At 35.1% G+C, this 69,326-nt stretch overlaps 2 protein-coding genes across 2 annotated transcripts; one reads left to right on the top strand and one right to left on the bottom strand.

The window, feature by feature from the left end:
• Positions 1-21,769: 21,769 nt before the first annotated feature.
• LOC131167817 (probable F-box protein At4g22060) lies at positions 21,770-35,852 on the top strand. The gene is made up of 3 exons (XM_058126740.1): positions 21,770-21,954; positions 26,294-28,319; positions 34,586-35,852. Exon 3 carries the CDS (start codon positions 34,591-34,593, stop codon positions 35,695-35,697), a length of 1,107 nt encoding a protein of 368 aa, XP_057982723.1. The 5' UTR covers positions 21,770-21,954; positions 26,294-28,319; positions 34,586-34,590; the 3' UTR covers positions 35,698-35,852.
• Positions 35,853-37,768: 1,916 nt separating this feature from the next.
• On the bottom strand, positions 37,769-49,898 carry LOC131167816 (cytochrome c1-2, heme protein, mitochondrial). Its single transcript, XM_058126739.1, has 8 exons — positions 49,688-49,898; positions 46,956-47,035; positions 46,125-46,345; positions 45,465-45,744; positions 45,286-45,357; positions 42,096-42,212; positions 38,341-38,406; positions 37,769-38,252 (listed from the first exon to the last, which is right to left on the bottom strand). The coding sequence occupies exons 2-8, from the start codon at positions 47,013-47,015 to the stop codon at positions 38,136-38,138; spliced, it is 933 nt and encodes a 310-aa protein (XP_057982722.1). The 5' UTR covers positions 47,016-47,035; positions 49,688-49,898; the 3' UTR covers positions 37,769-38,135.
• Positions 49,899-69,326: the final 19,428 nt, after the last annotated feature.

Raw genomic sequence — 69,326 nt, 5'->3', positions numbered from 1 at the left:
AATAAGGGTTTCAAGCATCTCCTATTTTAAATTTAATGCAAATAAAGTGGTTTTGAGAAGTTTGGAGATCATACACCAAAACCCTAGTTTTTACCAAAACCATAAAATTGTAAAATCGACATTTTTACCCGGTGAAACTATTCAAACAAGCAACATAACGTGCATATAAACATAAGCTAACTTTCTAGCGGTTTTGTAATAACCTGAAAAATTTTCAGCATCTCGTCAACGAATATAGGGGATTCCTCAACGAGAATATAAGAGGAGCTCGTCGACGAGGACAAGTTTCGTCGATGAGAAGATACCGAGCAGGGTTTTTGAGACAATGTGAAATTCGTTTACAAGGGAGGAAGTTCGTCGACAAAATTATTAAAGGACTCGTTGATGAGGTGACGTGTCTCGTCGACAAATCTGGCTCTATAAATAGAGAAAACCTAGATTTTTGATGAAAAATTGGCGTAGGAAACCCTCTCCTCTCTCTCTCTCTCTACGTCCCTCTCTCCTTTTCTCTTCAATTCTGGGTCCGTTTTACGCCGGATCGACGATTTGAAGCCACCACGACGCTCTTGGCGAAGTTCTCTGCAAGTCTGATGGAGTTGATCGTTGGTGGAGTTAGTTTGGAATTCATCCCAAACTCAGGGTAAGGTGTTTTATTTGGAGTCTGTTTTCCTTATAGTTATGAGAAATGTTGTAGACAAGAAAATACCAATGTTTTGTTCTGGGGGATGTCATTTTCAGGGTGTTGAGCTAGGAACCCTGTGGGTATAGGGCCAGAATTTAGTGGGGATTTTTCATAGATAAGGTAAGGAAAATATGCTATGCTAGGATTTTTATAATGTTATTAGAGATTTTACACATATGTATATACCAGCTTATTACCCAGTTTTACAGAGTATGAGTTTTAAATGCTTGTGTGGCATGAGTAGATATTTGTATGATGAAGAACTTATATAGTTTTTATAGTATATCATACGATACTGATTACACAGATATAGATATTATATTATAGATATTTATCCAGAATAGTATATTACAGTTTTATTCAGATTAGTATGTTATAGTTTTATACAGATCAGTATATCACAATATTTATCCAGAATAGTATATTACAGTTTTACTCAGATAAGTATATTACAGTTTTATTCAGAACAGTATATATAGTGTTTATAGTATGCCATGTTTCCTATTACCATAACATACAGACTATATAGATAAAGTATATAGACAGAGTATACAGACAAATATACAGAGATAGCATCAAGATGCTACTGATATAGTATACAGAGATTACAGTATTTACAGTACAAAAAGATAGCGTTATGGTAATTTTGGAAACATGATGAAAACAGTAAAAGAGTATATATGTATATATATAGTATCAAATCCTTGTAGAAAGATTACAGACAGATATAGTACAGATATAAAATACAGAGCACGATACTGTTGCTATATACAGATAGAGTGCAACCACATATCTCAGATAGTGTGGGGGTACCGTTAGCCGTGCTCGGAGAGTATGCAGCTCCCTAGTTCACTGGGTGGAGGGGGCCGGTTTGACGAGGTAGTAGCCAGTCCCAAGCTTAAGAGTGGATGTAGTTTGGCCGGGCTGAGGTAGTGTAGAGTTTATTGACTTATTTGGAGGGCTAACCAGATGAAGTCCCGCCTACGGGCCGCACAACCCTGTCATGAGGGGTCAAATCATGACATATAGAGTCCCAGGGATAAGAACAGTTATGTATATGTATACAGCTTTACGGTATATGATGAGTATAGTATGATATTAGTAGTATGAAAAGTAGAAAATACAGATGATACAGTTATATTTTAAATTGTGAAAAGAAAGATATGCTTTATAGATTATTTACTGCATTATAGTTCAGTTGCTATTTAAAAAGTATTTTTAACTTAGTTGCCACACACTAGTAATAGCATATTTCCACTTACTGAGCGTCGACTCACCCCATGGCTTTAACACTTTTCAAGTGAGCCAGCTAGGCGAGCAGATCAGGCTCGCAAATAGAGAGTATTTTGATTACCCTAGTTATAGGGTGAGTTTTTGACAAAGTTGTCTATTTTTTTTGGGATAGATGATGTTGGAGGGATTGTTTTGTATGGCTGTGGTCGATATACTGGATTCTGGTATTGTATAATATTTACACATAGGGGTGGTTATGTGATTTGTGTTCTGCTGCTTAGGTGTGGATATATATATATATAAAATGGTAAGAATTTTGAGGATGTTACATTTTGGTATTAGAGCCTAGGTTGCTAGGTTCTATAAACTCTAGAGTGTAGCGGAAAACAATACCAGAATATATAAAAAAGATTTGAGGTTTTATTTTGTGACTGGATACATGATTTCGTGGTAGTTTCTGTGTTTTTCCTAGGGTGACGATTTCAGGAAAATCATAGTCAACTATCGACGAGTCATGTGCTTGGGTTGCAGGAGTGGATTTTGGGGTTAGGATCAGGAGGGATGGTTAATAGAGAATTTGGAGTTTTAGTTAAATAAGTTGGGTTTGTAGGGAAATAGAATTTTGAAATGGTGTTTTATGTGTTTGCAGGATGGACCCAAGAGGCAATAGCGCTCACACTAGTGGGGATGATGGTGCTGGTCCTTCTGGCGCAGCAGGTAGGGATTAAGATGCTGTGCTATGTAGTGTGGCTCAGCAAGTTATGGCTGAGATGGCGCGGAATTCTAGAGAGCAGGGAGGCCCATCTCCCGTTCAGGATTGCACCATAGAGAAATTTATGAAGATGAATCCGCCAGCTTTTTCTGGAGCGACTGACCTTGCAGTTACTGAGAATTGGGTGCAGGAGGTAGAGAAGATCCTGACAGTACTTTATTGCACCGACGAGCAGAGAGTTATGTATGCTACATATAGGCTGGCAGGGGAGGCCGAGAGATGGTGGGCAGCCACCAGGTTGTTGGAGGAGCAGAGAGCTATACCAGTGCCGATGACCTGGGCTCGTTTTAGGGACGTGATCTTCAATAGATATTACCCTGCCTCAGTCAGAAAGGCTTGAGTACAGGAGCTTCTAAGTTTGTCCCAAGGATCATTGATTGTCCAGCAGTATGCGATGATATTTATCGAGCTTTCACGCTTCTGCCCATATATTGTCCCCGATGAAGTGAAGAAGGCCAGAATGTTCGAGAGGAACCTGAGGCGAGACATTTACAGACAGGTGGCGGTACTGAGGATCCAGGATTTTGCAGAATTGGTTGACAGAGCCATTATAGCGGAGAAGAGTCTATCTAGAGAGATGGAGACATAGATTTAGAAGAAGAGGACTGCGCCCTCAAGTTTTTAGACGGGTCCCAGTTGAGGCCCTTGGAGAGGAGTTAGATCTGGCGAAGGCCAGAGGCAGATGGTAGAGCATAGGGGATTTCAGGGCAGACAACTTCCTGCCATTTTTCATAGATGCATACGGAGACATCTTGGTGGGTGCTGATTGGGGGAAAATGTTTGTTATCGATGTGGGAGGCCCGGTCATATGGCCCGGTCATATGGCTCGATCATGTCAGATGCCGTCGAATTATGCATAGGCTCCCAGACCATTTTGAGGTGGATATCAGGCGCCCCGCGGTGGTCAGCAGAGGAACACTGCGCCGGCGAGGGTCTACGCGTTGACACCGGGAGACGCTGAGATGGCTGGAGATGTGGTCATAGGTACCCTTACTGCTTTACCATATAAATTGATTGTTTTTTTTTTATACAGGTGCCACCCACTCTTTTATATCAGTAGGATATGTGAAGAAAGCTGGAATAGAGACACAACCATTAGATATAGAATTGTCTGTGGGTATGCCGATGGGATCTGTGGTTAGATGCAGGAGGGTACTTCAGAATTTTCCAGTAAGTATTCATTAGTTAGTTTGGAATTCATCCCAAACTCAGGGTAAGGTGTTTTATCTGGAATCTGCTTTCCTTGTAGTTATGAGAAATGTTGTAGATAAGAAAATACCAATGTTTTGTTCTGGGGGATGTCATTTTTCAGGGTGTTGAGTTAGGAACCCTACGGGTATAGAGCCAGAATTTAGTAGGGGTTTTTCAGAGATAAGGTAAGGGAAATATGCTATGCTATGATTTTTATAATGTTATCAGATATTTTACACATATGTATATACTAGCTTATTACCCAGTTTTACAAAGTATGAGTTCTAAATGCTTGTGTGGCATGAGTAGATATTTATGTGATAAAGAACTTATATAGTTTTTATAGTATATCATACTATACTGATTACACAGATATAGATAGTATATTATAGATATTTATCCAGAACAGTATATTACAGTTTTACTCAGATTAGTATGTTATAGTTTTATACAGATCAGTATATCACAGATATTTATCCAAAATAGTATATTACAGTTTTACTCATATCAGTATATTACAGTTTCATTCAAAATAGTATATGCAGTGTTTATAGTATGCCATGTTTCCTATTACCATAACATACAGAGTATACAGACAGATATACAAAGATAGCATCAAGATGCTACAGATACAATATACAAAGATTATAGTATTTACAGTACAGAAAGATAGTGTTATGGTAATTTTGGAAACATGATGAAAACAGTAAAAGAGTATATATGTATATATATAGTATCATATCCCTAAGGAAAGATTACAGACAGATACAGATAAAGAATACAGAGCACGGTACCGTTGCGAGATATAGATAGAGTGCAACCACATATCTCAGATAGTGTGTGGGTACCGTCAACCGTACTCGAAAAGTATGCAGCTCCCCAGTTCACTGGGTGGAGGGGGCCGGTTTGACGAGGTAGCAGCCAGTCCCGCGCCTAGGAGAGTATGCAGTTTGGCCGGGCTAAGGTAGTGTAGAGTATATTGACTTATCTGGGGGGCCGACCAGATTAAGTCCTACTTACAGGCCACACAACCTTGTCATGAGGGGTCAAATCATGACATACAGAATTCCAGGGATAAAACACAGTTATGTATATGTATACAGTTTTACAGTATATGAATAGTATAGTATGATATTAGCAGTATGAAAAGTAGGAAATACAGACGATACAGTTATATTTAAACTGTGAAAAGAAAGATATACTTTACAGATTTACTATTGTATTATAGTTCAGTTGTTATTTAAACAGTATTCCTAACTTAGTTGCCACACACTATTAATAGCATATTTCCACTTACTAAGCGTCGACTCATCCCATGACTTTAACATTTTTTAGGTGAACTAGTTAGGTCAGCAGATCAGGCTCGCAGATAGGAAGTTTATTTGATTACCCTGGTTAGAGGGTAAGTTTGTGCAGGGTTTTGCATTTTGGGACAAATATTTTTGGAGAGATGTATTATATAGTTATGGTTTAGAAATATAGATTCCTGGTATTGTATGATGTGTATGGATGTATGGATTATGTTTCCGCTACATAGGTATGATTTTATATTTAGATTTACCCCGATGCCTTCCGAGACTCAAGTTTTATAGCAGGGGGTATCAGAGTAGTTCATATATATATATATAAAGTCTTAATTTTGAGGTCGTTACAGGTTTAATTTTCTAAAATAACTTATGTAAAAAAAATCCTCGTACCTTTTTACGTAAACATGAACCTGAGCAGCTCAAAACGGTAATTTCCTAAAACTTCAATTTGGTGAAAACACGTATCTTTGCTCGACCGAGGGAGATAGAGAGACAAACAAGACCCAAAATGGAGTACAGAAAGACTCTATAGTGAAAGTATACCAAAACCCTGGGAGAGAGAAAAGAGAGTTTGAGAATCCCAAAAAATTGAGCTTATTTCTATTCATAAGCAAGCAGTCTTAGAGGAAAACCGACGACGGTTTCCCCTGTCACCACAAAATTGGCGCTGGTTTTGTGGTTGACCTGCCCATTTGGCCTAAAACTGGTGACGATTTTTCTCTGGCTTAGAAAACCGTCAATGGTTTTTGCCCATACTTGTCAAATTGCTTCTTTTTTCTTATTTTCCTTTTCTTCTCTTTTTTATATTCTTTTTCTTTTATTTTTCGGGTTCCGGTCCTTTCAAAGAGCAACCTTACACACTCCTTTGCGGGCAAGAGCAGCCTTTTACAATCCCTCGGAGCCCCCTCTCCAAGCGATACCTCATGCTCGATACAATGATTCAACAATGTTGAACTGTCTACAAAAATAAGAAACAAATTTGGTGTGCAAAGACACTCTCAACAAGAGCTGATTAGTACAACAATTAAGCACTACAATATACTTCAAATCAAAATAACAATTGAAAGAATTTGAAGTCTTAGAAGTATATCACCGTGAGCTTCCTTTCTAGATTGAAAGAATTTAGAGTAGGCTCTGAAATTTTATGAGAGATTCACAGTAAAACTCAGTAAGGAACTTCAGAGAGTTTGAGAGCAAGAGAGCTTTGAGAGTATTGAGAGCAAGAGAGCTTTGAATGTTGTGTATTTGCTTAGTGTATTGAATCCTTAGCCTTGGGAGTATTTATAGATGTTTAAACAAGAGTATTGCGTGCTCCCCAAGTGATTTGGAGTGTTTCCCAAGTTTTCGTAACGTTTAGAATTCAAAAAATCAAAATTGGAAACTTCCCCTTATATTTAAAATTTGAAATCTTGAAGAGTCAGTCAACTAGGAATAAAGAGTCAGTCGCCTGGATTCATTAAAATACTAAAAATTTCAAACTTGGCAAGGTGTCAGTCGATTGGGTCATCACCAGTTAGTCACTTGGGTCCTCTCATTCCAAAGGGGGGAAAGCACTAATAAGAGGGTTTATGGGCTTTTTTGTGTCCTCTAAAACCGTTTTTAGCAGCTAGGTTATCTCAAAATCAGTTTATTTATTTGTCAATTGCTTGGATTAACTTTGTCAGTCGCCTGGAAAGACCAAAAATTTGATTTTCCATTTTGTTTTCAATTTCTATTTGCACTTTTGCTTTCCCCAAAATAATTTAAGACTTTTGAAAAATATTTTCCGAAGTTTTTCAAAACATGGTCTCTAAGTCAATGAGTTTCCTAATGAGCTTTAAATTCAATCAAATTATCATTTGAATGAAGTACTTACATAGAAACTCTCTTAAGATTTAATTCTATTCTAAGCTTGGAGACTTCATGCTTGTTATTTGTGAAGTCCATCTTGCCTCTAAACTTAAATTCTCTAAGTTTCCATCAATTCTCTAAGCTTTCATCAACTGTGACACCCCAATTTTTCATAAATTTTTTTATTTTATTAGTATTAATTAATTATTTATCCACACCAATCGGCCATGTCATCAATCCTGATACCATACATTTCACCTAACCCGCATTGGGCACCGATATACCAGTCACATTATATTTCAAATACTTATCAGCGGAAGACAATATATACATACGCCACAACAAATATACATACCAAAGTATAATCCATCCAAAAATGCATACATCAACAAACACCCCAAAATAACAAAACTCTAGGGGAAACATCCATCCCTAGATCAAACATTCACCCTGTATATCAAGGTCCCTACTCCACTCTATCTGGGAGCTCTATTACAAACTCGATCTCAGTTTCCTGAAATAATTAATACTTGGGTGAGACACATCTCAATAAGATGGAATAAGTTATTGACAGTGTGTGGCAATATGAGTGCGATTACATCAATATACATATATATATTTAGTCAAAACATTATTCATTTGTTATGATATTTGATATGTGCAAATAGCTATATAAATATAAAACACAACTGTTTTAACTTTATATCACATTTCCCAATTTCATTTATTTTTATCATTTTTCTTTCATCTCAGTTTATTTCCATTATATCATTCTTTGCTCATTTATTCAGCCCATGAGTATCCTCGGTAACCTTTCCATATCATGTCTGTAACTCATGGCCATTTCCAATCTGCTATCCAGCCCATGGGTATCCTCTATAACTATAACATGCTGTGTCTGTAACCCATGACTGCCCTAAGGATTTTTCTTCACGCCATGCTCCCCCCATGGTCAAAGTTAGGTGGCCCGAAGGCTGGATCTAACCACGGTTGGCCGACCTGGTTAGATCAAATATTATCATATACCAGTCTGTAGTAACGAATGGCTTGCCACATACCCTGGTCTAGAATCCAAGTGGCAATAAACAACTCTACTCTGGCTCATTCGCACTGCCACGCCACACGCTCCACAAGTTCGTGCGGTTGCCCTTTTTAATCGCCAGCATCGGTACCGTGCTCAATATCATAACCCATCGTCAGGGTTTACATATCTATCCATCAGAGTTTTCATTTCCACTATTTCACTTTTCTCATATCAACGTTTCCCATATCAATACATATATTCATTGCAATTGTTACGTTACAATGTTCACAATTCCAGTATTAACATTTCATTTCTAGTATTCACAATTCATTTCCCATATTTCATTATTCATATTACAAAATTTCACGTTACAATATTTCCATATATATATATATATATCAAAATTTACATGTTCAGTATTTTCATTCAATATTCATAAAACAATATTCCTAGTAGATTTCTCACTTTCTACTGTTGCATTCTCAGCATTTCAATTTCACAATTCATCTCATAATAATATATAAGCAAATATAGGGATATATCACATATACCAGTGTTTCTTATTTTCACTGTCCCCATAAAATCATTTTTGTATATACATTTATCCCTTTTCAATATTTTCTAAAAAATCATATAACATTTCCACATTTCATTCCATTTCCTTAGGGATATTCATCACCATATCATTTTCCCAGATTTCCTATTTCAAATCACATTTTACACAATACATTTCATAATTTTCATAAAATCATATGCCACACAATTTCTCATCTATTATTTATATCATCATAATAATAATAAAATACCGTAATTCATTTCACATATATTTAAACTAGTATTTCATAAAAATACCTGCTATAACTTATTCCCCTTACCTGGCTTACTGAGATGCCCACAATCAATTCAATCCTATGTTTGTTGCAATCACAGTTCAACACCCTGCAATTTTACATTTTCCCAACTCAATCAACAAAATCCCAAAATACACTCATTTGACATTTCCCAAAACATTGAACAAAACCTCAACATACTTTTCATAAAATACTACCTAGGTTCCCAATAATCTATATACATCATTAAACTCTAAAATACCCCACTTACCTCGGTTTTCCTAAGCTATGCCCACAAGGTCCCGAAATTACACCTGCGACGCTTACCCAAGCCTTGAATTCAATAACCCTAATTCAACCTCAGAATGCCCAATATTTAAAATTTCCAAATCTACAATAATCAAATAATAATTAGCTCCTTAATAATCCCCCTTAGCCTAATTTTGGAATTATGCCTATGACGACCCCACGAGAAATCCGCTCCACTAAACTTGTAGAGAATAATCCCTAGATTCTCGTGGTGGTGTCCGATCATCAATTGGACTTAAGATTTACGAGAAATTGAGATAAAAGTGAGAATTGAGCTTACCCCATAAGATATGCCTACGCTGCTCCTATGACAAATCCGCTCTAGTAGAAATGTCGGTGGCGGAGAATAGAGTCCAACGATATTTTCTGATTTTTGATCGGGCAAAAATCAACCAAGAAATTGAAGAGAGTGGGAGAGTAAGACGGAGAAAAGACGAGAGAGACTCAGAAGGGGGGGGGGGGGCTCTGCACAGCTTCTCCAACTGCTTCCTGAAATTCAATCCTGAAGCTTCGAAGAAGCTTCAAGTAAGTAATATTATATATATATATATATATATATATATATATAATATTATATTAATATATTATATTATATTATTTAATTATTTAATTTTATTATTTTTTAATAATATATTTTTTTTAAAGATCACTTACACAAGATGTCTTTGGAATATGTTCTTTGAGCTTTCATTTCTTTTTCACGTATTCTTGCAATGAGCTTTGTGATAACTTTGAACCTGAACTTAAACACCTGATTCCTAAAGTATCATCACTTTCAACAAAACATGTTAAATTACCTTTTATTTGTTATCATCAAAACAAGAGTAGTAAGCCATGTTAGGCCAACAATCTCCCCATTTTTTATGATGACAAATAAGGAGTAAAAGTGAGTGAACCTTGACAAGGCTCCACCTTACAATAAGTATATTCTTAACAATGTTTTGAAAGTACAATAATCATTCAATAATATTTTATGAAAGTTCATATTGCAAGATCTTATTTTATATTCAACATATTTCGTATATCAACATTTCATCATATATTTTACTCTCAATTTTTCTCAATCCTTCTCCCTTTTTTGACATCAATCAAAAAGAGAAAAGATATCAAGAAAAACATAGAAATACTAAGGCAAAGAACAACCATAAGTAAAATTATATATCCATTGAAGGCACAAAGCAGAAACTTTGCATTCATCATGCATAAAAAAAATAATAGATAATAAGTCCCAAAATAGCATGAAAAAATACAAACGATTATATATCAAAATTTTTAATAATCTCCATAAATCATGATTTCATAGTTTTACAAATCTAACTCCCCCTGAATGAAATGTATTTCATGTTCAATAAATTTATAATTTCATTCTTGAAGGTCAAACTATGTATCCAAGTATTGTATGAGTGTTAATATCATGTAAAGTTATCATCTTTCTCAAGCATGCTTTTAAATTTATCATGTCATGCTCAAATATCAATTAATGTAAGTGCTCATGGACACCAATACCAATATCATATCAATATCATAGCATGCTCATGTTTAGCAAGTTATTTCAATTTTGCAACTCAATCTCTCTCTTTTGATTTATCATTTTATCAAGCTTAAAATGACTTTCTAAATTGGTTTTTTTTTTTTAAGCAAATGACTTCCTTGATTTCAAAGATAAGCCTTGTACAATCCAAGCTTTCTTGATTTGTGGCCAACAGTACCATTTTTGTATTCATTTGTTTCAATATTATAGTCGTCAATAAGCTCATAAATTCTTCTTTAAGATTTTCCATTTCAACTAGCTCAATATCCTTGTATTAAATTGCATTAAGTAACTTTCCATATATTGAACAAGGAGAAATTTTCTTCTTATATTTGAATTAGCTATCTTGAATCTTGTAGGCTATGGAGGCATCCCTTTTCATTTTAGTATAGATTTAGCTTTCTTAATTTCTAAAAATTGAATGACTAATCCTAATATCTTTGGAATCCTTAGTTTGTGAACTAAGCTTTTTATCTAGGTACCCATACTTTCTTGGGTCTGGATGGTTTAATAAGAGTTGATTCTTTTATTCTCTAAACTTGTCTGCTTTTTGCACACTTTCTTTTTAATTTACATTCAAACTTAAAGTGTAACAACCCGGGAAATTTTTAAATAATTTAAGATAATAAGGAAGATATAAAGGGAAGGAAGAACAAATTCGAAAGGTGGCAGCAAACATTCGTCGACGAATGTTCTTCTAGCTCATCGACGAGGGTATGTGTCTCGTCGATGAGAAATTACCGAGAGGGGTTCTTCGCATGACTAAAATTCGTCGACGAGTTGGTTGTCTCGTCGACAAACTGTGTACTAGGACTCGTCGACGAATCGACGTGTCTCGTCGACGAATCCTTGGGTATGAAAAGTGGTTTTCTTTCATTTCGGCACGAATTTCTTGCATGTTCTCCTTCTCTCTCTAAAAACTTTGGCCATTCCACTTTCTCTCTTCAATTCTAGGCCAGATTTAGCTCGGTTTGACGATCAGAAGCTACCACGAGATTCCTAAGAAGATTCTCTGCAAAATAGGCGGAGTGGATCTTTGATTTGAGTAGTTTGGGAAACATCCCAAAACCAAGGTAAGTGAATTATTTTGGAATTTCTTTAACAAATATTGTCCTTTGGAGCTTAGGAAGTACTATAGGAGTATTATACTAAGATTTGAGGAACTTGGAATTTTGGAATTTAGGGTCTTGTTTTGTTAATTTTGGGTTGAATTTCGAGGAGCGGGTATGGGGAAATATTTTATAATGGCCTTTTTATAATTTTAAACAACTAGTTTTGCATATGAAATTATATATATGCAGGTATAATTTTCTAAACCTTGTTGGTATTGAAAATATTGCTTTTAGATAGATAAATTATATTGGGAAAAATCGTGTGGTTGAAACCATTTTTAATAATTAAATGATCGTGACTAATGTGGAATGAGGAATTATTGAGAATGTGAATGTTGTTGATTGTGAAAATTCTGGCTGATTGAATATGCTGATGTTGGATATATTGTGGTGAAATCTTGGGTATGTTGAACGGTTGATTTCTGTTGATTCGGTTGTGGTTCATGTAAATTACGATATAGTGTTGGCAGTGGTATGAGGAGGTCGTTATATGGACGCTTATATTGGGAGGTAAACATTGGCAGTGGTATGAGGAGGTTGTTTACTTATTTACCATGAACAGAGTATTGTTTTGTATGCTGTGTGGTTTGATTAGTCCTATGTGGACATTTATGTTGTGTGGTTTGATTAGTCATGTGTGGACCAGTCTTGTGTGGACATTTATGTTGTGTGGTTTGATTAGTCCTGTGTGGACTAGTCCTGTATGGACATATATGTTGTGTTTGATCCTGTGTGGATTGGTTGTATTATGTTACTTGTGTGGAGTTCTGTGAAATGAATGTAGTTAGCAGTGTGAGATTTTAATTTAACTAAGTATTTTAGGTAAAGTAGATTACTTCACTCGAGAGCTTGCTGAGGAAGGTGATCTTCCTTATTCTCGGTGACTTTACCTGGATACATAACCCGAGGGCTTACTGAGAAAGGTGAGTGCCCTGGTGTTAGTACTAGAGCAGAGGGAACCTAATTGTATGGGCGGATAGACTTCCCTATTCTCAAAAATTAAAAATAAAATATGGATGGTTATGAGTATGTGAATGGATGATAAATACATTGACTTTGTGTGACTATGGGCATGATATCTAGGCTACTTGTGAACTATGTGTACACTTTGGATGGATACTTTAATTGTATAATAAACACGTTAGTCACACACTATTATAAACTATTTCTTCCTTACTGAGAGGTCTCTCACCCTGCCTTATGTCAAATCTTTTCAGGTTATCCAAGAGATCGAGCTTATATAGCTCCAGGGCGGGTAGTTTTGTGAGTGAAACTAGAACGGATATGTATTAGTTTTTATATTTCTTTCAGATTTTGTAATATGGTAAACATGGCTATATGATATAAGTTTGTTGATGTGTAGATATAGAACTCTGGTATATTATGTTTGAGGTCATTTTTATTATTTTTTTTCCCACTGCGTGAATGGTATCAGAGATGCGTGTCAGTCTCCTAACACTCCGGGCCCCATGTGGCGGGTCCGGGGCATTACATAATGTGTCCTTTCTCCTTACATAGAAAACATGTGGTATGTGTGTAAGCATTTGAGGAGCTGCTAGCATAGTCTTTGGAGGCTTTTGCAAAGTACCCCATGTTGAGGTTCTTTTTTCTTGTATTCTCAACTCCATTGAATCCTATGCCTTCTTTATTTAAGGACATTCTTTGTGTGCCAATCATTTTATCAAGATTTTCTTTTCCTCTGGTGAAGTTGTAAATTATTTTATTTTAATCCTCAATTTTATTTTCAAGATCACAAATTTTCAAGTCTTGTGTATTTTTATTCTTTTCTTGATTTTGAGATATTTTGCTGATTTTATTTTCTAGTTCAAAATAGATCTTTCTCATTATCAATGGAATTTTGGGATCTTAGATCTTCCAATTCTTTCATCATATTTTCATTCTTACTTTCTAATCTCTTGATTTTTAAATCATTTTCTCTTTTAGTAAGATTTTTACATTTTAATTCTTTCATAACAACTTCATTCTTATTTTTCAATGAAGTGTATTGTTTAGTTACTTTAACTAGAATTTTATGAACCTTGAGTAGTTCACTTTGTAATTCTTCATAAGATGGCATACTCTCATCATTGGATTCATCATATGAGCAAGATTCATTGTATGAGTCATTTAATGATTTGGATGTGGAACTTTGTTCTTCATCATCATCTCACTCCATAAAGCAAGTATAAGCAACTTCTTGGTTACTTGATTCACTTTCTGAACTACTTATACTTATATTGTCCCATGTAGTGGCCTTCATTGCCTTTTTCTTTTTCTTTTTGGAATCCATCTTAAGTTGTGGATAATCCAATTTTATGTGTCCAACTTTCTTACAATTATCACATGTTGGAAGTTCAACCTTTGTTTTCTTCTTACTAATTTCTTCTTCTTCATCTTCATATGATTTTGAGTTTCGGATTTTTCTTGTAAATTTATTCTTCTTTCTAAGGATTTTTACAAGTCTTTTGGTTATGAGGGCTACATAATTTACATCCATCACTTCTTCATCTTCATCACTAGAGCTTTCACTTGAGGCTTTAAATGCAATGGATTCATTATTTTTAGATTTTCCACTTCTTTCGTTTATTGTTATCTCATAAGTGAGTAGAGAACCTATTAATTCATCTAGGGAGGTGTTTTTCAAATTTATTCCTTCAGTTATTGTTGTTGCCTTAGGTTCCCAAATCGGTGAAGTTATCTAAGAATTTTTCGAATAATTTCATATGTTAAGTAATTTTTCCCTAAAGCATTTAAGGAGTTTATTATATGGGTGAACCTAGTGTACATACTAGTGATGGTTTCATTCAGGTTCATCCTAAAGGCTTCATACTCGCTTGTGAGCATGTTGATTCTATTATCTCTTACATCAATCATTCCTTCATAGGTTACCTTTAGTTTATCCCATATTTCTTTAGCTGATTTACATGTCATGACCCTATTGAATTCATTTACATCAAGAGCACAATATAGAGCATTCATAGCACTTGAATTTACTTACAACATCTTATGGTCATTGTCGGCCATCTCTTTTTCCTCTTTAGGTATTTCTTTGTTATCTATGTTTTTGGTAGGGACAAAGTCACCATGTGTGACAACTTTACAAGCTTTCCAAACCATGGTTTGCAGGTATATCCTCATTCGTTGTTTCCAAAAAGTATAGTTGACACCACAAAAAAGGGTGGTCTATAAGAGGATTGACCCTCAACAAATGGAGATACACCTAGGTGTACCATAGAGATCTTTAAATAGCTTCTAATTAAGATTTGCTATAACCCCTCTTTGATACCAATTGAAAAGAACGGTGTATTCCCAAGAGGGGGGTGAATTGGGAATTTAAAATTTCTTTATATCCTCTTTAATTAATTCTTTCTTAACTCTTTTTGGTTTCAGCAAACACACATACAAAGTTGGTTTACAATCACAAGTTTAGTGGAAAATTTATTTAGTTATAAACCTTTATGAATGAGAGTTCTAACTTGAATACTTCTTTCAGCAATTTAGTTCAACCAACCAAGATTCCCAAAACAAGATTCACAATATAGAATGAATTTAGCAATGCTTCCGAGATTTAGCAATTGTGTAACTCAAAGTAGAGTTTAAGAATGTAGCTGATAAAAGCCCTGTATTAGTGAACTTGATTTCTCAATATTAAGCACAATGTAACTTTCCAACACTCTTCCAAAAACTCAGAATTTAAATAAACTTTCAATTAATGAGTCTTGAGTGTTAACCAATCAACGTACTCCCTTACAGTTTCTACAATAAGTAGTGATCAACCAACGTACTCCCTTTCGATTTTTGCAATCCCAAAGTTAAATTAATTTTTAATTTATTTAAAACTCAATCCACATAGTTTATATGAGCAGAAGCTTAAAATCCAACCACGCAGTGTATATGAACAGAAAATTAAATGAGAGTAGGGAAGAGAGTGAGACTGAGTTTTTACGAGGTTCGACTATACCTACTTACATCCTCGCCTTAGGCAACACATCTAAGGATTCCACTATACCACTCCTTTACGAGTAGGAGCAACCTTATACACTTTTTGTGGGCAAGAGCAGCCTTTTACAATCCCTCCTTCAACTAGGGTGGAGCCCCCTCTCCAAGTGATACCCCATGCTCGGTACAACGATTCAACATTCCTGAACCGTCTAAAAAAACAAGAAACAAATTTGGTGTACAAATACACTCTCAACAAGAGCTGATTAGGACAACAATTAAGCACTACAATATACTTCAATTCAAAATAACAATTGAAAGAATTTGAAGCCTTAGAAGTATATCATTGTGAGCTTTCTTTCTAGATTAAAAGAATTCAAAGTAGGCTCAGAAATTTTGTGAGAGATTTACAGCAAAACTCAGTAAGGAGCTTCAGAGAGTTTGAGAGCAAGAGAGCTTTGAGAGTATTGAGAGCAAAAGAGCTTTGAATGTTGTGTATTTTCTTAGTGTATTGCATCCTTAGCTCTGGGGGGTATTTATAGATGTTTAAACAAGAGTATTTCATATTTCCCAAGTGACTTGGAGTGTTTCCCAAATTTTCATAACGTTTAGAATTCAAAAAATCAAATTTGGAAACTTCCCGTTATATTTAAAATTTGAAATCTCGAAGAGTCAATCGATTGGGAATAAAGAGTCAGTCACCTGGATTCATTAAAACACTGAAAATTTCAAACTTAGCAAGGAGTCATTCGACTGGATCATCACCAGTCAGTCGCCTGGGTCCTCTTAGGTTGTCTCAAAATCAGTTTATTTATTTGTCAGTTGCCTGGATTAACTTTGTCAGTCACCAGGAAAGACCAAAAATCTGATTTTTCATTTTGTTTCCAATTTCTTTTTACTCTTTTGCTTTCCCCAAAATAATTTAAGACTTTTAAAAATTATTTTCTGGGGTTTTTCAAAACATGGTCTCTAAGTCAATAAGTTCCCTAATGAGTTTCAAATTCAATCAAATTATCATTTGAATGAAGTATTTACATAGAGACTCTTTTAAGATTTAATTCTATTCTAAGCTTTGAGTCTTCATGCTTGTTATTTGTGTAGTCCATCTTGCCTCTGAACTTAAATTCTCTAAGCTTCCATCAATTCTCTAAGCTTCCATTGATTCTCTAAGCTTTCATCAAGGTGTCTTTGGAATATGTTCTTTGAGCTTTCATTTCTTTTTCATGTATTCTTGCAATGAGCTTTGTGATAATTTTGAACTTGAACTTAAACATTTGATTCCTAAAGTATCATCACTTTCAACAAAACATGTTAAATTACCTTTTATTTATTATCATCAAACAAGATTAGTAAGTCATGTTAGGCCAACAATTTGTTATTGTTGGATGACAGTACTGGTTTTTCATATTATTGGTTTTGATGTCTGGGATGGTTTTTATAGTTTATGCGTAAATCCCATGTGTCCTACATGTAACCACGGTATTCTTCCGCCATAAGCGAGAGCTATCAATAAAATTGAGATTTCGTATAAAAAAAAAAAAGACAAACAAATGTGCCAAAAATTTAACTGAGAGAGTCAGTAAATAGAACTTGAGGATGCTTTATTGTCATTATCAGTGTTTAATTTAAACATCCCATCACAAACATAAGATTTACCCACATATATCTTGTAGAGACCTGAAAAATATCATAATAAAAGAAATGGGGAAAAGTAGATTTTTAAGTTGAGGAAGGAGAAAATCGGCAACGATTTTCTAAAGGAGAAAGAAAACCGGCGACGGCTTTGGGTTTTTACTGCGGGTCAGTAATGAGTAAATGGTAAATTTTGGGCCGCTTAAATAGAAAACCAACGACAATTTTCTAAGAATAAGAGAAAGTCGGCGACAGTTTTCTCTGGCATTGCTGAAAGTATAAAATCTTGCAAGCTCAATTTGTTTTATAAAATTTACTTCTTCCACTCTCTCTCTTAAAACCCACAAACCATCTTCCCCTTCTCTCTAAATTTCTACTCCGTTTAAAGCCTGAATCAACGATCAGAAACCACCATGATGATCAGGGATTGATTCTCTACAAAGTTACTAGAACAAAATTTTAGTTTAGGGTTCCGGGGGCACCATCCCAAAACTGAGGTAGGGAAGTTAATTGGGTGTTTATGGTTGGTTTATTTAAGTTATTGAAGGTGTAGGTTTAGGAATGTGGATGTGAATGTAATTCTGGGTTTGAATTAAGAAATTAGGGTTTTGTGAAATACAGGGTTTGGTGCGTACACCACAAGCACAGACTAAGGATTCTAGTGGGTGTTTCCTCAGGGATCCAGGTAAAATGATAAATAATTTATAGTTTAGGAAATTATGAATATGTGTTCTGGAAAGATGAGAATGTGATAATTATTCTCGATATTCAGTTGATTGTTAGAGAGAAATATATGTATAATTTTAGGGTTTTGGAATCATGAACATCGTAAGCGTGAGTTAGAAATTAGTAAACAAGTTCAGTTAGTTAGGTAAGAGAAATATGTTATGCCAGCTAAATTAGAGATTTTTATCAGTGAAATATAGTATAAAAATTATACAGTTTTACAAATTATAGTACATGGGTTTCTTATTTATTTAATTGTGTGACATGAGTAAATATTAGTTCAGTACAGAATTTACACAGCTTTCCAAGTATTATGATTTACAGTATATATACAGAAAGATATTTTACAAAATTTACAGAATCATGATTTACAGTACACAAAAAAAAAAATATTTTACAGTATTTACAGAATACTATGATATACAGATTACAGAACCGTAACGATTACATGTTACAGTTTATTCAAATCAGATATTATAGTTTACTCAGATTAGCTTTTACAGTGTTATGGTTATTACAATTGAAACAGGATCATGGTAAAACAGTAGATATATTAAATAGTATTATATATTATTAGACCTTGATGGGACATATCAAATTATGGAGCACGGTACTGTAGGTAATTCAGTACAGAGTGCAACCACATATCTCAGATAATGTGTGGATTTTATGAGTAGTCGATCGTGCCTTGGAAGAGATTGCAGACTCCCCACTAGTCCAGGTTGAGGCGGTCGATTTGACGATAGAGGTTTTAGTTGACTTACCCTAATAGGCCAACCAGTGTTAAGTCCCGCTTGCGGGCTGCACAATTCTGTCATAAGGGGTTAAATCATGACATACAACCATCCAGGGAAGTTTTCACTGTTATGTATATATACAGTTTTACAAAAAAATAGCAGATATAATTATAATTATAAAAGTATGATTAAATAGAGAGTTTAAAAATAGTTGTATTTTAATCCACATAGGTGTTAGTTATATTGTGTTTTATTTTACATGTTATCCTAGTTACAGTTGATTAAGTATATTGTTTATGTAAATTCAGTTGCCACACACTGGTAATAATATATTTCGTCTTATTGAGAGTTGTCTCATCCTAATAATTTAACACATTTCACGTGAACCAGTTAGACGAGTAGATCAGGCTCGGAGATAAAGGGGATATTTGTACTGCCCTGTCTACAGGATAAGTGTTTCAGGGAGATGTATTTTTGAGTAGATCATAGGAGGTTTGGTGGATGTTTCTGGAGTGATGTATAAATATATATTAGTAAGATTCTATGGTTTGTTTAAATCTAACCTTATTAAGAAGAAAAATTGATGCCACATTATTTTTAATAGAAGGAGTATAGTACACATTTTAATACTAATACCCTTCTAGATGTAAACTTCAATTCAACCTCACCACTACCAAACACTTGATTGATATGAGAATCACCAAGCATAATGGTTGTAGTTTCCTTAAAAGAAGTGCACACCTTGAACTAGGTTTTATAATAGCATACATGTCTATTAGCACCCGAGTATGCCCACCACCCTTCAATATTATGGACCATATTTATGTCTATAATTATTGACATAAACGATTACTAAACTATATTAACTTGAGAATTAGATCTAGAAATTTGTAAATTTGAACAATATGCTAACTTTTGCCATAATTAATGAAGCAAACATTATTGCTTTGCTTGTTTTGATTATAAGGGGGTCATTATTTTCAATTTTTTTTTATTAGGGTTACCCTTTTAACTTTGTGAGATCTACCATTACCTTTTAAATTTTTCTTTTTAGGATTTAATTGTGAGTTTTTTTTTATAGAAAAATGATCATTAGGCAAAGTATTATGTTCGAAAGTTAATTGTACCTTTGTGGTATTCTTGGTATTATCATTGTTTTCCTGCATAAGCACATCTTGTCCTATTGCCTTCTCTTCTATGCGAATTCGAGTGATCAAAGTCTCAAGAGATTTATCTTTATGCTTATGGCCCATGATCTTCTAGCGCATATTCTTTTGGAATTTTCTGTAGGATAAGGGCAACTTGTCAAAAATTTCAACCATAACAAGATTGTTTCTAATATTAATACCTTTAGATGTAACTTCTTCCACTATCATTTGGAAATCTTATGCTTGCTTTGCAAGTCAAAAATTTCAACCATAACAAGATTGTTTCTAATATTAATACCTTTAGATGTAACTTCTTCCACTATCATTTGGAAATCTTATGCTTGCTTTGCAATTGATTTTTTGTCCCCCATTTGATAGTATAAAAATCAACTAGCTGTATATTTTTTTGCTTGTCACCTTAGTATCATATTTTCTGCAAAGCCTTTTAAATTTTCTTTGCGGAGGAATATATTGCATCATAATAATAATAATAAAATGATTAGCGAGACAATTTAAAATATACAATCGATATTTATACTTATTTTTTTTTTGTATTTATTTTATCAATAAAGGTAAAGTATATTACTCGAAATATTATGTACAAGTATATTGTGCATCCCTAGGATTCCAAGTATATTACTTATTTTTTTTGTATTGCTCCAACTTTTCATGGTGATCGACCAACTTGACTTCATCATGTTGTTGATATTGATTTGTTTGGATACTTCTTGATGATAACATAGGCAACCTTAAGGAGACTAAGGTAGAAGATCAACTTGCATTTTCATCTCTTGAAGTGGGCTCCTTTAAATTGAAAGGACTTGATATCTCCAAAATTTTCATTGGCCTTTTCAACTATAAGCTTCATATTTTGATTTTCCTTAAAATTGATAAAAATATAGTACTAATATAACCAAAAAAAACTTAAAACACAAATCAATTACAAACTTGATCACAACTAGGTCGAGACACAAATATTTCATCTTTTAAAAAAAGATTTAAGCCCTCTGCTATTTTTTAACTTCAATCACAAACTGGTGCAGCAAAACTACACTTGACTTGTAGTTCTCAAGATATAACAACCCGATTTCAATTGTACGACTCTCTCCAATTTTACGCAAATGAAAGAGTCTAAATCTCCACAAAGAACACATTTTTAAATTGTCAAACCCTCTATAATCAAATGATAAAATAATATGATGAGTGATCAAAATTGTGTGTAGAAATTATGTATTGAATCAATGCTTTAAAGTCTACTTATACCCACACAAAACCTAAAATCAAGGTAGGCTTAATACTTTGAATTCAAGAAATACAAATATCAAAGACACAATAAATATAGATATATAACTCTAAGATATAAGCCCTTTTCTAAATACTTAATTAACTAAAAGTCTAACTCAAAGGTACATGCCCTCTCCAAGATAATTAATCAATTTTGATAATATTAAAATATTAAAATAAACAAACAAAAATAAACAATATATATATATATATATATATATATATATATAAAGATGCTAATTATTTTACCGAATATAACTATTTTAAAATTCCATATTTAAGTTCTTCTGTTGCTATAGTACAGCCTAAATTTGAAATTTTATGTATATATATGCAATTTTAATTATTTTGTTTTCTTTTAATTACCAGCAATTACTTGTAGGTGAAAACAAATAAAATAAAATAGTGGTGCAATTTCTTGGTGAAACGGCGCCGTTTTGGAACTCGTTCCGTCAAAACTCAAAACGCAAGTCCCCAAAATTGCAATTTTTGAGTTGCAGGTTACCGGAGCGGATGACGATGATGATGGTGGAGACGATGGACATCACAGAACAGAATCGCATTGGACCCGTTGATCGTATATTCCCCCCGGCGAATGCAACTCGCCGTACATTGGGCAATGCTGCCTTCCACCTCGCGTCCATGGAAGTAATTCGAGTCTCATGAGGTATGTGCTTAGTCTCAGTGTTAGAAGATTTCGCCGTTAATGTTTATCCTAAGCCTGTTCAAAAAAATGCCTGCGCTAATGAATGTAAATACTCCTGTTCTTTGTTGCTGTGATCCTCACTTGTTATGTTGCTACGAAACATATTGCGATCCTCACTTGTTAAGTTGAGCTACACAACTCTTATCCCTTGTTCTTTTCTATCCCTCACAATATTAAATTCGAAGCTGAGATGTTGAATGTGAACGTTTCCAGCTTTAACCGCCGGTATGTTCCATGACACCTTATTACATTCTAAATTTTGATACTTTATGTACAAAAATGATAATTGTCAACACATTCGGGAAAAAATTGTACAATGAATATATTGGAATGAAAAAAAAAAAAACTTACGGTTGCTAAAATAGGAGGTTTTAAAAAATTCAGTGACCAACCGAGCATTTAATTCATCCATTTTAGCCAGTTTTCCTGTTTAGGATGTTATCTTATTCTTGGGTATGCATCACCAAATTGCTTGTTGCATTGTTTTGAAGTTGACAAGAAGGATCCATGATTGTGTTAATCAGAACTAGGGAAGTAGGGATGAAATTTTTTATATTGCAAACTACTTTGTCATGAAGTAGCACAGAATAGAGGTCTTTTCCAGTATTATTGAAGTGGGGATGGAAGTTTTTATATTGCAAACTACTTAGTCATGAAGTACCACAGAATACAGGTCTTTTCCAGTATGATTGAATGGGGATGGAAGTTTTTGTATGGCAAACTACTTAGTCATGAAGTAGAGCACAGAATAGAGGTCTTTTCCAGTATGATTGAAGTGGGGATGGAAGTTTTTATATTGCAAACTACTTAGTCATGAAGATGAAGTAGCACATACTAGAGGTATTTTCCAGTATGATTCATCAGATAATGACATCTTCACCAGTTGAGGCTGTACAACTAGTTTCAGTTCCATTATCAATTTGGGATTTTATTTTATTTTTGTTTGTTATACTGTGATTGGTCACATGAGATATATTTGGCAATGTATGTTTCAGTTTCCATGTGAAAACGCATTTTGCCATTTTCTTTTGGAGTTGAAACAATGAAGACAATTTAAAATATAGTAACAAAATCAATCTAAAACAAACTATTTCCAACTTGGAAATTGTTTCTTTCTCAAATTGTCTAAAACATCTTACGCAAACAAAATGCTACACAGCCCAAAATATAGTAATAAAATTAAAGCAAATAAACTATATTCAACTTTAAAACAGTTTCCTTCTTAATTTGCCTAAAACAGCTTATCTGAACCAAATACTGCACAATCAAAATATAGTAACAAAATCAAAGCAAAACAATATATTCCAACTTGAAATTGTTCATTTGCTTCTCTGAAACTTCTCCATCTATGTATTACTGATACTCCTATGAACAGGCCATGCATGTGTTGTATCCATATTGGACAGTCACACTTTGGAGACACTCTTTTGACATGTCTCAAGCATCCCATTAACATATATTTTAAATTATAAGTTTTGACATTCCCTTGACACATAATGCAACAAAAAAGTGATATTTCTTTTATTTTGCTAAAGGAAGACCATAATTGTATTTGAAAAAGGCACAGTGACTTATAATAGAAATAATATATTGAGAATTTCAATGCTACATTAACGTAACCCTTTAGATATGTACATATTATGGGAGCTGTACTGAGGTGTACATCTGTAGGAACTTTTGTGTCTGTCTTCATGTTGTGTGGTGCTTCATGATTTGCCCCCTGTTCTGTGCTTCGTAGTTATTCGTAAATGTTAATATGTGCCTGCTAGTATAGAGAATTTTTGACAAGGCATTCCAAAAAACAAAAAAATTGTAATCCATACAGTATAGTTTTCTCTAAGATATTGGCTAAATATTTGGTTGTCTTATTCTTCTTCTAGTTTTACACTACGTATACAAGAATGCTCACACTTCTACAGATGAGGGTAAGGGGTTTTTCAGTGGTGACATTGTTCTAAGCATCATATTTGATTTAATCTGGCTTAGTTTCAAATAGACCTTTTGCTCTAACATATTATCCTGGGATTAATTACGTAGTGACCAGGATATTATGGAGAGCACATTTCACATCTAACTGAAGCCTGGAACTTATCCTGACAGCTTCTAAAAATAAAAAGTACATTAGGCACAGAGTACTGTCAATTCATCTCACTGTAAAATATATCTAGCTGGAAAAAATAGATTATATAGTGTATCTGTGTAAAGAAAGAAGCTTAATAATACAAAGATGAGCCCCCTTGAATCTAATCCCTGCTAACTACACTGACTTACCTAGGATAACTAATAACCTGTTTTACATATTGTTAATCTTGATGTTCTAAGTAAGCCGACCACGACATTTGGTATTCTATCAGCCTCTCCAAAAATATGATTAATCTTGACACTGTCAAACCATTCAAGCACATTATAATTTCATTGATTAAAATCCAAAGCTTCTACAGTACCCTAGCCTTATTTCAAACATAATCAATGATAAGCTTTGGGTGGCTAGCTCTTTTTTTCTTTTTTTTGGCTAAATTGGTACTTTGTTAAACAAAAACAAAACAAGAGAGAGAGAGAGAGAGAGAGAGAGAGAGAGAGAGAGAGAGAGAACTGAACCATGACAGGGGAAGGAGTTAGGCATGCAAAATTGTAATTGTTATTAATTGGCACTACTGCTTTGGGAATACTGAGCTGACAGCTCATTATGAATGCATCTCACTTGGTGGAAAGTAATGAGTGTAGTCTCTCAACCCTTTCACCTGAATCGAGTTGCAAAATCCACATTTTGCATATACATGTTCTTGTTTAGATTTCTTAGTTTTTTATGATTAGCAATCCCGCTCATTTCACCTCACTCTATATCTTATGATGAACACAATCAGCAATAATAGCAATTGTGAAAAAATCGTCAGCACTTTCATTTAGGAGGAATATTCTCTCTATTACCAAGGAGCACAAGGACTGTTATAGTGTAGTTAACCTTCATTTCATAAGGGGGCAGCCTCAATTTTGTTGAAATATTTTCTAAAATAATCGATTTTATGGGTTTTTCAAAGTCTTCCATTTATGAATTCTCTAAAACTTTCATGAGGAGCATTTAATGCTATGTGGGTTCATCCCACATGGGAAAGAGTGGAAAAGGAAAAGTCATTAATAAATGATAAGGTGGAATAATCTCTTAAAGTTGGTTAAAAAACAGTGCTAATGTATACTCTAGTGCACCCTAGGACGGTGCATCGCACCATCCACACACGCATGCACGCACATGGTGCGAGTTGTAGGGCACTAGTGGCGCATTTAGTGGGCTGTAGATCGTGACCGTTGATCATGATCGAATGACTTAAAATTAATCTTATATTTTTTATAAGATCAAGTGGTGTGATCTGAACTGTATAAATAATCTAACGGTCAGAATAATTGTTTTTCCAGAATTTCTAGACTAGGGCGCGACCAGGAGACCTTAGAAGTGCGACTAGGTCTACTGAACACGAAGAAAGAATTGAATATATTCTAGACTTTGTCGACCAAGTCTTGATCAAGTCGACGCTTAGTGCGACCAGGTCAACGCCTAGTCGATTTCAGAAATCTGCTTTACGAATGACAATTAATGACACAAATTTGAACAGATGTAACCTTTCGAAAAATGCATAAATATGTTTATTTAAAGACAGAATTAAATCCGAGAATCATAGAAATATTCAATCATTCTCTCTTGTTCTCATAAGGCTTTCACAAATTATATTTTCTTCAATCCTGGGTTCTGTTTTCTGTAGAAATAGAATTCCAAAAATTTGTTATGATTCCTCCAAGGGTGTTTGTGATCAGTTTTTCATTTGTGTATAACACAAACTGACATCAGATCATATTTTGGGTTTCATTGTATCCTGGAAACATATTTGCTAACTCAATACACACCGATCTAGTGGGGGCAAATAACGTTTTAAGGAAAACAACACTATAACATGCCTTGAAGCGTTTTCTGTTCTGCAGCATTTTTATACATTTATTATTCTACAAATTTAATAGAAAAAAATAAATAAAACTTACATATATGTTCATGCATCCTTTCCTAATGGGGGCAATCTTGGATGGTATGTTGAAAGATGGAGAAACAATAGTTGTCTGTTTAGAAGGAGAAAGAACAAAGTGATTCTCAATTTACACATTTAATTGTATGCAATAAATATATTTTCAATTCTATACATGCCACGCACTCACTAACTCTATATTTCACATCTGTTTGAAATGTTAAACTTTCCATTTTGCTGTTTGGGAATTTTTCTTTTCTACTAATTTGCTTAATTGGCTTTCTGAACAGGCACCATGACTCTTATTGTTTTACCCATGCAAGGTCTCACTCATCTATTTCCATTCAAAAGAAAACAAAGTTCAACACAAGCTTTGAGGGAGTCATCAAGTTTCAGTACCCCTTAGAGATGGTACTTCTGGTTTTAGAACCAGTGTGGGTTTGAATTTTAAGCTAGAGACCTAGAAGCATGGAAAGATACTTTAGATCCAAGAGTTGGTGGACAATTGCGACTGAATAGAGTGTATAAGGTGATTTTTTCTTAGCATTAGATTTGAAAAAATTAGTACCTAAAAGAACCAAAATTTGAATTTAGGACTGAGTATTAATAACCAAGAAGAGTTTTAGGGGGAGATGTCCCCAAGAAGTCAACTAGGAAAACAACAGAAGTGCCTCCAAAGCATTGTGTGATCATAGGATGCATAGAGAAAATTTTATGTGACAGCTTTAAGTCCAGCCATGTACCATGGGACATTTTTTTTTTTTTTTTTTTTGCATCAAAAAAGAATAAAAGGGAGACTTGAAGTAATATGTGCTTAGGTGGTGGAAATATATATTTAGCAGAATGGTGAACAATGATTCATTAAAAAAATTACAACTACTAAGGCTTAATTGAGTTGATTTATTGGAACTAGGAAAAATATGACAAAAGGTTTAATAGTTTTTAGTTCTTATATTCTTTTTAAGTTTCATAGGATATGCAAAATATTGCCTTTAAAGAACTACTATCCTTGGTTAAAACCCAAAAATTTGATCATCTTGATTTTACACAAGATCTTTTAAATATTTACTGGGTTTTGCATCTGGATATAATATAATCTTTGTTAGGTTTCTTTGAAATAAAAAATAGAAAAAAGGAAGAAGTACCTCCATGTGTGTGTGTGTGTGTATATACTATATTTTTGGATACTTTGAGAAATGAAGAAAGAAGTGGAGAAAAAGAAAGACAGAAGAGTAGAAAGGGAGGATGCAAAGCATTTGACAAGCTTCTTGTTGATGAGCAAATTAAAGAAGGGGAAAGGGAGGAGAGAGGAGATGATAGAAGATGACTAGAAAGAAGGAGAGGATGAAGTTAGAAATGAGTAGTTTCGTTTCCAAAACCTCTTATTCACTATAGAAGGAGAAATACAAATAGAGAGGGGTTGAAGTTTAAAAAAAATGCAGAAAAAAAAAAAAGGAGAGGGGGATAAGGGGTAGCAGTGAAGAGAGCAAAGTGCAAATGAAAGCTATAAGCCAATCACTTTTTACCTCTAATTTTTTTTTTCTTTTGTACCAATGAGGGGTAGCATGGGTCATTTATGTGATAAAAAGTCATAGAGCCTTCCAAAACAAGCCCTACTCAGCATGGTAATTAGTAAGACCTAAAATCTATTCCTACGGCAAAAATTTGTAGAAATGACCACCTTTGAGGCCAAGTAAATAAACATTCTTGGATACAAATAGAAAAATTATGAACTTATTTTTTGACTCAGAACACTAAATTACACTTTAAGCACATGTCATCTACTTGTAGGTCTAGCATTGGGTGGCCGTATAGGCTTTTTAAATGTGGTTGACTCTGCTTAATCACATTGAATAGCTGAGTAGAAGCAAACAAGAAGATGCTGCAGACACTTGTGGTTATGCATGTAAGCACTGAGGACACCGAGCGGAGTCCTTGCTTTCTAAGACAGATGTCAAATGTGGGTGCGGCTTAAGCATGTTCAACACTTGGCAAGGACATGCAAAGAACCTATGGCATATTTTAAAACAAGGTTAAGACAGGTGACATGGCATTGTATTTTCATTTCAATGATAAAATATATCACTGTTATTTTGAACGAGGCTATAATTTCAATTATTACCCAGAAAAGGGCATCATAATTGCATGCAATTAATCCTTTCAAAGATTTTATTAGCGAGTGGTCTTTTCCAAAATGGTACAAATAGTGACGTGGGTTGCAAGCTCACACACACAAAAAGAGAGAGGGAGATAAGAGGGAGGAGGAGAAAATCATCTTCATCGCTGTCATCAAAGCTGCCTTCGCATCCTTGTTAGGTACGCCTTAGCATCCTTTTTTCTTATCTTTTTTTTCTTCTAATTTGTTCTCCATTTGAATGTTTTAATACCTCTAATATCATCTGATCTGATGAATCCCAATCATTTGACTTGCATTCTTTTTCTTAGGACATTCTTGATGGGTTATGCATTGTTCATAGATTTATTCAACTGACTTCCGATTCTTTTCCCGTGTTGATGGTTCATGCATTGTATGCAGATTTATGTGTTCTCAATTATTTATTTTATTCTTTTAGGCCCTTTCAATTATTGATTGGACTCCTTAATGCGTGGATAGTGAAATCAGACTACTTGTTTATTGTAATTGTGGTATAGATCTAAACGATAATACCCAACCAATAAATTTGTCTTCAAATCAAATAATATTGGAGAAGGCAGAGGTATTGAAGAAGGTGAGGAAATTGGGAATTTTATTGCAATTTTAATACTGCCTGTTGTGTATATTATAAATATATACAGTTCTGATCTGCCATAGTTGTATCTCTTTGTTATAAAATTAAAATGTTAGCAATTTTGTCCTAAAATGTATCGCCTGCTTCTTTTTATGGGACATCAATGAGCATTTGGGGTAATCCTCCTAGTCTGTTGATCTGTTAATTTGGGGTTTTTAAGATCAAAGATGTGGACATTAATTTAATTGTCCTGGCATCACATAATACAGTTACAATTTTCGTGAATCATTATAAATGCTTTAACATGAATTAAATCCTAACTCCTCACCAATCTCCCCCTTTATTTTTTCGGTCTTTTCCCAAAATTAATTGCTTCTTTACTTCTATGGGATAATTCTTAAAACATATTCATTGGTTTACTTTTTGATTTATAAGGTAAATAATTTTTATTTTATAAAACTGTTTGATAAATTGAACCCTACCCTTTACCATCTTTGGTTATAATTCCATCTGGCTCATAAGATGGAGAAGTAACTAACAAGTTGCTTTCTAGCTCAATAGGGCCTTGATGTCACTATATGCCGTGTGTGTGTGTGAGAGAGAGAGAGAGAGAAGCAAATGTTTTTCACCTGGTAGTAAGATTATGATGCATGCTTCAAAAGTAGCTGCATTTACATTCAAAGTTTTTTGTTCAAAGAAAATAAAGTTGCAATCTCTCCTCCTCTAGCTCCACAATCCTAAAGCGACTAAAAGTGAAAATAAGGGTAATTTTGCCTATACCATTCACTGTAACTATGTGAATTGCCCATTGGCTAAGCAGAAAAAATGGACAGAAGGAGCTAGGGGTCTATTGGGACCCTGCAGATGAGTCTTTGGTTCTCCCAAATTTAGCATACATTTTTTATGCTTCAGTGCCTACTCACTACTGGTGGCTTTATTCATTCATTTATTTATTTTTAAATTAGTACCTTATTTGGTATTTCATGCCTTTGAATTCCATTTTCAAAGTCCCAGTCAGATCTACTCATGATGAAGATTTGATTCATAACATTTCTTATGCTTGAATATATGCTACACCGATTTGAATCAGATTTCAGAATCTTTCTGTTATCTTGAGGCTGAGACATTGAGTACTGCCTTGACTCATTGCTGTAACATACACATTTTTTATGCTCTAGCGGCTACCCACTACCTACTGATGGTGCTTAAGTTTGTAAGTTTGCTTAGTTTCCCATAGCTAAGACTTTCTGTAACTTATAAGATAGTTGGCTTTTCTCATAATATCATGCTCGACCTATGTTCTATTTTAATATGTTGGCATGTTTGTTTATCAATTTTTTATTTTTTTAATTTGTTGACATAAGATACAAATTGTTTTAGGGAAATTCATGTTTTTAGCAATTAAATCAAGAAAACCCACCTTTTGTGATCAAACCACTAAGATACCACTTGAGTGACTTTGACGGCACTTAAAAAATTGCTTATGGCACTTATCACTTAAAATAAGAACTTGTGCAAAAAAAATGGTGTGTGGGTTGCAGAAAAATAAGTACTTATTGGAAAAGTTACTTATTTTGAAGCAAAGAGGAATGGCTTTTTGGCTACTTATTCGTATATGTTGTTCATAAGGTGGTGATATCGTAATTTTTAATCACTTTCAGTGGTAGTTTCTAGTTCTCAGAAACATTTATCCCCTCTCCCTCTTTCCTGAGTGACCTCCTCTGTGGGCATAGGTCTTCCCCTAAACCACCTCCTCAGCCCTTTTTCAGTACTTACAATTTTTGACACCTTTTCAGTTCAACACTATTAAATAAATTCAGCACTTGTTCAAAAAAGTAGCTTTCCATTAGTGGTTCCAAATGATCCCAAGAGTCCTTAAATCTCCACAAAACTTATATCCAATAATTTATATGCTCTTGCATAATTCTTGGAATTGGAATTCAAATGTCGCACAAAGAGTGAAAAATTAAAATGTTATAAAACAGGAAAAGATCCACAAAACCTCAAAAATAAACGAAGCATGTGGAAGACCTAATTTCACTTAACTTACACCTGGTGCCCTGGAAGACCCTTGGAAACCTTTTTTGCATTGGACAAAACAAAGATAAAAAGTAGCTGAAAGCAGTCGACTAAGTTGACTAGGTTGTGCGAGTGGATGGCTGATATAGGACTCAAAATTGACAACTTAATTCTCAATTTTCAACTTTGAATAAAACTAATACGTAAGGGCTTCTTTTTTTTTGTAGGCTTACAATGCTTGGGAGAAGAGGAAACTAAATTAAGAAACCTAAATAAACTAAAACACTAGTTGCTTAAATAATAATATCCTTGAATCTTGAAGAGACAATCCTTATGGAACCATTAAAAATACGAGAATTGATTAAAATTTTGATCTTTCCATGCTGGATTCATCAATCTCCCCAAATTCAACTGGCTAGATTTGGTACACGGGCTAGTTCATATTACCATCTTCATCTTCATACCCAAAATATTCAGGTTTATTCACTATTCACAATCTGATCATCAATGGAGTTCTTGCCAAGCTTAGGCACGGTGTGTGGATCTTCAGGAGTCTCTGCTATGGCTACACAAGTCTCCAGTGGACAATGTGGTTGGAGTGTCCTTTCTGCCCACCAATATAGCAATAGAAAGATTTTGACCCACTTAGAATCAGGCAAACTAGATAGGGGCAAGAGGTGGCTCATGCAGAGCGGGCATTTTCTTACAATTATCCTTCCAATATTTACTCTTTTTTTCAGAATTTTGAGCAAAGGTAACAGAATGACGAGTTTCTGTTCATCTTCATCAAAGAACATCAAGCAATTAATTTGTGAAACTCAAGTGTGTATGCGTAAACTATTATCAAAAATTGTGTTTGCATCAACATCTTTATCCTGTTGGGTCAAGGCAACTTGAAGTATGTGTCTTGCTCATGACTGATCTGAATGAATTTCTCCTCCATCATACACTGCACAAGATTTCACTTGGTAATTGGTGCTTGCTCTGGAGTAGGTGCTGATGCACAAGACTATGCCACCAAGTACATGTGAAGCCCTCACACAAAGAACAGCCATACTGGCCTTTTCTTCTGCAAACACCACAATAAGTAAAGATGTTTTCAATTTGCTCAAACGAATCAAATAGTAGCTCTGGATGGAGATTATATTAGGAACACCCTGGTGTACCATTCAGCATGCTGATTGGTACACCGAGATCAATATGATTTCATCATGTGTTTGGTATGTCATACTAAAATCAGCTATAAATGTCTAATTCAGTTACAGCTTGGACACATGCCAGAATATGATTGGTTTCAGTGTACCAATCAGCATGCTGACTGGTACACCAGGTGTCCCTAATATTATTTTCTCCTCCAAGTCACCCTCTCCCATGAAGGCAAAGTAGTCCTGATAACTCAGCCTGCTAGAAGCTTGTAATGGGGTTGGTACAGTTTAATGGACATGAAGAACATTTGGACTGCTAACAAGTTCAAAAACTCCCTTTTGTTCAATCCAGTGAATAGATGATGAGATAGTAGAAATGTGGACTCAAGAGCATCAAACCTCTCATCAAATTTAGAGACAATTTGATAAGTGAGAGAAGCTACCTGAGCAGTCAATTAATGGATTTGTTTGTCTGCCCCTTCTTTTGACTCGTACATTTGATTCACTTAGTGAGCAACCACAACAACTGGTCCTTGATCACCATTATATTTTTTGGGTGTCCCCTTTTTTTATGAAAATGTAGTAGAAAGATGCTATAGGCAGAGGGCAGCCCAAGGCGATTTATGTTAAAATTACAAAATCCTATGCGTTTTAGTGGAAAACGCTGACAACAAGGCGATTGGAGATAAGATTGCAAACCTTATCAAAAACATCAACAGTCATGCTGGATCATAGTCTGATCCGACACTGCTTGATGCAGGACTTGCGTCCAACAATTTAATTTTCAATTCAACTCTGAATAGAACTAATACGTAGGGGCCTTTCTATAGGCTTACCATGCTTGGAATGTAAAGAAACTAATTTAGGAAGCTAAACAAACTAAAATACATGGAAGATAAGGAAACTAATTTAGGAAACTTAAACAAAATACAATACTCGGAAAACTAAATAAACTAAAATTGCAGTTCTTTAAATAATACTCTAGAAAATATGATCCCAATAAAACATCACTGAAAAAAAAGAAGTTAAATTAAAAATTAAAAATTAAATCTCTCCTCACCAGCTGCTTCAATGGGCACACCACACCTATGTTTTTGACATTGTACAGAAAAACTCTATTCCTCACAAGAAAACTATCACAAGAAATTTTCACAAATGATGTGGAATCTCATGATTTATTGGAATTTATTGAGTGTGAAAGAGTCAACTGATTCCAATAATCATGGGATTTCACATCATTTGTGAAAATTTTCCTGATGATTTTCCTGTGATGAATGGCAAGACTCCATTTTACAACATTGAATAAATATGATATGTATTTTATGTTGGATGATTGTGACAAAGAAAGGTCTGTGATTAGGTTGTATCCATCATTTTGCATGTCTCGGCATTCGGCAATACACATGTTGCTCTTGAGACTGAAGACATCTTGACTTCATGGGCACAGCACATGCTGCCAAACTAGATTGGTTTTTTTCCCCCTTTGTTATTGCCATGATGCTTATATTTTCTCTGCCCTTTTGAAACATTTTAGCAGTGCTGTTAGTGGAAATTATTTTAATCTAGTATTTGCATTATTTGGAATCTCATTCTTTAAGGGAAGGTTAAAGAATGTGCATTTGTGAGGGCGGGTTAGTTTTTCTCTCTCTTGAGAAACCAGCAGGGGGGCACCATCCCAATACATTTAAGAGGGAAACTTGAAAAGCTGATTTGCCCAGACCATTTCCTGGCTGGTGCAGGAGAAAGAAACAGAAGGGCCTTTGGGGGTACTGAGTTGTCATCAATATAGTATAATAAAAGAAAGACTAAAACTTTGTATTTCTGGTTCAATGGGCAGCATTTTGTCAATAGCAAAGGTGTCATTCGTTATATTGATTCTTTCTACTTGTAATCTTTGTTTTTGCACTTGGTTGCAGCCTTTTGGTGTCCATTGTGAATTTTTCTAGAATCATTTATAAATCTTTTGAGCTGAAGTTATTAAAATCCCCCTTCAGGTGTGTGAATATCATAGTTTAAATTTGGAAGAAAAATGTTACATTACAAGCTTGCCATGTATTCGGCACTGTTTTTTCTTTTTCCCCCCAACTCTCTCTCTGCCTTATAATCCCTTCATCATGGTTGTTCTCATCTGCGATTAATGGTCCATGACATGGTCTGTTTCATTTAACTTATCTTAATGGTGCAAGTGCATGTCTCCATACATGCAATTTCAGTTGGCAAAATTATTCAATCCTTGTGTGCGTTGCTTGCATGAACACAATTTTTTCTAGGGATCAAGAAGTGGCTTGGGAAGTTCTCTGAACCTGAAAAGTCTAATATTATCTGATCATAATTATGCTTGGTATATGATATCCATCCAGTTGCATTGTTTACACACCATGTCTAATAATACACTCTATTCTTAACATCCTTACTTTCAATTTGTGACTTCTATTTTCTCCAATGAATTGGAGAAGAATGGAATAATTTGCATAATCCATCAGTCTTGATTAGAATCTAGGTTTTAGTCTTGATTAGTAGCGGGGATTTCAGTAAATTTTTCCAGTTAAATGATATATGAGGGGGAAATGTCAATGCCATCCAGAACTCAGGTCATGATTTTTTTCTCATTAATAGCAGGAGAAGTTATCTGTGATTTGCCATTCTATTGCAAACTGCAGGATCCTCATTTTTGTTCTTGTGATTGAAGGCGGCATGGGACGGAAAAGAAAGAATCGCAAAAGCTTAAAAAAACCCAGCCGTAAGAGGTTGAAAACTGATGACAGCTGCAATTGGAGGCCGTGGTCTGATCTTCCTGAGGACTTGCTTGATATGATCTCGAAGCGTCTGGGTATGGTAGACTATCTTGCATTTGGCGGTGTATGTAAGAGATGGAGGTCATTGGTTGAAGAGTGTAAGCGTAATTTTATGGATTCCCAGCCACCACACATTGTCATCATATCAACTCATGCTAAAAAAACATGTTCCTTGAAAAACATGGCTGATGGAAAAAGGTTCAAGACAATGCTGCCTCACTTTGCTGGAAAATACTGTTCCGCATCCTCTTGCGGATATTTAGTCATGCAAGGCAGAAATGATGTATGGTTTGTGAATCCTTTCACAAGGCATGAACTCCATTTCCCTGGCCTGCCCAATTTTGCAGACCACATTATCCTTACTTCTATAGCCGCGCCTTCTCCAGATGTTATAAGTGTGGCTGTTTTTAGATCGTATGCATTTTTGAAGTTCTGTCGATCTAAAGATACCAACTGGACAGTCTATTCCTATGCTAACCAACCTTGGATTATCGTGGATGTGGCTGTTTTCAAGGGCAAACTATATGCTGTGACCAATGATGCCAGAGTTGGGGTATTCAACCTGAGTTGTCTAGTTAGTTTCACTTTTCTGGAAGTTAAAAGCATCCCAACTTTGAGTCCTTTTCTGTTGCTGGCAACTTCGGATGAGCAACTCTTGATGGTTGATTTTCGTGGGTCAGAGCAACTTAGGGTTTACGAGCTAGATTTTACAAGGATGCAATGGGTGAAGATCAAGAGCCTGGGTGATAATGCCTTGTTCGTGAGTGATATGAAGTTCTGCACAATAAACAACCCAGCCCGATGGGGAGGCCGCAGTAATTGTGTCTACCATGTTGGATGCGTGCTCAATTTGTGCTCCATGTATAGCCTGGAAGGTAAGCTGCTTGATAGATTCACAATTATTGGGAAAGAGCTCGTTGCTTTATTCGTAAAGCCATTCCTCTGGTATTTTCCACACCAATTGTACCGCATGGACTCTCTTGTTGATGACTATCAGGCCCCATGAAGAATGTGGCTATGGAACTCTGTTATGTTGTTCTTACCTCCCTCCCTCTCCCTCTCCCTCTCCGTGTGTGTTAAATCATTTGGATCTGAGTTTGTACTGCATACATCTGTGGCTATGCTGCAGTTTGTTATAATGTTTTTCTCTTTACTGGATTATGCCATATCCATATATGCATGTACTCGTTGCAAATCTGAATCTGCAAAATTAAAAGTTAACCTGTCTGGATTAGGTCTGCTCTGGACTCAGAAATACCTAAGTAAATTCAGTAACTAGTATGGACGGTCATAGTACACATGCAGGTGTTGTCGAGGTTTATTTCTTGTTATTATTATTATTAATTGCATTTGCATTTGCATTTGCATTTGTTATTCAATTTACTTCTTTGTCCCCCATTAATTTCTTTCGCACTACATGAAGTTCATGTCTTTTATTTTCTGTTTTGTTCCATTTTTTTTCCCAAAACATAATGCCGAAAAAAACATGTTTGTTCTGGAAAGTATTGTGCTTCTATTTTATTTTATTCTATTTTAAATATTTCTACAAAAAACCAACACTTGAAAATGGGACATTGCATTGCTTTTAAGATATATATAAGTAGTGGCCCATCTATTTAATAATTTTTTTATTCAAAAAGCAAAACTGCATGAAATGCATGTTATGTTTTCGTTTTCTTGGTCTAAACACACGTACAAAATGTGAAACTGTTGAGAGCAGCGTACAGCAGTTTCTAAAATGCTGTTTGACAAACGTGTGAACTAGTTCATCTATCTTTGAACCCCGTCATTTCACCATTTTTGTTCAATATAGTAATAATATTGAATCAATAATTATTTGAAATGCCCTATGCAAAGGTTTTTTAGCACTACATCTAGGTAATCCAATGTGACTATAAGCCCGCCGTAAGATCACACGATAGCATCTGTTACCATCCCAAATTTGAAATCGAACTGCAGATAAGAGGCCCAAATATATCCAGGAATGAGTTTTAACTTCGAAGCTCTAGCGCTGGAGAGTTGAAGCTTGTCTCAGTTGCGTAGCATTCATCCATGATCAAAGTGGCATCAGCAGTGATCTTTCATTCGGCGCTCGTCATATCCAGCTTCCCCTTTTGTTTACGCAAGAGCTGAATAATTTTCTTTTCATCAACCTATGAGTCTTTCTCATCTCCACCATAACTCTTCTAATTCATAGTGAATTTTCTATTCTTCTACCTAAATCTTGATGTTTTGCTTGTTTATTTTGTTCCCTCCGCCTTTTCCATTTCACCCTCTCAAGAAGAAGAAGGTGAGCAATAGGATGTCTGGGGGTTGCGAAGAACAAATATTTATAGAGTATGTTTCAGTGATGGGACTCCTTTGTCTTCTTCTCTTCTTCTTCTTCTTTTTCTTCTTCTTCTTTGGCATATATCAGAATGCAAGTCTTATAAACTTTGCAAAGCAACTCAGGCATGCTAAAGTATTATGTTTTTTTTATAAAAAAAAAAATTTCATTGGAGTTTGTGTGTAATAATCACAAACACGGTTTTCAGGTGTTCAAAACAAGCCTTAGGAAACTTGGATTGCCTTCTTTTCGGTTTTAAACTGGAAAAATATTTTTAGAATGCAAAAATAAAAATCATTTTGGAATGTATTATTATAAATAAAAATGAGACAGAAACAAGTATATAATTAAACAATGAAAAAGTTATAACCCTACACATCATTAATGTTTTGATTTTAAAAATTTTAATCACATTAAAACAAATTTTCATTCTTAGTATTTGATATAAAAGAAAAAAAAATACAATAAGAGATAAACTTCCATCTTATTTTCCTTTTCTTCATTTCCTCAAACAAAAGTCTCGTCAAAATGTAGCTCTAATCATATGAAAAGCTACAAAAAAATAAAAACATTCTTCACACCACATCCATTAATCAATCTCATCATCAATTTAATTACAAATGGTAAGCCCTGAGAGATCAGCTCACTCTATGCAATTAAATAACAATATTTTACAATCGGTTTAATTCTATATAAAGGAAGTACAATTAAAGTATAACAATGTTACTAACTTAAATTTTTATTCTATGAATTGCCAAGGTATATAGAGATTGTATTTCAATGCATAGAGCACATTTCAAATTTTGGCACTGTTCAAAAAATCCAATCAAAATTGAGACATTCTGGAAAGAAAAATAACATAACGTATCATGTCTCTGAGTAGGTAGCTTATTTTTCCCCTCAGAACAGCAGGTGAAACTGAGACACTGCAGGTCACTAACTTACCAATTTCACAGATTGAATTAATCTAACATAAATAACAAAACCCAGACCTTCAAAGGAAGAATATCATGCACCGAAAAGAAAAAAAAAAGATTTTGAAATAGACAGCGATGCAATTATTGCCAATTCAAGTCATCCCACAAGAGCATACGATTAAGATCAAGCCAGAGGGAAAGCTAGTTGACAACGTCGAGGACAAGTTTCCGAGACTTGAGAACGGACCACTTTAAGCGCCGGTAATAAGCAGCTTGAAGCAGTGCCAATGACAGTACAAATATCCATTTGAATCCCATCTGCATTTGAAACGAAGGCAAAATCAGAATGAGCTACTAGCCCTTTATAAAATGGAATCTAATAATAGATGATAAAAGATTAATATACCAATTTCCTCTCTTCCATTTCTGGTTCTGCTGCCCACGACAAAAATGACACAACATCTTTCCCCATCTGCAACAATGTTATTGAAGAGTCAGGGTTAGCATCTTAAAGAATACATGTGTACACGTGTGTGTATTATATAATCATTTTGTGGATAAAAATACCCATATCTTCTAAAAATTTGAGATTCAAAATTTAAGTTTAACCAAAGTGAGGTAAAGACTACCAAAAAGCAGCAGTTTCTATTACAGAGTATTATTTACTTTACATTGGGTTGAGATTTGAAAACTTCTGGCTGGTTTAGATCTTCCTTTCCTGCAGGAAAAGAGACCTCTACCATAGAGTATTGACTAATTTTTCAAATAAAATATCTAATTGTTATAATTCATTATTACTACCAATCACAATGTTAGTTACATTAGACCTTCTAAAATGTTCATTTAGTTGATAAACAAAATAAAAGCAATAGTTGCGTCACTGTTAGGTAGAGAAGATATATCCAGAAAATATATATATATATATATATATATATATATATTTAATAACCCTTGTCAAAGAAAATTGCCCATGATTGTGTAAACTGGCAGAAAGGATTCATATAGCCAACCCCACCTAGTGGGGCTTTAAGGCTTGGTTTTTTGGCTGCTGTTATTGTTGTTGTTGTTGTTGTTGTTGTTGTTGTGGTTGTGTGTATTAAACAAACCCCTTTGGCATTTTCCATGCCTATTGTAAAACGACGAACAATAAACCTGAGTTTTAAAATATAAATATTAGGAATAAATTCATAAACCTCCAAGCACAATTTAGATAAGAATAAGCTAATTAAAAAAACCACTAAGTTATAAATTTTAAAAAATAAAATAAAAACATATACAAACTAAAAATTTTAGTTAAGAATCCACTCTTTACACAATATTAGCAAAAAACACCCTAACAGACAATAATACCCTTGACTTTTCGAAACACCACACATACCTATCTCGTAAGAATCTATTATATCCACATATTTTTCAAAATATTTTATCTACATAACTATTACTAATAGTATCACGGTCCCACATCGGTTGTGTACTAGGGAGATCTTGGACTTATAAAGTTGGTTTGAGCTCCAACTATGTGAGACACCTATAAGACAAACCGTGAGGCCTATGAGTCAAAGTGGATAATACCTCACCGAAGTTGGACCTAAAATTGTTACATTTGGTATCAGAGGCACCCTAGGGATACTATCATGTGGGTGGATCCTACACAGAGGTGTAAGCCACTCTGAAGAGAGAACGTCAAAGATCGGATGAAGAGCTTGTTACGGTCCCACATCGAATGTGTAATAGAGAAATCTTAGGCTTATAAGATTGGTTTGGGCTTCAACTATGCGAGACACCTTTTATAGGACAAACTCATGATGCCAGTGGACCAAAGTGAAAAATACCTCAAAGAAGTTGGGCCCAAGACCATTATAAATGCCTATCAAATCTATGCATGTCTTTTGTATAATAGCTCAACAATCTTTCTAAAAATTTCTTTTGGGGAATAAGAGGTCAACACTAACTTTACTTGACCTTTTTCACGTGGCAAAAATGTAGAAACAGCGATAACTTTGAAAAATATAAGGAAGCAAGAAAAGATGCAAAAAGGGCCGTTAGTGAAGCTAAATATAGATCATTTAATAGTTTGTATGATAGATTAGGTACAAAAGAAGGGGAAAGAGATATATATAAACTTGCTAAAGTTAGAGAAAGGAAGAACCAGGACTTAGGAAATGTAAAATGTATAAAAAGTGAGGATGATATTGTCTTGGTTAAGGACGAAGATATTAAAGAAAGATGGCGAAGTTACTTTAATAAGTTGTTTAACGAAAACCAAATAGAAGGCTTAAATTTAGAATTGTAAAATGAGGAAAAGACTAAAAATATAAGATTTATTCGAAAAATTAGAGTTAACGAAGTTAAGTTTGCACTAAAAAAGATGAAAAATGGGAAAGCTATGGGACCAGATAACATCCCAATTGAAGTTTGGAAATGCTTGGGTGATAATGGAATTATATGGTTAACTAATTTATTTAATACAATTGTAAAAACTAAGAAAATGTCAGATGAATGGAGGAAAAGTACTTTAATACCTATATACAAAAATAAAGGAGATATTCAAAATTGTAATAACTACCGTGGAATTAAACTTGTGAGTCATACGATGAAACTATGGGAAAGAGTAGTTGAACAAAGATTAAGGTTAGAAACGAAGATCTCAAAAAATCAATTTGGTTTTATGCCTGGGAGATCTACCACAGAAGCTATTTATCTTTTAAGAAGATTAATGGAAAAGTTTAGGGAAAAGAAGAGGGACTTGCATATGATATTTATTGACCTTGAGAAAGCATATGATAGGATACCTAGGGAAGTTCTATGGTGGGTTTTAAAAAAAAAGGGTGTATGTTGTAGGTATACCGATGTCATTAAGGATATGTACGATGGAGTAATGACTAGTGTAAAGACTATAGATGGAGAAACTAGAGAATTTCCAATTACCATAGGTGTACATCAAGGATTTGCTTTAAGTCCTTATCTTTTTGCTTTAGTGATGGACCAATTGACTAAGAGTATTCAAAAGAAGGTTCCATGGTGTATGTTGTTTGCAGATGATATTATATTAATTGACGAAACTAGGGATGGAGTAGAGGCTGAGTTAGAATTACGGAGAGAAGCTTTGGAATCTAGAGGCTTTAAGATAAGTAGAAATAAAACAGAATATATGAAATGTAATTTTAGTAATGATAGGAGGAATATTGGAGACAAAGTTAAACTTGATGATGAAGAAATAAATAGCACTGGTAGATTTCGATACCTTGGATCTATTATGCAAGCTGAAGGAGAAATTGAAGATGATGTAATGCATAGAGTTAAAGCAGGTTGGGTAAAATGGAGAAGTTCTTCAAGTGTTCTATGTGATCGTAGAATACCCTTAAAATTGAAAGGAAAGTTTTATAGGACAGTTATAAGACCAGCTATTCTATATGGATTAGAATGTTGGGCGACGAAGCAACATAATATCCAAAAAGTAAAAGTTGCCGAGATGAGGATGCTTAGATGGATGAGTGGTATAACATTGAAAGATAAATTAAGGAATGAACATATTCGTGATAAGTTAGGTGTAACTCCTATAGAAGATAAGATAAGGGAAAGACGACTCGGATGGTATGGACACTTGCAACGTAGGTCTTATAGTGCACCTGTGAGAAAGAGTGACTTAGTTACTGTGGGGGGCAATAGAAGGGGTAGGGGTAGACCTAAAATAACTTGGGAGGAGATAGTGAGTAAGGATTTAATATCTTTGAATCTATCAAAAGAAATGGTCCATGATCACATAAATTGGCGAAAAAGGATTCATATAGCCGACCCCACTTAGTGGGACTAAGGCTTGGTTTTGTTGTTGTTGTAAATATAAAATCAAAATAAGTATAATTACGAGGTAACATCAATTGCAAAGGAAAAAATTAAAATTCCTATAAACAACTTGGAGTATTAATATTTTAAGCTACAAGCTTAATTATGACAATGTTTTATCAATTTGTTTAAAAAATATTCAAACTACATATGAAATTATATAAAATATGGCTTTTACAACTAAAAATCAAATAGCTAAATTATGTTTATGCAAGATTATTCACTTGCGATCACAGGCAGCATATGTGACATATTTAATAGTAGCTAGAAATGTCTTATCAACCATACTCTAAAGGAAGTCAAAAGAGGAAAACCCACCTGAGCTTCTGTTGCAGGGGTACCATCTTCATACTCAACAGCTTCATCAATAAGCATTTTAGGCATAGCAATAGCTCCACCTGGGAAGTAGGGATTATAGTGCAACCCCTCTCGAATCTACAATATCATTTGACGAAATCTTGATCAATGATATAGTGTAAGAGTGAACAAATAAAAATTTAACTTCTAACAGGGATGCGTGTATTCATGGGAAAACTCAGTCATCCACTCTGCCTGGTGGCATACAATTTGATGCCAAAAGCACAAGTGGTGATTGGACAACAAAAAATCCTAACGAATTAGAAGAAGAAAGCACAATCATTTCAAAAGACAAAAAAAAAAAAAACCAAGAAAACCAAAAAAAACAAAGATTTAGAAAAAAAAAAATGGTAACATACATAGAAGCAGCCCAAAATAAGTAAATTACACACAAGATAGACATGCATTCAGTTGAAAGGCCCTGATGAGTAAATCATGCAACTGATATTTCTCTCAAACCCTCCATGATATCCAAAAATAGTGAGAGTAAACGAATAAAAATTTAATTTCTGACAGGGCTGCATGTAGTTACAGGGAAACTCAGTTGTCCACTCTGCCAGGTGGCATACAATTTGATGCAAAAAGCACAAGTGGTGATTAAACATAACAAAAATTCCTAACAAATTTGGAGAGCTAAGCACAATCAGTCAGAAGAAATTTAAAAAAAAAAAAAAAAAACCTAAGAGGAAGGAAAAAAAAACACAAAAGTTACATGCATAAGCTTCAAAAGAGTTAGTACAAGAAAAGATATGCTTTCAGTTGGAAAAACCCAGATGAGTAAATCACGCAACAGATATTTCTCTTTTACCCTCCACAATATCAAAAGATACAGAATCAGCAGCCAGAAATGGCCAAACTCTTATGATAAAATTTTGTGGAGAAACAAAGGCCCCTTGGAGATGAGAAGGGAATTCACCAAGCAAAACTACCCGACCCAGACATCAAAACAAATATATCAATCATTGCTCAATTATACTTCTGTATTCAACTATGATTTGTTAAAGGCACATTATCCTGAATAGAAGTTGTATGAGCCACACTATATAAAGAAATAATTAAGTGGCAACCACATAAATATACTTACTCAGCAAAGCTCTCATCCCAACTACTTGTGGGGGAATTTCTACACCATTATACTCCATCTAGGGCTATATTTTTTATTAAATCATACACCGATTCTCTTCTCAATATCTCCGTTATCATCCTCTTTTATATTCCCTTCATCCGATCAACACCTTCAACCCAAACAATCACTATGTTTTCAACGGGCTAGACTATGTTGCAGAATGATTATATCTGTCAAACAATCAACTCTACATGCAAAGGCAGTTGCATTCATTTTCTAAAGAAGCATGTCTAGTATTCTTGCTTTCCTGGATGATCCAGACTCAAATATTCCTGCTCAAATTCAGAGTCAAAACAATCATTTCTAAATGCAAAGGCAATTGCATTCGTTGCTAAGAGAGGCATATCTAGTATTCCTGCCTTCCTGATTGATTCAGACTCAAATATTCCTGCTAAAATTCACAGACTTTGCCAGATTAGATTGTAATATTTTAATCGATATTCTTGATCTTGACCAACTGATACAACCGAACTTGCCACGTATACTTCCATTATCATCTTTCCACTCCATCTCAAAATCAGTATACACTCTCAAATCCTGACTCCTTTCTGTCCAGCATTATCTACAACAAACCATAGAAATTGTCTTCCAAGGCTTCACCTTTAGTTTCATAGGTAAGTGCCAATCACATAACACACAGAAAGAAATCCACTTTTTACTGACTTAATCATCTTACTCTCAACAGGATATATCCTCTTTAATCTCTCTTTCCATGCAAATAAATAGTTGCAACTTGCTCTATTGGTTCATTGAACTAAACAGTTTCCTTGTTCCAATACCTCACACTACATGTGCACTCCACAACCTTAGACTTCAATTCTAAAGCATATTTTATCAAATATATTGACTTACCCATATTTTAGTATCATCAACTTCAGTAAGAATCATGCTGAGTTCTGGCTCAGATTCAGAAGGAATATCCACTTGCAGGCCCTGAACCTTCCGGACCTCCCTATATAGGAAAGACCCAACAGTGCATCACCCGACATGGCACGGTATCATATTTTGAGACACAGCATGGTGTCATTATGTTGTCGTTATGGGGACATTTGGGGTTTTTTCACATGGAGGCTGTGTATATACATTCTCATAGCTGAGGGATGAAACAATAAGACAGTTTTCATTAATGATATTGTTGAAATTTAGCCAAAGCTCCGTGGGCATAATGACACAGGCACGTTGTCGAACCACGTAAAATGTTGTGTTCTTCTTGCTTTCTCCTGTTTTTTCTTTTGAATTGATGTCTGTGCACACAATCGTAGAGCGCATTTCGCAGCACAACACACTCATGGCACCTCAATACTATGTGCACCTGTCAATCTCAACTCATTCATAATTAAGGAAAAATGCCAAGGCCTTAATGTTGAAAGACTTTCGTGGTAAAAAATTAGCTTTTTCTTTAGTTGTGAACTTCCTATTTTGTATAATTTATGGCATTAGTTATTTACATCTTTGAGGACCCCCTCATATGATTCAGCTAAGTCAATCAAGACCAGTGCAAATATAGTAAGTCGTAGGAGACCGCACATTGGCCACTATGACAAGTTTCACCCTGAATATACTCTGCAACTAAAAGAAAACTCAGTTTTCACTCTCTGCAGGACCTATAAACGTAAAGACCAGCATTGCAAAATAACAACACATTGCAGAGTCAGCGCATTGTCTTTGACAGGAAACACAAATGTGGAGTGCATAAGCTGCACAGGTAAATTGGCACACATGCTTTCACATGACAAAGAAAAGATGTCAATCATTAACTAGAAAAAAAAAAAAAAAAAATTAGATAAAATGGCTTCCCTCTTGCATTGATTTTAAAATTCCAAAAAAATCAATGCATATTATGCAAAAATTTGCTTTTGTAACATAATGCAACACAAATCATCTTAATAAGAGATCCCCACATAGCCGCAAAACAAATTGTAAAATAGAAGAGAGTAGAATCTAACAAGTCAAATCATGAAGTTTGGAAGAAATAAAAACCATACACGTATGAGACTACTTATAGTCAAGGAAACAAAATATTACCGAAACACCAGCAGGAGGATCACGGTAACCAGTTAGAAGAGCAAATACATAGTTCTGACCATTATGACGAGCCTGAGATGACACAGAACCATATATCTTACCATCGAGACATAAAATATGTTCTAGATTAGGAATACGTAAACTTGGGGGATCTTAAAAACAGAAGAAGAAAAAAATACCTTGGTAATAAGACTTAAATCTGGTGGATATGCCCCTCCATTAGCAAACCGAGCCGCTTGTTCATTGGCGTATGGTTGAGGAAATCGATCACTGAGTTTACCAGGGCGAGTAAACATCTCACCCTCATCATTAGGCCCATCAACCACCTCAATCTCAGCAGCCATAGCCTTTGTCTCCTCTTCAGTATAGGCCACACCCACCAGATCACGGTATGAAATTAGAGACATAGAATGGCAGGAAGCACACACTTGTTGGTAAACCTGGTGACCACGACGAATCCTGCTCAAGAAAAAATTGGCCTTGAAGCATTAAAGAGTATGCTGAATTTGTTATTTAAAGCCATGTATACCAGTACAATGTGTTCCTATTGAAAACATTAAACACGAAAGATAGCATCTCAGACAACAAGGTTTCTTTCAGAAGCAATAGCTGCACCAATAGGGAGACAGGCTGTTCAGTTGATGTTAGTAGAATGACAATGTGATGGAAAAGAACATCATTAAAATTGTGACAGAAGGCAATACATCCAATAATGTAAATAGATAACGTGGTCCTCAATAGGGAAAAAACGTGAAACAAAATTCCTGTAGCAGAAAAATGTGGACATCCATTAAAAATTCTTCCGCAACAATATCATTGTAAGTTAAATGAAAACTCACGAATTATGGTCATATGAACTGAGAATGCCTTTGTGTGGCCAGGGATAGCTTGGACACTCTAAACCATGTTCGGCCTCATCAGCAGATGCTAATGTTGTGAAACTCAGAAGCCCAGAAACGCCCGCTCCAAGAAGTGCAAATGCCCTTAAGGACTTCATGCCAGCAGATCCAACACCATTATAACCTTTTTTTGAAAGAAGGGATGACAAAAGTGGAGGGGCCTGCAAAATAGTGAAAGGGACAACCAATAAAAAAAAGCACACCACCATGATAGGTCTGATAATTTAGAATATATACGTATATTAGTTTGGCTTCCATTTGCAGGGGGAACTTGCCAATGGATTTCACAAACTGCAGAGCATCAGCATACCATTAGCCTGCTTATTCTCTTCATAATGTAATTGACCAAAACAAAGGGAATTGAATTCCTGCACGGGGCTGAGGGGTCATGGGGGTGGAAACTATACTGGTAAATACAAAAGCATTCACAAAAAGAAAATAAAGGAACAGAGACATTATAGAAAACAAAGGAGTAAGTATTAATTTAATCAATGTCAATGATCTCTACATCTATGACACAAACTCATGGTGGCACACCAGCAGTTCGAAATATGTAGCACAAACACTCTAAGAACAACGCCAGGCTCAGATAAGAGCATCAAACAGTTGTTGATAAGAATATTACAAGTAAACAGGAAAAAATGGAGAAAGAGCACAACATGCTTCCTAAACAAGCCGTTGAGCCATTGATATTGGATAATTGACCAGAATAAATACAATAACTGAGAGAGAGAGAGAGAGAGGGAGGGAGGGAGGGAGGGAGAGCATTACAGTAGATTGAGAATGAAGTTTCCTCTTCAGTAACTGGTGGATTGATCTTCCGCCAACCATTTCAGTTGCTTTTTAGTTTTCTACAAAAAGGAAATAAAACCAAGAGTTAAAACAATATTTTAAAAGGCACAATCAAAGCTCGCCTTGAGACTTTCCTCAAGACAAGGCATGTGTAACATGCCCAGGCATAGTTTAAAACACCAAACTCTTGGAAGACAAGTGCAGAACACGGTAACGCATACCCATTTGTGCAAAAGGTGCGACTGTTGAACACTTTTATTGAGGCTTAAAAATTTTGACTTAGAAACAAATATAAATACAGAGACATACATATAAAGGTAAAATTGGTGGGGGGGAGGGATGGAATCAAAGAAGCTAGATTTAAATACTACATAATTAGTGGTATCATTAATAGGTAAAAAACTAAATATCAATAAAAACATACACATTACCAGACTCTGCGTCCCGAAAGAAAAAAAGGGAAAAGGCATGATAGAACAAATGCTAGCAAAAATTTATGGTGAAGAAAGATGGAATAAGGGTGAGTTTGGCACCCCCTTTTTTTGCCTCAACTTCCCCTTTTTAAAAGTAAAAGCTAGGTCTAGTGTGTTTCTTAAACAGTTTTTCCAGCTTTTAAAAGCCAACTTTAGCTTCCTTGAGAGCTTTTAAAAGTTACGGATTTAAAACTTTTAAAAGCTAAAAGTTAATTTTTTTCTCCAACAAATTATTCCATTCCACTATTGTTCTTAATTTTTTTTTTTTTTTTTTTCAAAGATTACAAAACTATCAATGCATTAATTATGCTTCCTAAAAATACATACCCATTTAAGCACCTTAAAAATTTTCCACCAAACACTCAAAGTTAGCTTTTTCTTTCAGATAGCTCCTTCTTCATGGGAAGGCCAAACATTTTTAAAACAATATTAATAAGCTCCTTTTCATCAACTCCCTTTTGGAAAGTCCTTTTCAAAAGCCATGGGGAGGGGGAACAAAGCCTAAGGCGTTTTGGTATAAGTGATCCCAAGTGCCCTCTTTGAATCAGTTGCTTGGAAATGTTATATCCTATAACATGATAACTGTCTCATCTCATGGACATAACATGTAAACTTATATTTCCATTACACAGCATATTCAAAGCTTTTAAAAAGAAAAATAAATATAAAGCACCAATAGCAATCTAAATATAAACTAATCATCCCCGATTCCCATAATTAACGTTTTCACCATTTTACTTAAAAAATCATTCAACGGTTCAGAATATCAAATTGTAACATCAGATCATAAGGTACTAAGATATCACGAACTACACAAAGTAATGACTAAGACATAGATGCACTTGTAGACGTATAAAAATAGGTTTTGAAACACATTATTAAACATAAAATTCAACTAGTGTAATCATGTTCAAAATTTTAGATAAAAGGAATAAGGAAATCTAAGTTTCCTATTTATCCATTTTTTGTCTTTTTCTTGTTTCTTCTTGTCTCCTTGCCCTTTTTAGTATCATTCTTATTTGTTGGATATAAAAATAGTATTACACTATCATAGCAAAGAATGGGTGGGAGGGTACAAGTGAATGGGAATAAGAGAATAAAATTTTACGAGATTGGCAATTGAAAATCCTTATATGGAATAATCTGGAAGTTAGAGTGAGAATTTGAGATCTCAAATACCCCCAGACTGAGAGATAATGTGATCATATGAAATGGAGATCAAATTAATTATCTATTTTTTTTTTCTTTTTTGTGTTTTTTTAACTTTGATGAAGAGGAGTTTTTTGGATCTTAGGTGCCATCTATAATTTTTAAAAATTCAATCAATTAATTCAAAAAATTGAAGCCTAGACGAACTACTGAGAATCATGAGTAGAATCACAATCCTACCATGACTACCAATTTTATGATCCCATCATCCTACCCCTATCATACCTCAGGGTCAATTTTTGTGCACTTTGAATTGTTAGTCATTCTTGAATTGTATGTTGTATGATTTGACCATCCAAATTGCAATTTTGACAACAATGCACCTAATTTTTTTAAAGCATAAAAAATAAAATCATTTGCGCACAGCACATAATTTTCAGATACAATTATTGAATCATCTTGGCAACAAAAATAATCTTTTCTGATACAATAAACTAAAAAAAGAGGCCACCCATATATGAATTCATGCATTGGAAGCATGAATCATTCTCAATCCACCAACACAAAATCCAAAACAAGTCTGCTTTTCTTTCAGTAGCATGCTCTCGTTCAATTACTTGCTCAAGGATTACTGAAAAACTGCTGCCGGATATGAACATTCACACACAATCACAATGACGCAAACATCATCAAAAGAACTGACACACTTATTTCCTCCATTTAGTCTACGTTGACGAAACAAATATTCTACAAGATTGGAATTATTGAAGACATGCTCAGGGATAGGAATTTTCGCTATCAAAGTATGGCCCTGTCGCTACAATTCATATCATCTCATGGTGTCAAATTCGATTCGCATCTTCAAGGACTCACTCACAAACAACCGAAAAAAAAATTGAAACATCTAATCAACTCGTTAATTATAAAGATATTCCTCGGCTAAATAGTGCGTGGCACTGGCTCCAAATCTTTGAAACAAAAACCACATACATCGGCCATAGCATGAGATGTGCTTACCGGCGATCGGATCAGAACAAAAAAGTTAAAAATAAAAGCAGATCCGCAAAGAAAAGGATGACGAAACCTTACCGGCGGTGCAACGGAGGAGACGCCGGAGAAGCGTTGCCTTCGAGACAGCGGAGGAGAGGAGGAGACTGAAGAGGAGGAGCTCGCGTTAGGGCTGAGAACTGGCCGGGTCTATCGAAAATGGGGGTGATGCGCTGAAAAAACGCAGGGGTAATTTCGTCACGAAGTTTGAAAATAGCGGGGACATTTTCGCCCCAAGACTGAATTTCAAGTTAACAATTGAAAGGAGTAGTTAACTAATTAAAGCTTAGCAAAGAAATACATAAAGAAAAATCAAATAAACTAATTATGGGTTAATTTGAGTGAAAATTAAATAATTAATTTTAATAAATATGGCACATGAAATACTTGTGTAGTGTGTTTTTGGTAACAATTTAATAATTAATTAATTTTTTATTTTATTTTATTTATTTTTATTATGAATTACCTAAAGTAATTACTAATTAGATATAATATTACAAAATAATTGGACATTTCTATTATAAATTATAATTTACATTGGGATATTTTAGGACACTTAAATAAAAATTAGAGAAATATTTTTAATTGTGTGCTAGTTAATTTTTATAATGTGGTAGATTACCTATTTAATCAATATTTTTACAAAAAGTTTGTTTGGATAACAAAAAATAGACCATCAAATTTAAAAATTAACATTAAAATTGGTGATAAAGATAATAATAATTATTATAAGAGTGAGCATAATGGATAAAAAAAATAAAAGAGTATGAGCTTTGAGTCTCATGATTCATCTCAGTGTTGTATCAATATCCGAACTACATTTTTGAGATTTGTATAAAATAATATAAACCACAATCCGTTGTTATTATAATCTTTACAAGTTAGAGAAGAGTTTGATATTATTTTTGCTATTTATTTATATTGATATAAATTGGAAGTAGGATTACATAAGAAAACACGAAAAATCAAACCAAACCACGAAAAATGAATGAAATCAAAGTAAAAAATTAGATAACCATTTATTCAATTCGGTTTCGCTTCAAAATTTTTAATTTTTTCAATTATTAGCTCAATCCTTCAATAACTATGGTTAAACGAACTGAACTAATGTATTATAAATATATAAACATACATATTATAAATAATATTATATTAAATTTTAATAATTTAAATTTAAAAAAATTATGTTACTCTAAACTTGTTGTTTAATTTTTAATACCAAATAAATTGGAATTTGTATGTAATTTATTATGAAAAAATATATAAATTTGTAGGACTTTAAAATTTAAATTAGATATAACGATTTAGTTCAGTTGTTTGTTGGATGTTGATCTAAAAATAAGTTAATCAAATTTTGTTTAACCATCTGAAATAGTTTGATTTTGATATACATTATGTAAGAAGGTGAAACTTCAGTTCAATTAATAGTTCAAAGGATAGGGTTCAACCCTAACTAAATTAATTAAACTATGTCCAACCCTAACTAAATTATACTATTTTTTATATGTGATAAAATCATAATTCGTAATTCCTAATGTAGTGATCCTAAAAAAATAATAATAACTTTAAATTAATTAATTGAATAATTAAATAATCATTATTATTAATTAATTAATTAATATAATATATTAATATAATATAATATTTTATTTATATATATATATATATATATATATATATATATATATAAAAACTCAGGAAGCCTCTTCCTGAGATTAAATTTGGAAACCCAAATTGAACCCCACCTATAGTCCGTCCGAAAGTCAAATCAAAAAACGAACATCGTATTCGGGTCCTAACTCCGCTCCTGAACGTTTTAATCAGAGTGGATTCGTCGTTTGGACGTTGTAGGCACCACTCCAAGGATAAGATAAGGGGAATAGATTATGTCAAGATTTATTTTAAATATATTTATGATTTAAATTAATTATGTTAATTCAATTATTTTCAAATGCCTGAGTTTTTGAGTATTGTGAACTTAAATTAAACTGTAGGGATTTGATCATATTTAAGTATTTAAATATATTGGGGATTAAATTTAAAAACAGGGAGTTGATCATACCTACGTTATAATTAAATTTACCAATTATATATTGTGAAAATTTAGCAGGCAATTTTGTGAAATTATAATTATTGAATAAATAGTGTGGCATGAGTATGACTATTTTCAATGCATAGATAACCCTATGGAATATTTTATATTGATACACGGCAAAGTATGCTTTTATACAAATTTATGTGTTGGCTTTTTAAGTCTGATACTGACAAAGTACCAGTATCTTATGTGTGTTTAAGTATGTGAACAGATCTAAATTTTAGCACACATAAGATCAAGGGATTTGGAAGTTAGAAGAAAAACCAATATCATATGTATCTGGCGCATTCTATGAACAAGCAAAGAAGAAGAAGAAGACTGTTTAAATAGTAAATGCATTTTTATTTGTATTTTGTCTGTAATATAATGCATGGTATGCACGATGTGGATAATAAGCTCAGACAACCGTAGACTGACCCTAAGGACCAGCACTTCTCACAAAAACTCTTTTTTTAAATTAACTAATTGGTTAAGGTCAAAGATTATGGTTAAAACGAAGTTTAGAAAAACTTCGATCGACCGACGCTAGATTTTTTGGTTTAATTCAAAAGTTTCGACCGTAGAGAACCAGACAAGCACCATAGCTGACCTCAGGGGCAAAATAAGAATTTCACTTGCCTCAATCGACCGACCATCGCAAGGTCCTTTGACATTGGTTGACCAAACTAAGAAGTTGACCAAAGTCATAGTTTCGATCGACTGTTCTGAAATGAATGTGTCTTCCACAGTCAATCAAACTCATATGTGTCTAACCCCTAACAATTTAGTCGACCGAACCTTCAGTTCAAAATCTTCACGATCGACTGAACTTGTCAATTGAGTCGACTGAACTTAAAATATAGTCGACCGAACCATGAAGGGTTCGTAATCGCCTTGATACGGTCGACCATATCTCTAGTTCAAAATGGCCACGGTCGACCGAACTCAGTAATATGGTCAACCGAACCTTGAATATGATGGACTGAACCTTTCAGGTTGGTAAAATTTTTATCGCAGTAAATCAGGGTTAATTTTCATTAAACTCAATTAAAAAAATTTCAAAATACCCTTGATATCGCCAACGGTTATATTTTTGCCCAACTATATACCTCCTCATTTGTCATAATTAGCAAGAAATTAGCATATAGATTAGCAAAATTTTTCTTAGAAATTTTATTGTGTTAAATATTTCATACTCCCATTTTTTACAAGCATATTGCAAAAATTTCTTTCCCATAGTCATTTAGTTGCATATCTTTGAGAGAGATAATTTCTTCACATTCATCTTACAAGCTTAAACTCTCTCACACTAACATTTGATTGTGCATTGATTTTTGAGAGTAAGTTAAAGTTTTCCCATTGCATTTTCATTCATAAATATTGATTGGGAAAAATTCATCATTGGCTTAAAACTTGTATCCTTATTGCAAGTTTTATAAGCTTGTTTTATGTTTTGATAAAATCATTTTTAGTAAGCTTAAACCCTAATATCCATTGTGCTTGATATTTGAAAAATATTTTTGAGATATCTGCTTAGGGTTCTAGAGATGCTTTGAATGTTCATATTGCAAATACATTATCTTGAAATCAAAGCTCTCACTCTCACATATACATATTGACACACATATTGTTGAGAGTTAACACATTGGTTAACTAAATCTCATTTAAGTTTAATATCCTATCATATGTGAGTACATTAATTGATTGTGTGTAGTGGTACGTATTTGCTTACTGTAAGAAGCATATTTTTTTGTACGAAAATTTGAATAACTATTGTATTCCCGACGTGTGGTCGAAAGAGGGAGACTTGCCCTGTGAAAAGTCTCGGACTGGTTCAGACCCGGTTAGGAGAATTAGGTGCACCATCCTATTAAGGTGTTGTATTAGGCGCCGCTCCACCCGTTAAGCAAGCCATAGTGGAATCCTCTTACTTGTGAGCTTGAGGTGGAGATATAGGCAATATTGACCGAACCCCGATAACATATCTGGTGCAGCTTTTATTTTTCCGCACTTTCAATTTCAGTACATGTATGTTTTATGTTTTATTTATTATATGCAGTACATGTGTTTGATTGTTTGAATATTTGATTGAGTTTATGATTATATAGAAAGACCCTAAGCTTGTGTAATACTATTTGTGGAATTTGAATTGATCTAGAAGAAAATTTTTAAATACTCAATTCACCCCCCCCCTCTCTTGGGAATACATCAATTCCAACATTATGAAAATGTAGAATTCAGACAGATTTATGATTATGACAGAATTATACAAAATCATGATACGACAATATTATTCATAATCGTATTATTTAGATTCATGATATGACTATTTCAAACATATCTATGATCTAACAGTATATAGACAGAATTATGATATAACAGTATTCAGACATATTTATGATATGATAGGTTTTATGAAATGAAATCATGTATCAATTTTATTATATATATGTATAGTCAGTATTATATGGTATTAGAACCCTAATGGACCAATTATATTCAGAGCACGATACCGTAGCTAGCTAGATCAGTCAATGCCACCACACTGCTCAGATAGAGTGTTGGTGTATGGATAGTCGATTGTGCCCAGAGAAAAGTAGTGTACCCCCTTAGTAGTCCAGACCAGGGTGGATAGGTCAAACGTACTTACAGACGTGTTATGTTTGGTTTAATGTGGTAGGCCAACCATTGCTAAGTTCCGCCCACGGGCCACACAACTTGATCATATGGGGTTATTACATGATAATATATGTAACGACCCGGCCCTTTTTATGCGACCTAGGTGTCATTCACATATATCAAATACCTATACCTATTCAAGATATGGAAACAACTCGCCCTTAACAAGGACATACGGGTGTAAATCATACATAATCATGATGTAAATGTCGCGGAAAAACATAAACATCCATTGAGATTTCTACTAGTCTTATACCAGAATTCACTAGTACATCCAAAATTTACATAACTCAAACTTAGAACAATTCTCATTATTACAACCCTCCAAAAAGGATTCTTCCTCAAGCTTAATACAAGATGTAGATGCTTACGTAAGCTAACCAAAATAACCTCCCCAGTCTCTTTGGCTACTAGGCCCGACGCACTGATAGACCTGAAAACAAAGATTGTATAATAGGGTGAGACACCTCTCAGTAAGGAAGAAGGAGTTACAACAGTGTGTGACTGCATACATGCATATTTTCATTCAACATCTGAAATATAAATCAAATATTTTCAATACAGTTATGCATCAGGTATATCATTATTCATATTACAAAATTCCCACATCTGTCTTTCGACCATTTAATGATTTATCAGATGACCAACAACAAAATATCCTTATAACCAGTTTTACCCCGTGGCTCGGGTTGTGCACTGATACTCGTCCAATGCTCTGTTCGTGCAGACACTGTCAAGTACCTACATACGATCCGACTACCTCCATTAGCCCAATATCAGCCAATGGTTTCACCCTGCTAGCCGACCATCTTGGTACCCACATCGTTTAATACGTGTGGTTGCACGTGTACATCTAGCTACAATATCGCATCGTATCATATAACAGTGGTTTCATTTCACCCTGCAAAGAAAGTATTTTTCAACCCTCCCAGGACTCTCAAGCTGTGGTTCCGTGTATCATAAATTCAATTTATACAAATATGATAACCTGCGCAATTCTAGTATTTTTCACAATTTCACATAATAACATTGGGTTCAAACCGGCGTCTTTCCACTCAGTTTACCCCTCTTTGTGTATTGATGCAGCTTGGTGTATCACCAGCCTCTGTTTAATCACATTCTTAGTATAACAAATTTGGAACTTCGTTCCCATATTCTATATCAATAGTATAGAAAATCCATTGATTCTCATATCAACATATATCACACAAGTTTGATACAAAAACCCGCTAAATAATAGAAATTCAATATACATAGTTTAACTGAATAAATAAAGGATTCGAGCCTCTCCTACTATAGTATAAATACAAATAAACAATGTTTGTAAAATTTGGAGATCCCACGTCGAAATCCTCGTTTTTACCAAAAACCGTAAAATCTTCAAACCAGCATTTCTAGTCGGTAAAATTTCACAAATAAGCAGTTAAATCATACATAATAACATAAACTAACTTTTTAGCAGTTTAGTTTTCCAAAATAATTGTTGTAATCAAGTTCCCCTTACCTTATACTCGAAATGAAATTTCTTACGAAAACGGTCCAAATCGACAACCCGAGATCCCAAAAACCTAAAACCACAGAACATAATCTTACTATCTTTTCTACTGCTATCCAAATATCTAATCAAAACTAGGATTAAATTTCTACCTCGATTTTTGAGAAAACCCGAAACTCTCCGAAACGACGATCCGCTCCACTAAAAGTGTAGAGTTTCCTCTTCTGATCCACGCAATACCCTTCGTTTTTGGAAATGGATGACGAACGGCGAAGAATCCTAGAGAGAGAGAGAGATTCGCAGCTTAGAGAGAGAGAGAGAGCTTTTTGGGATGAAACTTAACCTTTAAGAAACCAAATAGGATATTTATAGGGCCTTTGACCCGGCCCACTTCGTCGACGAGGCGGCGTCTTCATCAACGAGGATTTCCCGAGAACCCCCAAAACCTCTCAGCATTTTCTCGTTGACAAGACTCTAAATTTCCTCAACGAGGCTTTCAAAGAATTCGTCAACGAATGTGATCCTTCGTCGATGAACCCAGTTTATGAAGGTTCGGGTCTTTACAATCTCCCCTCCTTATAAGAATTTCGTCCTCGAAATTTACTACTAAATGCTAACATGATCTCTTCTTATAATTCTGCTTATAAAAGAGGCGACCGTCACCTACAAGGTGACTTTGGCCTAATTTATTACATACCCTCACACATGGCGGAGGAATACCGTGGTTACCCAAAAGATGCAACAGAAGATTACATTCATAGACAAAACTCTCACAAGTACTTTTCCACCTAATCTATACTGTTTAATACACATTCATGTACTATCAAATAACTGTGCGTGTCTCTGGCATATCTCAGATTCTAATTCCCATGAGGCTTCTTCCACTATATGGTTACGCCATAATACCTTCACAAGAGGAATTTCCTTAGTCTGTAACTGTTGTACCTTCCAATCTAATATCAGCACTGGTACTTCCTCATACGATTAGGTGTCACTGATCTCTAGAGGTTCGTAACTCAGTACGTGCGATGGATCTGGTACGTACTTCCTCAGTATAGACACGTGAAATACATCATGAACTCTAGATAATGCTGGAGGTAAAGCCACTCGATAAGCAACCGAACCTATCCTTTCAAGGATTTCAAAACCCCCGACATACCGAGGACTTAGCTTCCCCTTCTTCCCGAATCTCATCACCCCTTTCATCGGAGCAATTCTCAAGAATACCATATCTCCTACTATAAATTCCAACTCTCGCCGACGAGTATCAGTATAACTCTTTTGTCAACTCTGAGCTGCTTTAATTCTTTCCTTAATCAATGTGACCTTTGCAGAGGTCTACTGAATCAGTTCTGGACCTAGTATCTGCCGCTCACCTACCTGATCCTAGTACAACGGAGATCGACACCAACGACTATACAAAGCCTCATAAGGTGCCATCTCTATGCTCACCAGGTAACTGTTGTTATATGCAAATTCAACAAGCGGTAGATATCGTATCCAACTATTACCAAAATCTAGTATACAAGCCCGCAACATATCCTCAAACGTCTGAATAGTCCTCTTCGACTGTCCATCCGTCTGCGGGTGAAAAGACGTACTGAACGTCAATCGCGATCCCAAGGCATCCTGTAGACTCTTCTAGAAACGAGATGTAAAATGCAGATCCCGATCTGAAACAATAGATATAGGGACACTATGGAGTCGTATCACTTCCTGCACATAAAGTTCTACTAGCCTATTCAAAGAGTAGCTAACTCTGATTGGAATGAAGTGTGCAGTCTTCGTCAACCGATCTACTATAACCCATATGACATTCTGCCCATGCACCACCGCAAGTAAACCTGTCACAAAATCCATCGAGACATGTTCCCACTTCCACTCAGGGACGTCGAGTGGCTGAAGTGGTCCTGCTGGCTTCTGATGTTCTACCTTGATCTGCTGACATGTCAGGCACTGCTCTACAAATCGGGCTATCTCTCTTTTCATGTTAGACCACTAGAAAGATTCCCTCAAATCCTGGTACATTTTCGTACTATCAGGATGTACAGTATAAAGTGAACGATGTGCTTCCTCTAGAATGACATGTCTAATCCCGACATCATTCGGTACACAAACCCTGCCGCGAAATCTCAATATCCCATCGCCAGGGATACTGAAATCCGACTTTAGCCCCTTCTGGATTCCTTCCATGATATCAACCAACTTGAGATCCTCCTTTTGCACCACACGGATCCTCTCCTGCAAAGTCAGTTGTACTACCAAGCTAGCAAGGACAACCTGATGGTTTCCTTCCACTACCTCCAAATTCAATCTCTTAAGGTCCATGTAGATCTGATGCTGAACCTGCACTGCTGAGACTGTCGCATCAACTCACTTTCAACTCAGAGCATCAGCTATCACATTAGCTTTTCCTAGGTGATAGCTAATAACACAGTCGTAATCTTTAATCAATTCAAGCCACCTACACTATCTCATATTGAGCTCCTTCTGAGTGAAAAAGTATTTAAGACTTTTATGGTCGGTAAAAATCTCACATTTTTCACCGTATAAGTAGTGCCTCCAAATTTTCAATGCAAACACTACCGCTACTAATTCTAAATCATGCATCGGGTAGTTCTTCTCATATTCTTTGAGTTGACGAGATGCATAAGCCACTACTTTGCCCTACTGCATTAGAACACAGCCAAGACCATTTTTCGAAGCATCACTGTATATAGCAAAACCACTATCACTAGATGGAAGAGTCAGAAATGGAGCAGTGACCAATCGCCGTTTCAGCTCTTGGAAACTCAGCTTGCACTCATCTGTCCAATCATATCTCTCGCTCTTTCGCTTGAGTTTTGTTAAAGGACCCGCCAAACTGGAGAACCCTTCAACAAATCGACGGTAATAACTTGCAAGACCTAGAAAACTTCTGACCTCCTACACATTCTTCGGTCTCGCCCAGTCCACTACTGCTTCTATCTTACTCAAGTCTACTGATACACCTTCTTTAGACACTACGTGCCCCAGAAATGCAATTTGTTCCAACCAGAACTCGCACTTTTTCAGTTTAACATATAACCTCTTATCTCTAAGCATTTGCAATACTAGCCTCAAATGAACTTCATGTTCTGTAGCACTCCTAGAATATACTAGAATGAAGTCAATAAATACCACAACGAACCGGTCTAGATATTCGTGGAAGACCCTGTTCATCAAATCCATAAATGTTGCAGGTGCATTAGTCAAACTAAAAGGCATAACCATAAATTCAAAATGGTCGTACCGGGTTCAAAATGCAGTTTTCGAGATGTCCTCCGCTTTCACCTTCAGCTGGTGATACCCAGACCGTAGGTCAATTTTAGAGAAGACCTGCGTGCCCTAAAGTTGATCAAACAAATCATCGATCCTGGGTAGCGGATATTTATTCTTTATTGTTACTTTATTCAATTCTCAGTAGTTGATGCACATTCTCATCGACCCATCCTTCTTTTTCACAAATAACACCGGTGCTCCCCAAGGAGAAACACTAGGTCGAATGTATCCCTTGTCAAGCAACTCTTGAAGCTGTTCCTTTAACTCTCTTAGCTCAACTGGAGCCATATGATACGGAACTTTCGATATCGGTTCCGTATCTGGTGCTAATTCTATGGCAAATTCCAACTCACGGTCTGGAGGTAATCCTAGTAAGTCCTCTGGAAACACGTTAGGGAATTCGCGTACCACAGAAATCGTTTCCAATTCCTGTTCTCCTACTAGTGTGTCTTTCATAATTGCCAGATATCCTTGGCAACCCCCATGAAGTAGCCTCCTAGCTTGCATAACAGAAAGGGTACGTGGTGTAGAACGCACACACGATCCAAGGAACTGAAATTCCTGCTTTCCTAGCGGTCTAAACAACACCTCCCTCTTGCGGCAATCCATACTAGCATAACTGGCAAACAACCAGTCCATCCCTAAGATGATATCAAAGCCATACATAACGTACACCAAAAAATTAATTGGTAGTATCTTCCCCTGTATTTCAATCGGAAAGTCCCGAACTACCTTACTACACCCGACCATAAATCCAGACGGTGTAGCCACCACTAATTCATCATCTAACAATTGCACTTCTAATCCACATAGTTTAACAAAATCTCTGAAAATAAAAGAATGTGTTGCCCCGAAATCGAATAATACAACAGCTTTATGAGGAAGCATGTAAATGATACCCGTGACTACGCCACCAGTGTTCTCAGCGTCACCAGAAGTCAGAAAATATACCCTAGCCTCGGTAGTACCCCCCTGCGGACTGCCACACTGTGTCGGAGCATTCCCTCTGTATTCCTGCTGCGAGGCTCCATCATTCCTTTGCATCGGACAATCTCTCATTCGATGTCCTTGTCTACCACACCGCATACAGGCTCCCGTAGACAACCAACACTGCCCCTGGTGTTTCTTACCACATAAAGAGCAACGTGGAACACTTACAGCATTCTGAGATGTGCCATCACTATTTTTCTTCCACTTACTCTGTCCTGCCCTAGACGAATAATTAGGAGGCACTGGCCTCTTCTTCGTAACCTGAACTTCTGCATCCTCTAGTAAACACTCCTCTGCTACCGTGGCTTTATCAACCAACGTAGCAAAGTCCTGCAACTGCAGAATCGTCGTCTGCTTATGGATCTCACTTCTCAGACCCCTTTGAAACTTCCAAGCCTTCTTCGCTTCATCAAGAATCACGAATGGAGCAAATCGAGACAGCTCGTGGAATTTGGCAGCGTACTGTTGCACTGTCAATGATCCCTGTGTCAGATTCATAAATTCTTCCATTTTCGCATTTCTAATTGTGACCGGAAAATAATGTTCAAAGAAGAGCTCTTTGAATCGGGCCCATGTCAACGCTATCGGTATCGGTCGGTGCTTCTCCATCTACTTTACCGACCCCCACCATCTCTCAGCCTCCCCTGCCAACTTGAACGCGGCGAAGGTGACTTTTCTGCTTTTCAGTGCAGTTTAACACACCTAAGATCTTCTCGATCTCCTGGATCCAATTCTCAACACAAACTGGATCTGTACCGCCCACAAAAGCATAAGGCTTCAATCTGGTGAACTGCTCGATGGAGCAACCCAACTCAGTCATAGGACGATCCTGTCCCTTGTTCGAACGCACTACCTCAGCCATAAGCTGCTGTGTGAAGTCTCGTAGCACACTAGTGGAGTCGTTACCAGCCTCGAGGCCGGCACCCTCACTACTACTGCCACCCACATGGGCAGTGATATCCCTGGATTCCATCCTGAAAACATTTACGAGAACCCATTAGGCAAGTAATAACCTACCCATCAACCACTACTATCACAATATAAAGTCAATTCTCCAAATTCACATTCTTAACATTGACCTACTCCATAGATTTGACATTCTCATTGTAACGACCTGCTAAATAAACTGATTTTTTTTTATTTATACTATGATAATCTACATGCTCTGATACCCTACTGAGATAAGCCCATCCATAAACCTAAGCAGCAAGAAGCAGAAACTGAATAAACATAACCATAAACCATTATATACAATACAAAACCAATACTAGAGTATTACTGTGTTCCCCAAAATATACACATATCACTAAATTCCCAAATTACCCTCAGCTATCTAGGGCAAATACAAAAATCCTCCACTGTACTCACTTTGCTGACAGGGCACTACAGATGCCCCTCTATTTACGAGCCTGATCTGCTCGCCTACCTAGATCACCTAAAAAATGTTTCAACACTGGGATGAGCCAACGCTCAGTAAGAAGAAATATGTTATTACTAGTGTGTGGCAAATGAGCTACTATATATCATGAAATCTGTTTTCATATAAACCTGAATAACTAAATGTAAAAGTACAGTATAAATAATAAAATACACCACCCCTTTCCATGTTGTTTAACATAACAGTATTATAGGTTATAATTCAAAATACTTATAGTGTACATAAGTAGGGTCTCTGTTTCTGTAAATCCATACGTAAGTAATAGTAACTGAAACGGTTCCCTATGGCTATCTGTGTCATGACATACCCCCTCATGACAAGGTTGTGTGGCCCGTAGGCTGGATTTACCCTAGCTAGCCAACTAGGAGTAAATCACTGAACTCCATCAGTCGACCTGCCCATATCAACCCATATCTAGATGGGGAGCCTAACCTCTTCAAGGGCCTAGGTGGTCGACCTTACCATGTATTATCTGAATAGGTGGTTGCACTCATAAAGTAACATAATATCTGTAGTAACGGTACCGTGCTCTATAGCTGCAAGTCCAACAGGGTCTGATATCATATAATATATTTCTATACATATCTATTTGATTTACCATGATTCTGAAGTATTCGTAATAACCATGATGTTGCATAACTGTACTGTAATTCATATGTAGTAATAGTGAAAACTGAATAATCATAACACTGAAACTGCATAATCATAATACTGATATTCATGTAATCATGGTACTGAGATTTGTATAATTATGGTACTAAAATCCATAAAATTATAGTACTGAAATTCATATAATCATGATACTGAAATTCGTAAAATCATGAAACTAGCATTCGTAAAACATATACCCGTACCATATTCATATTCACAAGCCACACCATACATAAATACATAATTTTCATAATTAAATAAGTTGTATAGTATTTTAAGAAATACCTAACATAGCATATTTCCCTTACCTTAACTTTGCGAAGCCCCTATGATAAACTGGCCTAACACCCGCAGGGCCTCCTACACAACACCCTGAAACCAACATATGCCAGAATGTAATATCAGTATTTTCCTGCCTACATTATTTCTTATAACTACCATAAGGCCAAAAAGGGACTAAAAGGCCTTACCCTGAATTTGGGATGAAATCCAACTCTATTTTTCCGACGATCTGCCTTGGTAGATTTGCAGAGAACTCTGTCAGGAGCATCGTGGTAGCTTCGGATTGTCGATCTGGCGACTGGTGGGGCCGGAATCTAAGAGAGAAGGGAGAGAGTAGCGTAGAGAGAGAGAGAGAGAGAGAGAGAGAGAGAGAGAGAGAGGAGAGAAAGAGTTCGGTGAAAAATGATTAAATATCTTGGTTTCCCTCTATTTATACTACCAGATTCGTCGATGAGTCTTTCAGTAAATTCGTCGACAAGTCCCTGTATTCGTCGACGAAATTCAGAGTAGCTCGGATCTGTCTGTCGGCATTTTCTCGTCGACAAAGCCCTGTATTCGTCGATGAAATTCTTTAAACCTTCGTCGACGAAACCCTGTGTTCGTCAACGAAGCCCTGGAAGTTTTCTGAAATTTTTATTTCCCTCAAAATGCAATGCGTTCGTCAACGAAGTCTACGACCTCCTTCTGTTTCTGTATCTATTATTAAAATTCTATTATTCTTCAGGTCACTACACTCATTTTAACTCAAATTTCACCCTTTTACTAGGAAACAAAATCGTCAATGGATTGTCGTGATTTTCTGAACCTTTCGACTGATCTAGAAAAACACAGAAGTCTATCAATGAATTTTCATCTCCAGATATACAAAGCAAAATCAAAGATCTTATCCTTGTCTTATACTCTGGTATATTCCAGACTGTCACAACTAGCAACTTCTTAGTTTAACACATATCCCTAACCAGGCAGCATGAATCAAATCATACTTCTGACTGGCCACGGGCTCTGATACCAACTGTAACGACCCGACCCTTTTTACATGACCTAGGTGTCACTCACATATATCAAATACCTATACCTATACCTATTCAAGATATGGAAACAACCGACCCTTAACATTGACATACAGGTGTAAATCATACATAATCATGATGTAAATGTCGTGGAAAAACATAAACATCCATTGAGATTTCTACTAGTCTTATACCAGAGTTCACTAGTACATCCATAATTTACATAATTCAGACTTAGAACAATCCTCATTATTACAACCCTTCAAAAAGGATTCTTCCTCAAGCTTAATAGAAGATGTAGATGCTTACGTAAGCTAACCAAAATAACCTCCCCAATCCCTTTGGCTACTAGGCCCGACGCACTGATGGACCTAAAAACAAAGGTTGTATGATAGGGTGAGACACCTCTCAGTAAGGAAGAAGGAGTTACAACATTGTGTGATTGCATACATGCATATTTTCATTCAACATCTGAAATATAAATCAAATATTTTCAATACAGTTATGCATCAGGTATATCATTATTCATATTACAAAATTCTCACATCTGTCTTTCGACCATTTAATGATTTATCAGATAACCAACAGTAAAATATCCCTATAACCAGTTTTACCCCATGGCTCGGGTTGTGCACTGATACTCGTCCAATGCCCTATTCGTGTAGACATTATCGAGTACCTACATACGATCTGACTACCTCCATTGGCCCAATATCAGCCAATGGTTTCACCCTGCTAGCCGACCATCTTGGTACCCACATCGTTTAATACGTATGGTTGCACGTGTACATCTAGCTACGATATCGCGCCGTATCATATAACAGTGGTTTCATTTCACCCTGCAAAGAAAATATTTTTCAACCCTCCCGGGACTCTCGAGCTGTGGTTCCGTGTATCATAAATTCAATTTATACAAATATGATAACCTGCGCAATTCTAGTATTTTTCACAATTTCACATAATAGCATTGGGTTCAAACCGGGGTCTTTCCACTCAGTTTACCTAAATTTTTGTTTATTGATGCGGCTCGATGTATCACCAGCCTCTATTTAATCACATTCTCAGTATAACAAATTTGGAACTTCGTTCCCTTATTCTATATCAATAGTATAAAAAATCCATTCATTCCCATATCAACATATATCACACAAGTTTGATACAAAAACCCGCTAAATGATAGAAATTCAATATACATAGTTTAACTGAATAAATAAAGGATTCAAGCCTCTCCTACTATAGTATAAACACAAATAAACGACGTTTGTAAAATTTGGAAATCACACGTCGAAATCCTCGTTTTTACCAAAAATCATAAAATCTTCAAACCGGCATTTCTACTCTGTAGAATTTCACTAATAAGCAATTAAATCATACATAATAACATAAACTAACTTTTTAGCGGTTTAGTTTTCCAAAATAACTGTTGTAATCAAGTTTCCCTTACCTTATACTCGAAATGAAACTTCGTACGAAAACGGTCCAAATCGACAACCCGAGATCCCGAAAACCTAAAACCACATAACATAATCTTACTATCTTTTCTACTGCTATCCAAATATTTAATCAAAACTAGGATTAAATTCCTACCTCGATTTTTGAGAAAACCCGAAACTCTCCGAAACGACGATCTACTCCACTAAAAGTATAGAGTTTCCTATTCTGATCCACGCAGTACCCTCCATTTTTGAAAACGAACGACGAACGGCGAAGAATCCTAGAGAGAGAGAGAGAGATTCGTAGCTTAGAGAGAGAGAGAGAGAGAGAGAGAGAGAGAGAGAGAGAGAGAGAGAGCTTTTTGGGATGAAACTTAACCTTTAAGAAACCAAAGAGGATATTTATAGGGCCTTTGACCCAGCCCACTTCATCGACGAGGCGGCATCTTCGTCGACGAATCCACCATAAAATTCGTCGGCGAGGCGCTGAATTTTGTCGACGAGGATTTCTCGAGAACCCCCAAAACCTCCCGGCATTTTCTCGTCAACAAGGCTCTGAATTTCGTCGACGAGGCTTTCAAGGAATTCGTCGATGAATGTGATCCTTCGTTGACGAACCCAGTTTATGAAGGTTCGGGTCTCTGCAATATATGATTGTTCATTTAGGGAAAATCCTTTATGCGTACAAATATCATATGATTTAAGTACACAGAGAAACTTATTGCAATAAAGTATGTTTATGTTGAAAAGTATGTATTTTCAAATGTATATATATAGGTGTGAGTATAGATTTACATGATATTATTAGTTAAAGTTAATTATTTGAAGTATATATTCATGCTATACCAAAACTCATGTTGTCACACACTGATGATAATCTATTCCGTCTTAGTAAGAAGTGTCTCACCCCATGATTATCTAATATTTTTCAGATGCCATGTGGAGTATAACAGTGATCAAAGTGGCGCAGCAAAAACATGGATTGGATAGAAGGTTCTATTTAGAATAGTGTTGGAATTTGTGTATTCCCAAGAGATGGGTGAATTAGGTATTTTAAAATTTTCTTCTTAAGTAAACTAATCGGCAGTAGTATAACACAACTTAGTGTCCTTCTAAAGCACATACCAATTCAACAGATAAACTATTAAGCAGATATATAAGCAATTAAAGCAATCTCAGTATATCAAAAGTTCAGAGCAATAAATATTAACATATAGGTGCAAAAAGAAAATTGTGAAAAATAAAACTGAGACCAGATATATTATCGGGGTTCCGCCAATACTGCCTACGTCCCTGCCTCAAGCTCACAAATAAGAGGATTTCACTAAGTTGCTCACTTGGGGTGGAGCGACACCGTTTACTATCTCTCTCTCCTTACTGTATAAGGGAATACCCCAAGTCTGATTAACAAGGTTGACCCCAACCTTTACAACACCTTAACAGGATGGTGCACCTAGTTCTCTTAACTGGATCTGAATCAGTTTGATACTCTCCTAACCGAGTCTGAGCAATTTGGAACTATTCATAAGACTAGTCTCCCTCTTCCGACCACCCGTCCGGAATACAATAGATAATCGAGTTTGAATCCTATTGAGGATTAGGAGAAATTATTATATACACTTGATGTATTGATTAGTCTGTTGATTGGTACTCCTAGGTCAATCAGCAATATTTATGCCTACTACCCGTTTGGTGTAGGCAAATTATGTCTTGTGATGATTATTTTAAGCTCTCAATTAATTAATTTATATTACGATGTTAGTAGGAGTATAAGAGTGCAAAACTAGGACCGAATTAACAATTAAAGTCAAGACTTTGAGGAGCAGTACAGGAAACATTCGATTCTCCCTTGTGGGATTTGAAATTCACTATTTGACATGGACAAATTCCCTCTAAAGTCTTTCTCCTTGAGCATTCCATTGAGATGTTTGACCCACCAGTGGAATGAGGGAAAATATAGAGAAAAAGAAAAAATAAACCCTAGGGATTTTTTAAAAAAGGGTCTAAACATTTCAACTTGTGACAAAAACAATGAGATAAAATATTGATTGAACACCACCTCCACCACCATAAAATTATAGAAGCAGAAAAAAAAATCAAAATTCATTATCATTTCTCAATTACAACTTTTGAACATTCTGAATTTGAGCTTTGCAATGTGTTCTTATCAAACTATTCCTCTTCACATTCGCAATACCCCTTTAGGCCTTTACCTCCTGAATCATTTTTTTTTTAAAATAATTAATTTAAAACCCACTTTCTTTAATAGTTTGTGAACGTTTAAATTTCAACATTGGAAATTAGTAGAGGACCAAGAGAGGTGAGGGAAGTATTGAATTGAGAAGGCAAATTTCAAGCAAGGACTCAAGGGCTTGAAACAGGAGGTGCAAAGCCCATAGACACGAAGGAGATGACAAAGCAGCACTAGAAACACAGAATATGCATAAAAACTAAGAGGAGCATTGGAAAAGAAAGTGTACACCACAGTTACTACACACCAAATCGTCGGGCACTAAAATCGACGATGAGAGGCTGCAACGGCAATGACGATGGGCTACGACAGCGACGAGCGAGGGGCTGCGACGAATGGTAACAATGAGGGGCTGGGGCTACGATGGGAAGAGGAGGATTGGGTGGGAAGAAGGGAAACAAATCAGGGAAAGAAGGAAAATGAAAGAGATTGGGCGAACCCGAGTGGGTAAATAAAAAAGCCTATTAGTGATGAATCTAAATCGTTACTAATACCCTATTATTCGTGACGAATCTTCCCAAACCGTCACTAATATTGTTAACTAAATTTTTTTATATTTTTTAAATAAAAATACTATTAGTGACGAATCAAAACCGTCACTACTACCCTATTATTAGTGTCGAATCTTCTCAAACAGTCACTAATAGTGTTAAATAAATTATTTTTATATGTTTAAAATAAAAAGACTATTAGTGACGAATCTAATCTGTCGCTAATACCTTAATATTTATCGAATTTTCAAAATCGTCACTAATATCCCAATAATTGTCGCTAATATTTTCCTGAAATAATTTCTGTGCGAAAAATGGTTTCCTGCAATTGTTTGAACTGGAAAATCAATTTTGACGAAATTATTAGTGACGGTTCTAAAACCATCACCAATAGTGTCGTATTAGTGATGGTTACTAAAACCGTCACTGATACTGTACTTTTAGTGACAAAATTGAAACTGTCAATAATACTTTCGTAACTAAAAATCAATTTTTTTGTAGTAATATTTGAATTTGTATTAGATTTTGATTAGATATAATATAAATTTGTGTTGAAATTTATTCATATTGCATTTTGGAGTATAGATTTTAGACCTTAGATTTGGATTTAGACAAATTTATTCATATTACAAGTTTATATAATATTTTACTTAAATCCAATACAAATCTAATTCAATTCTCTCCAAACGCACGATAATAATAAAATGAGGATTATTCTATTGGCCACCGAAAGTTCATGGTTTTGAGCATGTGAGAGAAAAGAAAAAAAAAACTCTTAATGCAAAGAAAAGTGTGAATAACGCTAGACAAATATATTCTTTAAATTAAATTAATTTGTTATGTGTCAGCCAAGTATATGATCTTTTTGGGAAGTAGATTTAGTATCAAAGCAACTCAACCTTTTTTTTGTTTGACTTTTTTTTATAACAAGTATTTTCATGGGTTATGTGTAAAAAATATATAAATCTTGCTATTAAATTAGATAAATGTTCCATCTTTCCAATAAAATATTTGAGCAATGGTTCCCTTTACTAAAAAAAAATGATTGAAAATGGCACATGCACTTTAGTTTTTATGAACTCTAGGTGTTTATCATTTCTAATTCTATTCTCTCTTAAGCAAATAAGTTCAAGTCAAATGTTTAACACAATGATAATGATAAGTTCAAATGTCGTTGTCAATGACTTTATAAAAGTTCCACATTTAATCCTTTAAAAATTTGTTAATAAATGAAAAAATGACTACATACAGAAACCAAATTTTTATAGACAAGCAAAATTATTAAGGAAAGTAAGAAAGAAAATAAAAATAAAATTTCAAGTCAATGAATAAAAATATAATTTTAGATATTATTTACATTTGATTTTTCTTAATTTCTAAACACATTAAGTGTCTGTTTGGATCAAGATTTTAGTGGGAAAAGGAAATGAAAGAAAAATAATAAGGAACTTATTTTTTATTATATTTTTCTCTCTATATCAAATACGATAAAAAATAGAAGTTTATTCTAATAAAATTTAAAAAATAAGAAAAATTACATATTAATGGTGTATAAACTTAAATTCTTGTTTATTAATTTGATATATT

The sequence above is a fragment of the Malania oleifera genome, chromosome 11 (assembly GCF_029873635.1).
Source record: "Malania oleifera isolate guangnan ecotype guangnan chromosome 11, ASM2987363v1, whole genome shotgun sequence".
NCBI classification, from domain to species: domain Eukaryota; kingdom Viridiplantae; phylum Streptophyta; class Magnoliopsida; order Santalales; family Ximeniaceae; genus Malania; species Malania oleifera.
The sequence above is the reverse complement of the archived record's forward strand: the minus strand, read 5'-3'. Positions and strand labels throughout refer to the sequence as shown.

Excerpts from the sequence above, each read along its gene's own strand:
- LOC131167817 (XM_058126740.1), top strand. The coding sequence starts at position 34,591 with ATGGGACGGAAAAGAAAGAATCGCAAAAGCTTAAAAAAACCCAGCCGT.
- LOC131167816 (XM_058126739.1), bottom strand. The coding sequence starts at position 47,015 with ATGGTTGGCGGAAGATCAATCCACCAGTTACTGAAGAGGAAACTTCAT. Across the intron at positions 45,745-46,124 it reads AGTTCATATGACCATAATTC|GATTCGTCGTGGTCACCAGG; the intron begins GTGAGTTTTCAT and ends TTTCTTGAGCAG. Across the intron at positions 38,407-42,095 it reads CCCCTGCAACAGAAGCTCAG|ATGGGGAAAGATGTTGTGTC; the intron begins GTGGGTTTTCCT and ends ACATTGTTGCAG.